Source organism: Coregonus clupeaformis, chromosome 31, assembly GCF_020615455.1.
Source record: "Coregonus clupeaformis isolate EN_2021a chromosome 31, ASM2061545v1, whole genome shotgun sequence".
Classification (NCBI taxonomy): domain Eukaryota; kingdom Metazoa; phylum Chordata; class Actinopteri; order Salmoniformes; family Salmonidae; genus Coregonus; species Coregonus clupeaformis.
Window position 1 is genome coordinate 12753668 of NC_059222.1, and position 72089 is coordinate 12825756.

General features: G+C 43.5%; 1 protein-coding gene across 1 annotated transcript; it reads right to left on the reverse strand.

The window, feature by feature from the left end:
- Window positions 1–23910: 23910 nt before the first annotated feature.
- Window positions 23911–50931, reverse strand: tekt3 (tektin 3). The gene is made up of 7 exons (XM_041858135.1): window positions 50324–50931; window positions 42265–42348; window positions 42083–42153; window positions 34300–34443; window positions 33161–33383; window positions 24301–24455; window positions 23911–24176 (listed from the first exon to the last, which is right to left on the reverse strand). Exons 1-7 carry the CDS (start codon window positions 50906–50908, stop codon window positions 23960–23962), a joined length of 1479 nt encoding a protein of 492 aa, XP_041714069.1. The 5' UTR covers window positions 50909–50931; the 3' UTR covers window positions 23911–23959.
- Between the last annotated feature and the right edge of the window lie 21158 nt (window positions 50932–72089).

The following is a 72089-nucleotide window of genomic DNA, read 5'->3' on the forward strand; positions in this document are numbered from 1 at the left end:
TTTGGGGGGATGAATAGTTATGCACGCTCAAGTTTTCTGTTTTTTTTGTCTTATTTCTTGTTTTGTTTCACACAAAAAAATATTTTGCATCTTCGAAGTGGTAGGCATGTTGTGTAAATCAAATTATACAAACCCCCAAATCCATTTTAATTCCAGGTTGTAAGGCAACAAAATAGGAAAAATGCCAAGGGGTGTGAATACTTTCGCAAGCCACTGTATGTGTGTCAAATGCGAAGTGTGCAAACACTAGATAACATACAGTGCAGTCATAAAACATGGCACCCCTGAATCAAAGTGCAAGTTTAACCTCTAACACAAAAACAAGCTTGCTGGGACTCACGCAAGCATGCACACACACACACACACACACACACACACACACACACACACACACACACACACACACACACACACACACACACACACACACACACACACACACACTCAAAACAACAGGTATTTCTTCAGCGATAAACCTTTGCTTTATCTTTATAGGACCCTCAACCCACTTCAAAATTATTTCCGTAGTGAAACACTCCTTTATGTGTGGTGGTGCCGCGCATGATGTTGTCATACTTTTTTCGGTGTGAAATTAGGATAACCCTAACCTATGAACAGATTTTCGCAATGGATTTGGGGTAGCCTCACAGCTTAGACCCGGGCCTTCTTCCCAGATCCTTCAGTTAGATTGGACAGCAGTATGGGTGTGTTAACCCTCCCTGTCTATTGGCTCTGACCTCAGCAATGGATATCTGTAAAATAAAATGCATCCTGGAAGACACCACAGACATTTGGATATAAAACAGAAAGAGAGATGGAGGGATGGATGGAAAAAGAAAAAGAGATGCAAGCTCACCCAACTAGCACTGACTTTAATTGGTCCAATCAGAGGACCGAGTGTGCGTTTCACAAGCCAATCATTTGTTTTTGCAAGTGCGATACTAACCACGTTTCCATCCACAGTTTTCATGCAAGTAAAGTCATACCATTAAAAAAAATTATGACAGCTGTGATGGAAACAGGAAGTTTCAGTAGAATTTTATAAATGCAGACAGATCATTTGTTCATTCGACATGGTGGGATCTTTTTGTGTCGGTAAAATGTATTATGCGAGAAATGGCGGTGGAAATGCCTTTATGTGCAAATACTGATATAATAACCATCACCATCAAAGCAAACTTGGAGTCACGAGATGATATGGTGTGTGGTCTTCCCACTATGACTCGGGAAACCATGCAGATTATTAGGCTACAGATTAAGTAAATTATGCTGAACTTCACAGGGTGTTGAAAGTGCACACTATGAGCTTGATGCTCCTTTCCAATAAATATCGAGGGTCTTATTCTGGTGACATGATGATCGATGCTTGACTGCTCTTATCAATAATAATCTCATCATGTAGACTAACCTACCGACACATGCGTTCTAGCCACTGAGCTGTTGGCTAGAACACATGACCAGAGTAGGCACATTTGTTATTTAATGCAATAGTTTTTTGTGACAAAACTATCGGTACAGTTGAAAATGCTATGGAAACACATTGAACTTTGGATTTTTATTCTGTCCATGAAAATTTAAGCAAAAAATAAAATTTTATGTGCACTATTTCATCCCACACACATTTTCCTCCGCAACAAGTCAGTTTGGAGGAAACACTCCACTGGAGGGAAAATGCGATTTTAGAATATTCGCATGAAAATCTGTCGCCATTTGAATGGAAACCTAGCTACAGTCTCTGGCTGCGTGGAGAGTAACCCACAGAGACTATGTGACACAAAATGAGTGAAAAAACTTTACAAAACCTGGCCAGATAATTTCCAGTCATCAGTTTCAAGTCAAGTACCAAGTCTTGAGGCTCCATGTCCAAGTCAAGTCTCAAGTTATTATTTTATTTTCTATTAAGTCGAGTCTCAAGTCATCAAATTTGTGACTCGAGTCATACTCGAGTCCAAGTCATGTGACTCGAGTCCACACCTCTGGTTGATAGTGTTCAAAGTGTCAATTTGTGATGGAAGTTTATAGAACAACATTATCTATAAAACATGCAAGATTAATTTACGTTTAGGTTTTACATTTGAATTATTTAGCAGACGCTCTTATCAAGAGCGACTTACTGTTAGTGCATTCATCTTAAGATAGCTAGGTGAGAGAACCACATATCGCAGTCGTAGTAAGTACATTGTTACTCAATAAAGAAATTATCAGCAAAGTCAGTGCTAGTAGGGAAAGACAAGTGCACTTTTTTTTTGGGGGGGGTAAGACTGAGATTTCTTATTTAAGATACTCTTTGAAGAGGTGGATGATGGGCAGGGACTCAAAGGGATTCAAAAAGTATCAAATCAAGTAACATTTTATTTGTCACATGTGCCAAATATAACTTTACCGTGAATGCTTGCTTACGAGCCCTTCCCAACGATGCAGAGTTAAAAAATAATAAGAAAAATAAAAATAGTAACACAAGAGGAATAAAATACACAAGAATGGAGCTATACACAGGGAGTACCAGTACCAGTAGAGGTCCTAAATGACAGGGAGCTCAGCCCCAGAGATGTACTGGGCTGTCTGCACCACCCTCTGTAGCTCTTTGTGGTCGAGGGAGGATAATTTGCCATACCAAGCAGTGATGCAGCCAGTCAAGAATGTCTCAATGGTGCAGCTGTATAACCTATTGAGGATCCAAGGGCCCTTGTCAAATCTTTTCATCCTCCTGAGGGAGAAGAGGCGCTGTCGTGTCCTATTCACGACTGTGTGGGTGTGTGTGGACCATGTTAAGTCCTTAGTGATGTGGACGCCAAGGAACTTGAAGCTCTCGACCCGCTCCACTACAGACCTGTCGGTGTGGATGAGGGCGTGCTCTCCCCTCCTGTAGACCACGATCAGCTCCTTGGTCTTACTGACATTTAGGGAGAGGTTGTTGTCCTGGGACCACACTGCTAAGTCTCTGACGTCCTCCCTGTAGGCTGTCTCATTGTCATCGGTGATCAGGCCTACCACCGTCTTGTACTCAGCAAAGTTGATGATGGTGTTGGAGTCGTGCGTGGCCACGCAGTCGTGGGTGAACAGGGAGTACAGGGGACTAAGCACACACCCCTGGCCCCCGTGTTGAGGGGCAGCGTGGCGGAGGTGTTGTTTGTTGCCTACCCACCCCGTGTGAGTGCTACAGGGTAATAGTTATTTTAACAGGTTACCATGAAGTTCTTGGGAACAGGAACAATGGTGGTCAGCTTGAAACATGTTGGGATTACAGACTGGGACAAGGAGAGATTGAAAATGTCATTGAAGACACTTGCCAGCTGGTCTGCGCATGCTTTAAGAATGCAACCTGGTATTCCGACTGGCCTGGCGGACTTGTGAGTGTTAACCTGTTTAAAAGTTTTACTCACATCTGCCACGGAGAGCGTGATCACACAGTCATCCGGAAAAACAGGGGCTTTCACGCAAGACTCAGTGTTGTATTCCTCAAAGCAAGCATAAAATGCCTCACTGGGCATCTCACGGATGGGTTTCCCTTTGTAATCCGTTATCGTCTGTAAGCCCTGCCACATACGACGAGTGTCGGAGCCGGTGTAATAGGAATCCACCTTCCTCCTACAGTGGCTTGCGAAAGTATTCACCCCACTTGGCATTTTTCCTATTTTGTTGCCTTACAACCTGGAATTAAAATAGATTTTTTGGGGGTTTGTATCATTTGATTTACACAACATGCCTACCACCTTGAAGATGGGGTGGCAGGTAGCTTAGTGGTTAAGAGCGTTGTGCCAGTAACTGAAAGGTTGCTGGTTCTAATCCCTGAGCCGACTAGGTGAAAAATCTGTCGATATGCCCTTGAGCAAGGCACTTAACCCTAATTGCTCCTGTAAGTTGCTCTGGATAAGAGCGTCTGCTAAATGACTATTTCTGTGTGAAACAAACAAGAAATATGAAGAACTGAAAACTTGAGCGTGCATAACTATTCATTCCCCCAAAGTCAATACTTTGTAGAGCCACCTATTACAGCTGCAAGTCTCTTAGGGTATGTCTCTCTAAGCTTGGCACATCTAGCCACTGGGATTTTTGCCCATTCTTCGAGGCAAAACTGCTCCAGCTCCTTCAAGTTGGATGGGTTCCGCTGGTGTACAGCAATCTTTAAGTCATACCACAGATTCTCAATTGGATTGAGGTCTGGGCTTTGACTAGGCCATTCTAAGACATTGAAATGTTTCCCATTAAACCACTCAAGTGTTGCTTTAGCAGTATGCTTAGGGTCATTGTCCTGCTGGAAGGTGAACCTCCGTCCCAGTCTCAAATCTATGGAAGACTGAAACAGGTTTCCCTCAAGAATTTCCCTGTATTTAGCGCCATCCATCATTCCTTCAATTCTGAACAGTTTCCCAGTCCCTGCTGATGAAAACCATCCCCACAGCATGATGCTGCCACCACCATGCTTCACTGTGGGGATGGTGTTCTCAGGTTGATGATAGGTGTTGGGTTTGCGCCAGACATAGCGTTTTCCTTGATGGCCAAAAAGCTCAATTTTAGTCTAATCAGACCAGAGTACCTTCTTCCATATGTTTGGGGAGTCTCCCACATGCCTTTTGGCGAACACCAAACGTGTTTGCTTATTTTTTTCTTTAAGCAATGGCTTTTTTCTGGCCACTCTTCAGTAAAGCCCAGCTCTGTGGAGTGTACGGCTTAAAGTGGTCCTAAGGACAGATACTCCAATCTCCGCTGTGGAGCTTTGCAGCTCCTTCAGGGTTATCTTTGTCTCTTTGTTGCCTCTCTGATTAATGCCCTCCTTGCCTGGTCCGTGAGTTTTGGTGGGCGGCCCTCTCTTGGCAGGTTTGTTGTGGTGCCATATTCTTTCCATTTTTTAAATAATTGATTTAATGATACTCCATGGGATGTTCAAAGTTCCTGATATTTTTTTATAACCCTGATCTGTACTTCTCCACAACTTTGTCCCTGACCTGTTTGGAGAGCTCCTTGGTCTTCATGGTGCCGCTTGCTTGGTGGTGCCCCTTACTTAGTGGTGTTGCAGACTCTGGGGCCTTTCAGAACAGGTGTATATATACTGAGATCATGTGACAGATCATATGACACTTAAATAAAGTCCACCTGTGTGCAATCTAACTAATTATGTAACTTCTGAAGGTAATTGGTTGCACCAGATCTTATTTAGGTGCTTCATTGCAAAGGCAGTGAATACATATGCACGCACCACCTTTCTGTTATTTAGATTTTAGAATTTTTTGAAACCAGTTATTTTTTTCATTTCACTTCATCAATTGGCATATTTTGTGTATGTCCATTACATGAAATCCAAATAAAAATCAATTTAAATTACAGGATGTAATGCAACAATATAGGAAAAACGCCAAGGGGGATAAATACTTTGCAAGGCACTGTATATTGTCCTTTTGCATTTTTGATTTCTCATCGGAGGTCACAGCGGGCTTTCTTGTATGCCTCCATGTCTGTATTCTGTTCTTTTTAAGCGGCAGCTCTAGCCTTTAGCCCAGCGTGGATTTAGCCTGTAATCCATGGTTTTTGGTTGGGATACGTTCGTATAGTCACTGTGGGGCGACGTTGTTTATGCACTTATTGATGAAGCCCGTGACAGGGGTGGACTGATGTGGTTAACTCTTCAATGCTATCGGATGAATCCTGGAACATATCCCCGTCTGTACTAGCAAAACAGTCTTGTAGCCTTGCGTCTGCTTCATCGGACCACTTATGTATTGAGCGCTTCACTGGTACTTCCTGTTTGAGCTCTTGTTTGTAAACAGAAAGCAGGAGAATAGAGTTGTGGTTAGATTTGCTGAAAGGAGGACGAGGGAGGGCCTTGTATGCGTTTCTGTGGGTAGAATAAAAGTGGTCTAGAGTTTTAGCACCCCTAGTGGTGCAGGAGGCATAATTGTAGAAGTGAGGTAGAACGGTTTTAAGTTTCCTCGCGTTAAAGTCTCCGCCCACCAGAAACGCTGCCTCTTGGTGAGCGGTTTCTTGTTTGTTTATGTCCCAATACAGTTTGTTGAGTGCAGAAGTGATGTTGTCTTGTGTAGGGATGTAGACAGTCGTGATAATTACATATGAGAACTCTCTTGGTAAATAAAAGGGTTTGCAGTTTACCATGAGGTATTCTATATCAGGTGAGCAAAAGCTAAAGATTTCATTAACAATGGAAGCAGCGCAACAGTTGTTGTTTATGAAGAGGCAGACCCCTCCCCCTTCGTTCGATCATGCCACTGCATGGAGAAACCACTGAGTTCTACGTACATAGAGTCATCCAGCCACGTCTCTGCAAGGCATATAATATTGCAGCTTTTCAAGTCTCTCAGACAGGAGACTCTGGAATGAAGCTCATCCATCTTATTCTCGAGTGACTTGACATTTGCCAATAGAACGGAGGGGAGGGCCGTCAGTCTCACCAGGATTCCGGCTCATCTACCGCATCTACGCCTGCTGTGTTTTCGTAGCCCATGAAACAAAGGAATGCAGTTCGGTATGAACAAGGGAACAGCTGAGTCGGAGTTGAAATCCAAATCGAGGTTAGTAACTGTCGATCTGATGTCCAGAAGTGATTGGCGGTCATTGTTATGTGGGCAGCTTGTCTCTCCCTAATTCTGTTTCCCTTCCTCCTTGTTTTGTCCCCTCTTTGTCTGTTGTATCTGTATGTGTGTTTGTCCCCATTATGTGGGTGTGTCTGGAGTGGATCGGGGGGCGTGCTCAGGATCTGCCTCTCCTGTGCAGCTGCGGGTTGTTTCCAGTGATTCCTGCCTACGCAGCTGCATCCTATTCTCTCATCAACCTGCACTACTAATTCCTGGGCATGGCTCTCCACCGGCGCCAGATCGTTGTTCTTACTAGAGCGGTAACTTGGCTCACCAGTAGAGTAAATTGTCTTTGTCTTCAGCCTGGCTCTTTACTCTCCTTAACCTGTCGTTTGTTTTGTCTTCAGTTCAGACATACCTCCCAACCTGCTTTCCAGCCTGCCTGCCTGCCTGCCTCAGCCTCTCCTTCCTCCGGAGCCGACTAGCCCACTCTGTTCCTTTTCTTCAGTTGTTTTTGGACTAAGACAAATTGAACTTTTATTAAAATAATTTTTGTTTCTTCCACTCCCTTAGTCGTGTTTTGTTTCTCTGAGTGCTGGGTTTAACCATAGCTTAACAGAACGATCTGGCGCCATGGACCCAACAGAGAAACAGCACGGGGCAAACGAAGACAGCTTCCAACAAGCTATCCAGGCTCAAGGAACGTTGCTAGGACAGCATGACCAATTGATTCGGACTCTTTTGGAAGATAATCATCAACTGCTGAACCAGGTGACTCAGTTAACTACACAAGTCTCTAAATTGTCTGTTATCAGTTCTCCATCTCTCTCTGACCCCCAGTTTGATGCACCCCAAGTTGTTTCCTCGGACATTATGCAGGCTTCGTTCCATCGGGAACCCCCTGTCACGTCGCCTGAACCGTTCAATGGAGAATTGGACAAGTGCCGGGGATTTTTGCTTCAGTGTGACTTGATTTTTCGGCAGAGACCACTGTCGTTTTCTACTGATTCCTCTAAGGTACATTATGTTCTGGGGCTGTTAAGAGGGAGAGCTCTGGTTTGGGCTGAGGCTGTATGCTCAAATCAAACTTTGACTGGATTGACTTTTGCTGATTTTTCTGCTAAATTGAAGACTGTTTTTGACCATCCTGACCATGTGGGTAATTCCTCCAAGATACTTTTTAATTTGAGGCAGGGTTCTAACAGTGTGGCTGAGTACTCTATTGAGTTCTGGACTTTGGCAGCGGACTCCAAGTGGAACAATGTGGCACTTCAAGGAGCATTTCTAAACGGTTTGAATGAAGCCATTAAGGATGAACTGGCTGCTCGTGATGAGCCACATGATTTACATTCTCTCGTTTCCCTGTCCATTAAGCTAGACAACCGGTTGCGGGAGAGGCGTCGGGAGAGTGGCGGTCGGCCACATCTAGGAGGACGAGTTCCCCAGCCTTCAACCACTCGAGTCTCGCCTCCCCGGAGCCGGCAGCTTCTTGTTCCTGATCCCATCCCGAGCACAGAGGAGGAACCAATGCAAGTGGGTCGAGCTCGACTACCTCCAGCAGAGCGGCAACGGCGCCTCCAGGCAGGTGAGCGCCTGTACTGTGGAGACGCCACACACATTCTGGCTACATGCCCTAAGCGACCAAAAGACAAGGCTCGCTCGTAACGGTGGGTCTACTTGCGAGCCCAGAGTTAGATCCTGAACCCATCATTCCCCGATTACAAGTACCTGTAACCTTACGTTTCCAGAGTCATTCCCTGCCACTCTCAGCTCTCATAGACTCAGGTGCAGAAGACAACTTTATTAGCCACCAGTTCGTTACACAAGCTCGTATCCCCATGGAGCCACTACCTACCCCCATTCGGGTCACAGCCCTTGATGGGCGCCTCCTCGCGGAGATAACTCATCAAACCACCCCCGTTTCCCTAGTGATTTCTGGCAATCATTGTGAAAGCATTCAGTTAAGAGTGATGTCTGGCTCAGCTACCTCCCTAATCCTTGGCTTCCCCTGGTTGGCTCTTCACAACCCACAAATTGATTGGACACGTGTTACGGATACAGGTATCCTGTGTCTTTTTGTGTTTTTCCTCTCCTTCTGCCCTAATCACAGGTGTCCTGTATGTTCCTGATTGGTGGTCGTTGAGGTGTCTGCTGATTGCTAAGGTGGACCAATCAGTGAACATTCCTCTGCATTGCACCACCTGTTGCTGGTTTTTCAATCACACATCCCATTGTATAAAAACCAGTCAGTTGTGTTTGGTAACTTTGTTAGAGAGACTATTTCCGTATGTGAGTTTGGATACTGTGGTGTCCTGTGTTTTGTGTACTCACTCATTTGCTGATTACTCTGTTTGGTAACTTTGTGTGTTTCTGGGAAAAGGGGAGTTTAAGCAAGTTGCCCTTGGGCGTACATTACCCTTGGGAAGAAAACTGTCTAAAAACACTAGTTAGACCTGAGCGGACCACCCCCTGTACTTTTGTATGATTAGCAGTAGCTTAGCGGTTCTTGAGGCAGGCAAGATCAGTTTAGGGGTGTTTTACACTATTGTTTCATTTCTTGGGTCCTGCTCAGCCCTTTTTCCCAAACCTTTACCGTGTGTTCAGCAATAAACCTTTTATGTTTGACGGTAGTCTATGGTTGTCGTGTAGTTTTTGTTCTCACTGTTCCATGTCACGAGTCTAATTTGCATGACTTATGTTACGGGTCTCTTCTCCATCCACCCTAGACGTTTAAAGCCACGGGGTTCGTAACACACATCACACCATTCTCAGTTGGAGCACTAACTGCCATTCAGAGTGCCTTAGGTCAGCGGTTCCCCCCACTAAGTGTAACCCAACTCATCCCTCAGCTCCTCTCGATCTGTCATCTGTCCCCAAAGAATACCATGACTTAGCGGAGGTTTTCAGTAAGGACAAGGCTCTGTCTCTACCACCACATAGGCCTTATGATTGCCCTATTGAACTGCTTCCTGGTGCTCCCTTGTCCTCTAGTCGCTTATACAATCTGTCCCGACCGGAAAGAGAGGCAATGGAGCAGTATATTGGAGCAGGACAACTTTCTCATGGCTTCTGGAGGGAAATACTGTTGGAATGATCAACCGGTGTCGCTCATTCAGCCGACAGAAACTTTCAACCGGTTTTCCCCATTATGTAGCGAGTCGGAGTCTGAGTCTGAGTCTTCTCTTGTCTCTACTCCTCCCGTTACGGGGTCTGAGAAGCCGAAGGCTCCCACCATTAGCTCTGACAAATTGAAAACCCTAGTCATTGGCGACTCCATTACCCGCAGTATTAGACTTAAAACGAATCACCCAGCGATCATACACTGTTTACCAGGGGGCAGGGCTACCGACGTTAAGGCTAATCTAAAGATGGTGCTGGCTAAAGCTAAAACTGGCGAGTGTAGAGAGTATAGAGATATTGTTATCCACGTCGGCACCAACGATGTTAGGATGAAACAGTCAGAGGTCACCAAGTGCAACATAGCTTCAGTGTGTAAATCAGCTAGAAAGATGTGTCGGCATCGAGTAATTGTCTCTGGCCCCCTCCCAGTTAGGGGGAGTGACGAGCTCTACAGCAGAGTCTCAGCACTCAATCGCTGGTTGAAAACTGTTTTCTGCCCCTCCCAAAAGATAGAATTTGTAGATAATTGGCCCTCTTTCTGGGACTCACCCACAAACAGGACCAAGCCTGACCTGCTGATGAGGGACGGACTCCATCCTAGCTGGAGGGGTGCTCTCATCTTATCTACCAACATAGATAGGGCTCTAACTCCTCTAGCCCCACAGTGAAATAGGGTGCAGGCCAGGCAGCATGCTGTTAGCCAACCTGCCAGCTTAGTGGAGTCTGCCAATAGCACAGTCAGTGTAGTCAGCTCAGCCATACCCATTGAGACTGTGTCTGTGCCTCGACCTAGGTTGGGCAAAACTAAACATGGCGGTGTTCACCTTAGCAATCTTATTAGGATAAAGACCTCCTCCATTCCTGCCATTATTGAAAGAGATCGTGATACCTCACATCTCAAAATAGGGTTACTTAATGTTAGATCCCTCACTTCAAAGGCAGTCATAGTCAATGAACTAATCACTGATCATAATCTTGATGTGATTGGCCTGACTGAAACATGGCTTAAGCCTGATGAATTTGCTGTGTTAAATGAGGCCTCACCTCCTGGTTACACTAGTGACCATATTCCCCGTGCATCCCGCAAAGGCGGAGGTGTTGCTAACATTTACGATAGCAAATTTCAATTTACAAAAAAAAAATGGCGTTTTCGTCTTTTGAGATTCTAGTCATGAAATCTATGCAGCCTACTCAATCACTTTTTATAGCTACTGTTTACAGGCCTCCTGGGCCATATACAGCGTTCCTCTCTGAGTTTCCTGAATTCCTATCAGACCTTGTAGTCATAGCAGATCATATTCTAATTTTTAGTGATTTTAATATTCACATGGAGAAGTCCACAGACCCACTCCAAAAGTCTTTCGGAGCCATCATCGACTCAGTGGGTTTTGTCCAACATGTCTCTGGACCTACTCACTGCCACAGTCATACTCTGGACCTAGTTTTGTCCCATGGAATAAATGTTGTAGATCTTAATGTTTTTCCACAAAATCCTGGACTATCGGACCACCATTTTATTACGTTTGCAATCGCAACAAATAATCTGCTCAGACCCCAACCAAGGAGCATCAAAAGTCGTGCTATAAATTCTCAGACAACACAAAAATTCCTTGATGCCCTTCCAGACTCCTTCTGCCTACCCAAGGACGTCAGAGGACAAAAATCAGTTAACCACTTAACTGAGGAACTCAATTTAACCTTGCGCAATACCCTAGATGCAGTTGCACCCCTAAAAACGAAAAACATTTGTCATAAGAAACTAGCTCCCTGGTATACAGAAAATACCCGAGCTTTGAAGCAAGCTTCCAGGAAATTGGAACGGAAATGGCGCCACACCAAACTGGAAGTCTTCCGACTAGCTTGGAAAGACAGTACCGTGCAGTACCGAAGAGCCCTCACTGCTGCTCGATCATCCTACTTTTCCAACTTAATCGAGGGAAAATAAGAACAATCCAAAATTTCTTTTTGATACTGTTGCAAAGCTAACTAAAAAGCAGCATTCCCCAAGAGAGGATGGCTTTCACTTCAGCAGTAATAAATTCATGAACTTCTTTGAGGAAAAGATCATGACCATTAGAAAGCAAATTACGGACTCCTCTTTGAATCTGCGTATTCCTCCAGGGCTTAGCTGTCCTGGATCTGCACAGCTCTGCGAGGGCCTGGGATCGGGAGAGACACTTAAGTGTTTTAGTACTATATCTCTTGACACAATGATGAAAATAATCATGGCCTCTAAACCTTCAAGCTGCATACTGGATCCTATTCCTACTAAACTGCTGAAGGAGCTGCTTCCTGTGCTTGGCCCTCCTATGTTGAACATAATAAACAGCTCTCTATCCACCGGATGTGTACCAAACTCACTAAAAGTGGCAGTGATAAAGCCTCTCTTGAAAAAGCCAAACCTTGACCCGGAAAATATAAAAAACTATCGGCCTATATCGAATCTTCCATTCCTCTCAAAAATTTTAGAAAAAGCTGTTGCGCAGCAACTCACTGCCTTTCTGAAGACAAACAATGTATACGAAATGCTTCAGTCTGGTTTTAGACCCCATCATAGCACTGAGACTGCACTTGTGAAGGTGGTAAATGACCTTTTAATGGCGTCAGACCGAGGCTCTGCATCTGTCCTCGTGCTACTAGACCTTAGTGCTGCCTTTGACACTATCGATCACCACATTCTTTTGGAGAGACTGGAAACCCAAATTGGTCTACACGGACAAGTTCTGGCCTGGTTTAGATCTTACCTGTCGGAAAGATATCAGTTTGTCTCTGTGAATGGTCTGTCCTCCGACAAATCAACTGTACATTTCGGTGTTCCTCAAGGTTCCGTTTTAGGACCACTATTGTTTTCACTATATATTTTACCTCTTGGGGATGTTATTCGAAAACATAATGTTAACTTTCACTGCTATGCGGATGACACACAGCTGTACATTTCAATGAAACATGGTGAAGCCCCCAAAATTGCCCTCGCTAGAAGCCTGTGTTTCAGACATAAGGAAGTGGATGGCTGAAAACTTTCTACTTTTAAACTCGGACAAAACAGAGATGCTTGTTCTAGGTCCCAAGAAACAAAGAGATCTTCTGTTAAATCTGACAATTCATCTTGATGGTTGTAAAGTCGTCTCAAATAAAACTGTGAAGGACCTCGGCGTTACTCTTGACCCTGATCTCTCTTTTGGCGAACATATCAAGACTGTTTCAAGGACAGCTTTTTTCCATCTACGTAACATTGCAAAAATCAGAAATTTTCTGTCCAAAAATGATGCAGAAAAATTAATCCATGCATTTGTTACTTCTAGGTTAGACTACTGCAATGCTCTACTTTCCGGCTACCGGATAAAGCACTAAATAAACTTCATTTAGTGCTAAATACGGCTGCTAGAATCCTGACTAGAACCAAGAAATTTGATCATATTACTCCAGTGCTAGCTTCCCTACACTGGCTTCCTGTTAAGGCAAGGGCTGATTTCAAGGTTTTACTGTTAACCTATAAAGCGTTACATGGGCTTGCTCCTACCTATCTTTCCGAGTTGGTCCTGCCGTACATACCAATACGTACGCTACGGTCACAAGACACAGGCCTCCTAATTGTCCCTAGAATTTCTAAGCAAACAGCGGGAGGCAGGGCTTTCTCCTATAGATCTCCATTTTTATGGAACAGTTTGCCTACCCATGTGAGAGACGCAGACTCGGTCTCAACCTTTAAGTCTTTACTGAAGACTTATCTCTTCAGTAGGTCATATGATTGAGTGTAGTCTGGCCCAGGAGTGTGAAGGTGAACGGAAAGGCTCTGGAGCAACGAACAGCCCTTGCTGTCTCTGCCAGGCCGGTTCCCCTCTCTCCACTGGGGTTCTCTGCCTCTAACCCTGTTACAGGGGCTGAGTCACTGGCTTGCTGGTGCTCTTTCATGCCGTCCCTAGGAGGGGTGCGTCACTTGAGTGGGTTGAGTTACTGACGTGATCTTCCTGTCTGGGTTGGCGCCCCCTTGGTTTGTGCTGTGGTGGAGACCTCTGTGGGCTATACTCGGCCTTGTCTCAGGATTGTAAGTTGGTGGTTGAGGATATCCCTCTGGTGGTGCGGGGGGCTGTGCTTTGGCAGAGTGGGTGGGGTTATATCCTTCCTGTTTGGCCCTGTCCGGGGTTTCTTCGGATGGGGCCACAGTGTCTCCGGACCGCTCCTGTCTCAGCCTCCAGTATTTATGCTGCAGTAGTTTATGTGTCGGGGGGCTGGGGTTAGTTGGTTATACCTGGAGTACTTCTCCTGTCTTATCCAGTGTCCTGTGTGAATTTAAGTATGCCTCTCTCTAATTCTCTCGTTCTCTCTTTCTCTCTGAGAACCTGAGCCCCTAGGACCATACGTCAGGACTACCGGGCATGCTGACACCTTGCTGTCCCCAGTCCGCCTGGCCTTGCTGCTATTCCAGTTTCAACTGTTCTGCCTGCGGTTACGAAACCCCTACCTGTCCCAGACCTGCTGTTTTCAACTCTTAATGATCGGCTATGAAAAGCCAACTGAGAGACCTGAGCCCTAGGACCATACGTCGGGACTACCGGCCGTGGTGACTCCTTGCTGTCCCCAGTCCGCCTGGCCTTGCTGCTATTCCAGTTTCAACTGTTCTGCCTGCGGTTATGGAACCCCTACCTGTCCCAGACCTGCTGTTTTCAACTCTTAATGATCGGCTATGAAAAGCCAACTGAGATTTATTCCTGATTATTATTTGACCATGCTTGTCACTTATGAACATTTTTGAACATCTTGGCATGGTTCTGTTATAATCTCCACCCGGCACAGCCAGAAGAGGACTGGCCACCCCTCATAGCCTGGTTCCTCTCTAGGTTTCTTCCTAGGTTTTGGCCTTTCTAGGGAGTTTTTCCTAGCCACCGTGCTTCTACACCTGCATTACTAGCTGTTTGGGGTTTTAGGCTGGGTTTCTGTACAGCACTTCGAGATATTAGCTGATGTAAGAAGGGCTATATAAAATAAAATTGATTGAAAATTGATATATTGGTGATTCTCTGGCCTCGGGCATAATCCGTCCCTTGTCGTCTCCTTTGGGTGCAGGTTTCTTTTTCGTTGAAAAGAAAGACAGGTCGTTACGCCCCTGTATCGATTTCAGGGGTTTAAACAACATAACTGTTAAAAACAAGTATCCCCTTCCACTCATCAACTCAGCTTTTGAACCTCTGCATGGCGCCACAGTTTTCTCCAAGCTCGACCTCAGGAACGCTTATCACCTTGTCAGAATCCGAAAGGGAGATGAGTGGAAAACCACTTTCAACACTCCACTGGGGCATTTTGAGTATTTGGTCATGCCCTTTGGGCTCTCAAACGCCCCTGCTGTATTCCAAGCCATGGTGAACGATGTTCTTAGGGATTTTTGGAACCGCTTTGTCTTTGTATACCTGGATGATATTCTTGTTTTTTCCAAGTCACCCGAGGAGCATGAGTCACACGTCCGTCAAGTCCTTCAACGGCTCTTGGAGAATAAGCTGTACGTCAAAGAAGAAAAGTGTGAGTTCCACAAACAGTCTACATCGTTCCTTGGTTTCATCATTGAGAGCGGGCAGGTGAAGGCGGACCCCGAGAAGATCCGGGCAGTGACGGAATGGCCCACACCCACCACCCGTAAGCAACTTCAACGATTTTTGGGCTTTGCTAACTTCTACCGTAGATTCATTAAGGGTTTTAGTAAAGTGGTGGCACCCCTTACTAGACTCATATCCCCAAAAGTCCCTTTTCTGTGGTCCCCTGAGGCGGAGCAGGCGGTAGGGGTTTTGAAGGAACTGTTTTCCACCTCCCCCGTGTTGATACACCCCAATACCTCTCTGCAGTTTATTGTGGAGGTGGACGCGTCTGACTCAGGTGTGGGAGCAGTCCTCTCCCAGCGCTCCCCCACTGACCAAAAGCTTCACCCCTGTGCTTTTTCTCCAAGAAATTGTCACCCACAGAACGGAATTATGACGTTGGAAACCGGGAACTGCTGGCGGTTAAGCTAGCACTGGAAGAATAGCGGCACTGGCTGGATGGAGCTGAACTGCCGTTTGTGGTCTGGACAGACCACAAAAACTTAGCTTACATCCAAGCCACTAAGAGACTCAACTCACGCCAAGCCAGATGGGCCCTGTTTTTAGTAGGTTTAACTTTATTCTTACATACAGACCGGGGTCAAGAAATGTTAAACCAGATGCTTTGTCCCGCCAGTTTGCTGACCCTTCGGAGACCAGCGAGCCTGAGGCAGTCCTACCTTCCTCATGTGTCGTGGCGGCAGTACAGTGGGAGATCGAGTCTCTTGTGAAGACTGCACTTGCCACGGACCCGGGACCGGGTGATGGACCTCCCAACCTACTCTTTGTTCCCGAGACGGTCCGGTCTCAGGTGTTGCAGTGGATTCACACCTCCCGTTTTGCTGGTCACCCTGGGATGAGACGCACGTTGACGCTGCTTAGGAGACATTTTTGGTGGCCTTCAATGGAAACTGACGTTCGGGATTTGTGGCAGCCTGTTCAACCTGTGCTCGGGGCAAAGCCTCCCATCAGTCCCCTTCGGGGCTGCTGCTACCCCTCCCAGTTCCCAGCCGTCCCTGGTCCCACATAGCCATGGATTTTGTCACCGGCCTACCCAAGTCTGAAGGTAATGATACTATACTTACCATTGTGGACAGATTCTCTAAATCTGTTCACTATATAGCATTACCAAAATTACCGTCTGCCAGTGAGACAGCGGACCTCCTAGTCCAACATGTATTCCGTCCCCATGGAATACCTGTGCACATCGTATCTGATAGAGGCCCACAGTTTACTTCCCGTGTTTGGAAGGTTTTCTGTTCTGCTTTGGGTGCTTCCGTTAGTCTGTCCTCAGGGTTTCATCCCCAGACCAACGGTCAAACAGAAAGAGCCAATCAAAACCTCGAAGCAACCCTTCGTTGTGTGGCTGCTCATCATCCATCATCCTGGGCCAAACATCTGCCTTGGATAGAGTACGCCCACAACTCCCTCACCACCTCTGCCACCGGCCTTTCACCCTTCGAAGTAACCATGGGTTATCAACCCCCTCTGTTTCCTGCTCAGGAGAAGGAATTGGCTGTTCCTTCGGTTCAGGAGAACCTCCGCCGCTGCCAGAGAGTGTGGAGCGGCTCGGGGAAGCGTTGCTCGGACCACCGACAGGAACAAGACGACAGCGGATAGGAGCAGGACTCCCGCACCTGTGTTTCATCCTGGTCAAGAAGTTTGGCTGTCATCTAAGAACGTACCTCTTCGTACCAAATCACGCACGCTGTCTCCTCGGTACCTGGGTCCGTTTGTGGTGGAGTCCATCGTTAACCCCGCTGCGGTTCGTTTGAAGTTGCCTTCAGCCATGAAGATTCACCCTACTTTCCACGTCTCCCAACTGAAACCTGTGTCCTCCAGCCTTTTGTGTCCACCTCCACCTGTTCGCCTCATTGACGACCATCCGGCCTACACCGTCAGTAGGCTCCTGGACTCTCGGAGGCGGGGTAGGGGTCTCCAATACCTAGTCGATTGGGAAGGTTATGGACCAGAGGAGAGGTCTTGGGTCCCTAAGCGTTTTGTGTTGGATCCTCAGCTGATCACGGACTTCCATCACGACAACCCTGACAGGCCTGGTGGGTCGCCAGGTGGCGACCATTGAGGGGGGGGTACTGTTATGTGGGCAGCTTGTCTCTCCCTTTTCTGTTTCCCTTCCTCCTTGTTTTGTCCCCTCTTTGTCTGTTGTATCTGTATGTGTGTTTGTCCCCATTATGTGGGTGTGTCTGGAGTGGATCGGGGGCGTGCTCAGGATCTGCCTCTCCTGTGCAGCTGCGGGTTATTTCCAGTGATTCCTGCCTACGCAGCTGCATCCTATTCTCTCATCAACCTGCACTACTAATTCCTGGGCATGGCTCTCCACCGGCGCCAGATCGTTGTTCTTACTAGAGCGGTAACTTGGCTCACCAGTAGAGTAAATTGTCTTTGTCTTCAGCCTGGCTCTTTACTCTCCTTAACCTGTCGTTTGTTTTGTCTTCAGTTCAGACATACCTCCCAACCTGCCTGCCTGCCTGCCTGCCTCAGCCTCTCCTTCCTCCGGAGCCGACTAGCCCACTCTGTTCCTTTTCTTCAGTTGTTTTTGGACTAAGACAAATTGAACTTTTATTAAAATAATTTTTGTTTCTTCCACTCCCTTAGTCGTGTTTTGTTTCTCTGAGTGCTGGGTTTAACCATAGCTTAACAGTCATATGTGATAATAGTATGAACTTTCTGTACAAAAAAAGATAAACATGAAAAAAAGTCACTAAATAGCAAAGTCGGGTTGGAACTCGTAAGATGTTGCTCTTTTCCGTCGGACTTGAGCAAGACTGACATTCCTTGGTTGAACATAAGGTTGTGTTGGAGGTTAGTGTGTTGAAGTAGCAGGGTTGGTTTGGGTCAGGGGTGGAGATGTGTTAATGGTTAGTACAGGCGCTCAAAGGAGTAAAATGGAAATCAATATAGTTCATGCCTTTCTCTGTGTGTTACCGTATGTGTCTGTGGACTTCCGGAAAACTATTACAACAATCCATCACCATCACCGCCCATTGCTGGACTATAAAGACATCAGGAAGAGGAGGAGAAGGAGAAGGAAAGGGGGAGAAGAGGGAGAGAGGGATCATCTATACAGGGAGAAGGAGAAGATGGGGGGGTGTACTATATACACAGCTCCACCATTGTGTCATATTATTTATATTCCACCAATAAAGACAATCAAATCCTAAATGAAGTTGACAATACAATAATACTCACTCACTGAATGGTTTATAATAATGGTTACCAAGCAGCCTGGAAGTAATTTAAAAAATGGCCACCTGTGCCAGTTTCACTTGAACTTTTACTGGCTTTCCAGGGCCTGAGCTTCCTTTCAAACAGTAGTAAAACCACCACCAGTAAGTGTCAATGGCTCACAAAGGTAACATCCAGGTCAGTTATTGACTCTGATATATCAGAGGTTGACTAAGTAACCCTCTAGAGGCCTATATATTTGTTCTAGCCTCTCTCCCCCGTGTAGGAGCTAATCCTGTATGTTTGTTTGGAGATTACTGCCACATCTGCTGCTCGCTCAGAACCACTGTTTGGTTTCCATGGACTGTCAGACCAATAGGGGCGTCCCCTAACCTGAGTCCCAGGCCTGTTTGAGCTGTCTTGCCAACTGAAAAATAAAGGGAACACTAAAATAACACATCCTAGATCTGAATGAATGAAATAATCTTATTAAATACTTTTTTCTTTACATAGTTGAATGTGCTGACAACAAAATCACACAAAAATGATCAATGGAAATCAAATTTATCAACCCATGGAGGTCTGGATTTGGAATCACACTCAAAATTAAAGTGGAAAACCACACTACAGGCTGATCCAACTTTGATGTAATGTCCTTAAAACAAGTCAAAATGAGGCTCAGTAGTGTGTGTGGCCTCCACGTGCCTGTATGACCTCCCTACAACGCCTGGGCATGCTCCTGATGAGGTGGCGGATGGTCTCCTGAGGGATCTCCTCCCAGACCTGGACTAAAGCATCCGCCAACTCCTGGACAGTCTGTGGTGCAACGTGGCGTTGGTGGATGGAGCGAGACATGATGTCCCAGATGTGCTCAATTGGATTCAGGTCTGGGGAACGGGCGGGGCCAGTCCATAGCATCAATGCCTTCCTCTTGCAGGAACTGCTGACACACTCCAGCCACATGAGGTCTAGCATTGTCTTGCATTAGGAGGAACCCAGGGCCAACCGCACCAGCATATGGTCTCACAAGGGGTCTGAGGATCTCATCTCGGTACCTAATGGCAGTCAGGCTACCTCTGGCGAGCACATGGAGGGCTGTGCGGCCCCCCAAAGAAATGCCACCCCACACCATGACTGACCCACCGCCAAACCGGTCATGCTGGAGGATGTTGCAGGCAGCAGAACGTTCTCCACGGCGTCTTCAGACTCTGTCACGTCTGTCACATGTGCTCAGTGTGAACCTGCTTTCATCTGTGAAGAGCACAGGGCGCCAGTGGCGAATTTGCCAATCTTGGTGTTCTCTGGCAAATGCCAAACGTCCTGCACGGTGTTGGGCTGTAAGCACAACCCCCACCTGTGGACGTCGGGCCCTCATACCACCCTCATAGAGTCTGTTTCTGACCGTTTGAGCAGACACATGCACATTTGTGGCATGTGAAATGTATTGTCAATCAGTGTTGCTTCCTAAGTGGACAGTTTGATTTCACCAGAAGTGTGATTGACTTGGAGTTACATTGTGTTGTTTAAGTGTCCCCTTTATTTTTTTGAGCAGTGTAAATTGTCGTGATAATGTTCCACCATAGACTTAGATAGAAATCACATCATTGTATCTGTCCCATTATGGCGTCTGTGAGAGCATTGGCAGCGCCATTGAGGCCATCTCCATTTTGAAGTTGTCTATTTTATTTTTCTACTACTTCTATGAGTAGGCAAACAAACTTAAAGGGTGCACACTAGGGTGTGTTGTTTTACATTTACATTTTAGTCATTTAGCAGACACTCTTATCTAGAGCGACTTACAGGAGCAATTAGGGTTAACTGCCTTGATCAAGGGAACATCGAAAGATTTTTCACTTAGTCGGCTCGGGGATTCGAACCAGCGACCTTTCGGTTACCGGCCCAACGCTCTTAACCGCCAGGTAGTTATGGAATGTCCTCACAAGTATAATTAATTGGCTAATCCTTCCTTGTGACCTGGATGGCATTATGTGATCCTTGCTCAACCGCATAGGAAGTCCCACCCAGTTGACCACTTAAAAATGGGGAAAGTCCTCAATTGCGCTGCCCATGCTAAAACGGGCTTTTCGGCACTAGAGTCCTCTATCTATCTCTATGTGTTCCAGAGACCGTCGGACCAATAGGTCTGTACCCTGGCCTAGCTTGAGTCCCAGATCTGTTTGTGATATCTTACCAACTCCAATGCCTTATATTGTAAGGAACCACGTTTTTGTTCACATTAAGTTAATAAAGTTAATATTACACATTTTGTTTTTGACCTTTGACCCTAATAGTGGTCCTTTCACCTCTCTAATCTCATTGGTTGATGACACGGAATGCATCTCAACTCTTCTGCCAACTCTTCCACTATTTGGCCTGAGATGTGTGTTTTATATTTTTAATCTCTTTTTTATTTTTTCTTTCTTAGGAATCAGTGATTAATTGTGTTTTTCTTAGTGAATACATGCATATCTGTAATGGCATTAATTTCACTGCTTTCAAGTGCAAATACCTGAATTCCAAACACTCAAACATCAGTAGTAACATACAGTGCCTTTGGAAAGTATTCAGACCCCTTGACTTTTTCTACATTTTGTTACGTTACAGCCTTCTTCTAAAATGGATTACATTTTTTCCCTCATCAATCTACACACAATACCCCATAATGACTAATCAAAAACAGGGTTTTAGAAATTGCTAAATTATTAAAAATAAAAAACAGAAATATCACATTAGATAAGTATTCAGACCCTTTACTCAGTACTTTGTTGAAGCACCTTTGGCAGTGATTACAGCATCAAGTCTTCTTGGGTATGACGCTACAAGCTTAGCACACCTGTATTTGGGGAGTTTCTCCCATTCTTCTCTGCATATTCTCTCAAGCTCTGTCAGGTTGGATGGGGAGCATTGCTTCACAGCTATTTTCAGGTCTCTCCAGAAATGTTAGATCGGGTTCAAGTCTGGGCTCTGGCTGGGCCACTCAAGGACATTCAGGGACTTGTCCCAAAGCCACTCCTGCATTGCCTTGGCTGTGTGCTCAGGGTCGTTGTCCTGTTGGAAGGTGAACCTTCACCCCGGTCTGAAGTCTTGAGCGCTCTGGAGCAGGTTTTCATCAAGGATCTCTCTGTACTTTGCTCCGTTCATCTTTCCCTCGATCCTGACTAGTCTCCCAGTTCCTGCTGCTGAAAAACATCCCCACAGCATGATGCTGCCACCACCATGCTTCACCGTAGAGATGGTGCCAGTTTTCCTCCAGACGTGACGCTTGGCATTCAGGTCAAAGAGTTCCATCTTGGTTTCATCAGACCAGACAATCTTGGTCTGAGAGTATGAGAGTATGAGAGTCTGAGAGTCTGAGAGTCTTTAGGTGCCTTTTGGCAAACTCCAAGCGGGCTGTCATGTGCCTTTTACTGAAGAGTGGCTTCCGTCTGGCCACTCTACCGTAAAGGCCTGGTTGGTGGAGTGCTGCAGAGATGGTTGTCCTTCTGGAAGGTTCTCTGGAGCTCTGTCAGAGTGACCATCGGGTTCTTGGTCACCTCCTTGACCAAGGCCCTTCTCCCCCGATTGCTCAGTTTGGCCGGGCGGCCAGCTCTAGGAAGAGTCTTGGTGGTTCCAGATTTATTCCATTTAAGAATGATGGAGGCCACTGTGTTCTTGGGGGCCTTCAATGCTGCAGAATGTTTTTGGTACCCTTCCCCAGATCTGTGCCTCAACACAATCCTGTCTCGGAGCGCTACGGACAATTCCTTCGATCTCATGGCTTGGTTTTTGCTCTGACATGCACTGTCAACTGTGGGTCTTATACAGACCGGTGTGTGCCTTTCCAAATCATGTCCAATCAATTGAATTTACCACATGTGGACTCTAATCAAGTTGTAGAAACATCTCAAGGATGATCAATGGAAACAGGATGCACTTGAGTTCAACTTCGAGTATCATAGCAAAGGGTCTGAATACTTATGTAAATAAGCTATTTCTGTTTTTTAATTTTAATACATTTGCTAATATTTCTAAAAACCTGTTTTTGCTTTGTCATTATGGGGTATTGTGTGTAGATTGCTGACGATTTGTATTTATTTAATCCATTTTAGAATAAGGCTGTAACGTAACAAAATGTGGAAAAAGTTAAGGGGTCTGAATACTTTCCGAAGGCATTGTATGTACTATGGACCAGTTTAAAAGCAAAATACCCATACTTGGTAAGCACATTCTTTGCTGCCATGTTTTGTACCCGTCTTCTCCTCCAGTTGAAGTGGTAAGTCTCACTGCTTTTGTGCTTGTGGGAATGTACTGTACAAATAGTGTACAAATAAACTTATGACACAAAATCAGACAGGGGAGTTAAAAGTCATATTTGTAACATACAACCATAATGCTTCTTTTCAGTCTCATACTGCATTGGCTGTAACAGTGTGACATCATATTACATGTTTTGCTTCGAGAGCGACAAGTCACTTCATTAAGAAATTAGGCCACACAGTGAATGTCTTCAGGACTTAAAATAGAATCTATGATAATTTATCATCTTCATATCTAGCAGGGTCAACATAATTTGTCTAGATAATTTACCCCATCCCCCACAACCCTGATATCCCTCTTCCAAATACAAACAACCAAACACACACACAGCATTCATAAGTATCGCATCATTGTATCTGTCCCATTATGGTGTCTGTGAGAGAATGGGAAGCGCCATTGAGGCCATCTACATTTTGAAGTAGTCCATTTTCTTCTTCTACTACTTATATGAGTTGGCAAACAAACTGAAATGGTATATACTTCCACCTGTAGTGTGTTGTTTGAACAGGTAGAAAGCCATGGTTAGCGATTTACTGCCACCTGCAGTTATGGAATGTTTACTCACAATTATAAATAATTTGCCGATCCCTCCTGATGTCCTGGACGGAATTATGTGATCATTCCTTAACCTAAAGGAAGTCCCACCCAGTTGACTACTCCAAAATGGTAAAAGTCCTCAATGGTGGTGCCCATGCTAAAACAAGCTTTTGGGCACTAGATTCCTCCATCATTCTTCATCTGAGCTATAGTGCTCTGGCCTGGTTTCTCAGTGTAGGAAGAACCAGACCAGAGCAGTATTGCTCAGATGGCTTGGCTGGAACCATGCTAGAAAGGACAATGTGAAAAGCGGAGCCAGAACAGTACTGTTCAGGTCGGTACAATAGTGTGGAAAGGATATGAGTTTCCCTATCCCTATGTGGTGCTCATTTATATAGGATCCAGGAGTTTTCCCTGGCCTTGTGCAATGCTCTTGACCAGGAAAAACTCTGGGCCTTAGTTAATGTATACAAAACTTTATCAAGGCCCAAGTGTAGCCCACTACTCTTATGGTATACATCAGTGGAGGCTGCTGAGGGGAGGACGGCTCATAATAATGGCTCGAACGGAGCAAATGGAATAGCATCAAACACATGGAAACCATGTGTTTGGTGTATTTGATACCATTCCACTGATTCCGCTCCAGCCATTACCACAAGCCAGTCCTCCCCAATTAAGATGCCACCAACCTCCTGTGGTATACATGTACAGTACTATGTGATGGCTTTAGGTGTATCCCACCAGGCGTGGGGTACTGGGGAAGCTCTTCCTTATGCCCATGCACTTCTCCTGATCCAGGAACAGGGAGTTAGCCTTGATGGACAGGTCATGCTCCAGGGCAGCCTTGGTCTTCACCAGCTTCTGCAGGGTGTTCTCTGCCTCCAGCAGCCTCTCACGCAGCTTGTGGATGGTGTCCTCTATCTCCCTCACTTCTCCCACCAGTCTGGAAATAGGGATAGGAAGGTAAACAGAGGAGAAGAGGCAAATGGAGGAGAAGGAAGGGAATGGAAGTGTAAAACGTCCTAATTTTACTGGCAATAAAATACCTACACTCATCTGAGCCCTACCTGTGGTGTGGGTTGTCCCTGCAGAGCTCCACGTTGGGCCTGCGTGTCCTCTCGTCCAGCCTGGTCTGGGCCACCTTCAGGGGGCACTCCTTGTCTCTCAGAGCCTTCTTCAGGCTCTCTATGAGCATCTCTGTCTGGAAGATTTCCTGGAGGGTCTGCAAGTAGAAACAGCCGAGAGGGATGGTGAGACGATCCAGGGAGTAAGGAAACAGAGGAATTTAAGTGGTCAGGAGTGGAACATACTAGCGGTTGAAATGACGTTGTTACAACCAGTTTACAACCGGAACTGGCTATAATGCTATGGACGTCATTGCAACCAGTTTTGCCCGCTGTGTAAAGGTTTGAGGTAAAGAGTTCTAGGAAACTCAAATAACTTGTTTATTTACACCACACAGTTAGGTGATGTGAAATGTATAGTCACCGTGGATACAGATGCAGGTGTCTGTAAAAGCAAAACAAACACCAAATGTAACTGTAGATCAAATCAGATTAACACTGTACAGTGCCCTCTTCCTTCTCATCCCCACCATCACATGTAATCTCATTCAACCTGAATCACTCCACCACTCCTCAGAACCATCCCTGGCTGACTGACTGGCTGGCTGACTGGCTTTATTAAAGACTGTGTGCCTCACATCATAGCTGCTGTCAATGGATAAACCCAGAGAACAGCTGAGGTGGATAGAGCCCTGCAACCTCCAATTAACCCTTCGACAACAATGGGCTCCATTGTCCACTACTCCACTACCCAGTGTATGTATCAGTGGAAAGTGTTGAACACAGGCAATGCAAGATATATCTATGTTTGGTGTCCTCCTTTTGACAATACTATTTAGCCTAGCAATAAACAGAGTTTGGTGAGTTACTTTGCATGCCTGGGTTCCATAACACGATTACAGTGAAAATAAGGCCTAGACCAGTGAAGAGGGTGATCACTACACAATACTCACATGGTCTTAGTTTGCATGTCTCTGGCCATTAAACACTGATCTTGTTAGCCACAAGTAAAAGGGGCTGAAAGGAGTTTTCTTTTTCTCCTCATTAAACAGTAAAAGCAATGTGATAGGAATAAACCTTTGTTTTCTATTATCATAAAAGATGTCACATGAAAATGCAATAGACCCTTGAATAGTTTGAGACAACCCTGGAGAAAAAAACAGCATAGAGCAGCATAGGCTGGTGACCAGCCTTCGTTGTGTTTTCGCTAGTGATGGAATATTGAAGCTGTCTGAAGAATTCAACGCTTTCACCAAATTGTGCTGAAAAACGGTTCATTACTCAGAGCTTCATTATCTGTTCACAATGCACATTAGTGACATCTGCCGGTCAACAATAAATAGCAGCGTGTGATTATCAGATATAAAAACATTTCTCCACTGTTTTCATCAAAAGTCTGTGGTGCAGCGGTAAGTCATTGGCTTTCGTAGCCTATAATCAGTTGGAATACCATGTTTGCATACATCATGCTTCACTTTTTTGCCTTGTACTGAATTTATGGCATTATTTAGGATGATTAACACAGAAGCTTATACTATACTAAATAAAACAAATTATTTTAACAACAGTGCAGAAAGTGTGGTTTTCAAAATAGTGTGCCTTCTACAGGATTCGACCTCATACCCTCATACCCCTGAGTATTCCATAGTCGACCTGCTAACTACCAGTCAGGTGAAACTTTTTGTACAAAATCATAACTATATTTGTAAGCGCGGTGTCCAGTAGAGGTCGGTGTTTGAAAGCAGCTTGGAATCTATGAAAGCACCGGAACCACGACGAAATCAGTGGGATCTCGCATTTTGCAACACATGGTTTGAAAAAGCACGTGATCAAACGAAGCTTCAGACGTTATACATACAGTGAGAAAAAAAAGTATTTTATCCCCTGCTGATTTTGTACGTTTGCCCACTGACAAAGACATGATCAGTCTATAATTTTAATGGTAGGTTTATTTTCAACAGTGAGAGACAGAATAACAACAAAAAAATCCAGAAAAACACATGTCAAAAATGTTATAAATTGATTTACATTTTAATGAGGGAAATAATTATTTGACCCCTCTGCAAAACATGACTTAGTACTTGGTGGCAAAGCCCTTGTTGGCAATCACAGAGATCAGACGTTTCTTGTAGTTGGCCACCAGGTTTGCACACATCTCAGGAGGGATTTTGTTCCACTACTCTTTGCAGATCTTCTCCAAGTCATTAAGTTTTCGAGGCTGACGTTTGGCAACTCGAACCTTCAGATCCCTCCACAGATTTTCTATGGGATTAAGGTCTGGAGACTGGCTAGGCCACTCCAGGACCTTAATGTGCTTCTTCTTGAGCCACTCCTTTGTAGCCTTGGCTGTGTGTTTTGGGTCATTGCTATGCTGGAATACCCATCCACGACCCATTTTCAATGCCCTGGCTGAGGGAAAGGTTCTCACCCAAGATTTGACGTTACATGGCCCCGTCCATCGTCCCTTTGATGCGGTGAAGTTGTCCTGTCCCCTTAGCAGAAAAACACCTCCAAAGCATAATGTTTCCACCTCCATGTTTGACGGTGGGGATGGTGTTCTTGGGGTCATAGGTAGCATTCCTCCTCTTCCTAAACACGGCGAGTTGAGTTGATGCCCAAGAGCTCGATTTTGGTCTCATCTGACCAAGACACGTTCACCCAGTTCTCTTCTGAATCATTCAGATGTTCATTGGCAAACTTCAGACGGCCCTGTATATGTGCTTTCTTGAGCAGGGTGACCTTGCGGGCACTGCAGGATTTCAGTCCTTCACGGCGTAGTGTGTTACCAATTGTTTTCTTGGTGACTATGGTCCCAGCTGCCTTGAGATCATTGACAAGATCCTCCCGTGTAGTTCTGGGCTGATTCCTCACTGTTCTCATGATCATTGCAACTCCACCAGGTGAGATCTTGCATGGAGCCCCAGGCCGAGGGAGATTGACAGTTATTTTGTGTTTCTTCCATTTGCGAATAATCACACCAACTGTTGTCACCTTCTCACCAAGCTGCTTGGCGATGGTCTTGTAGCCCATTCCAGCCTTGTGTAGGTCTACAATCTTGTCCCTGACATCCTTGGAGAGCTCTTTGGTCTTGACCATGGTGGAGAGTAAAACAAGTAAAATGAATCTGATTGATTGATTTCTTCTGTGGACAGGTGTCTTTTATACAGGTAACAAACTGAGATTAGGGGCACTCCCTTTAAGAGTGTGCTCCTAATCTCAGCTCGTTACCTGTATAAAAGACACCTGGGAGCCAGAAATCTTTCTGATTGAGAGGGGGTCAAATACTTTTTTCCCTCATTAAAATGCAAATCAATTTATAACATTTTTGACATGCGTTTTTCTGGATTTTGTTGTTGTTATTCTGTCTCTCACTGTTCAAATTATCCTACCATTAAAATTATAGACTGATCATTTCTTTGTCAGTGGGCAAACGTATAAAATCAGCAGGGGATCAAACACTTTTTTCCCCTCACTGTAATACATACATTGATTATACCAAACATTAAGAACACCTTCCTAATATTGAGTTGCACCTCCCCCCCACACTTTTGCCCTCAGAACAACCTCAATTCGTCTGGGTATGGACTCTACAAGGTGTCGAAGCGTTCCACAGGGATACTGGACCATGTTGACTCCAATGCTTCCCACAGTTGTGTCAATTTGCTGGATGCATCGTTGCAATTCTTGACTCAAACCGGTGCGCCTGGCATCTACTACCATACTTCGTTCAAAGGTACAGTACTTACATTTTCTGTCTTGCCCATTCACCCTCTGAATGGCACACATACACAATCCATGTCTCAATTGTCTCAAGGCTTAAAAATCCTTCTTTAACCTGTCTCCTCTCCTTCATCCACACTGATTGAAGTGGATTTAACAAGTGACATCAATTCACGGGCAGTGCAGCATATTTAGGTTTGGGAGAAAGTAAATGCAAAACATTATTGAATTCAAAGTATCTGTTTACAGGTCCGCAATAATTTGTAATTGTTTTTGTGTTTCAGAAATGGTCAGATACAGCAAATGCCCCTGCAAAAAAAAAACATTCTGCAAACATTTGATCAAGTTCACCATTTATATTTCCCTTAGATATACTGTCTTGGCCTGATACCAATACTTCCAAAGTATACAGCAAATAAGGGTGTTATTGTCACCATAAAAGGTGATGATGGCCGTTATTCAGGTGGAGTTATAATGCTTGGTCACACACGCACAGTTTTACGACAGTTTTTAAATTTTTTTTTGGGTAGATCAGCTTTAATATTGCAGATAGATTGTAACTTCCATCGATGTAATTGTCTGCATCACTTCCAATCCCCCATATGTATTTTTTTTCTCGCAAAAAAAACCTATATATACAGTGGGGAGAACAAGTATTTGATACACTGCCGATTTTGCAGGTTTTCCTACTTACAAAGCATGTAGAGGTCTGTAATTTTTATCATAGGTACACTTCAACTGCGAGAGACGGAATCTAAAAAATCCAGAAAATCACATTGTATGATTTTTAAGTAATTAATTTGCATTTTACTGCATGACATAAGTATTTGATCACCTACCAACCAGTAAGAATTCCGGCTCTCACAGACCTGTTAGTTTTTCTTTAAGAAGCCCTCCTGTTCTCCACTCATTACCTGTATTAACTGCACCTGTTTGAACTCGTTACCTGTATAAAAGACACCTGTCCACACACTCAATCAAACAGACTCCAACCTCTCCACAATGGCCAAGACCAGAGAGCTGTGTAACGACATCAGGGATAAAATTGTAGACCTGCACAAGACTGGGATGGGCTACAGGACAATAGGCAAGCAGCTTGGTGAGAAGGCAACAACTGTTGGCGTAATTATTAGAAAATTGAAGAAGTTCAAGATGACGGTCAATCACCCTCGGTCTGGGGCTCCATGCAAGATCTCACCTCGTGGGGCATCAATGATCATGAGGAAGGTGAGGGATCAGCCCAGAACTACACGGCAGGACCTGGTCAATGACCTGAAGAGAGCTGGGACCACAGTCTCAAAGAAAACCATTAGTAACACATTACGCCGTCATGGATTAAAATCCTGCAGCGCACGCAATGTCCCCCTGCTCAAGCCAGCGCATGTCCAGGCCAATCTGAAGTTTGCCAATGACCATCTGGATGATCCAGAGGAGGAATGGGAGAAGGTCATGTTGTCTGATGAGACAAAAATATAGCTTTTTGGTCTAAACTCCACTCGCCGTGTTTGGAGGAAGAAGAAGGATGAGTACAACCCCAAGAACACCATCCCAACCGTGAAGCATGGAGGTGGAAACGTCATCATTTGGGGATGCTTTTCTGCAAAGGGAACAGGACGACTGCACCGTATTGAGGGGAGGATGGATGGGGCCATGTATCGCGAGAACTTGGCCAACAACCTCCTTCCCTCAGTAAGAGCATTGAAGATGGGTTGTGGCTGGGTCTTCCAGCATGACAACGACCCGAAACACACAGCCAGGGCAACTAAGGAGTGGCTCCGTAAGAAGCATCTCAAGGTCCTGGAGTGGCCTAGCCAGTCTCCAGACCTGAACCCAATAGAAAATCTTTGGAGGGAGCTGAAAGTCCGTATTGCCCAGCGACAGCCCCGAAACCTGAAGGATCTGGAGAAGGTCTGTATGGAGGAGTGGGCCAAAATCCCTGCTGCAGTGTGTGAAAACCTGGTCAAGACCTACAGGAAACGTATGATCTCTGTAATTGCAAACAAAGGTTTCTGAACCAAATATTAAGTTCTGCTTTTCTGATGTATCAAATACTTATGTCATGCAATAAAATGCAAATGAATTACTTAAAAATCATACAATGTGATTTTCTGGACCTATAATAAAAATTACAGACTCTACATGCTTTGTAAGTAGGAAAACCTGCAAAATCGGCAGTGTATCAAATATTTGTTCTCCCCACTGTATATACATACATAGACATACATACATAGAAATACATATACAATATATATATATATATATATATATATATATATATATATATATATATATATATATATATACATACATATCCTTTAAAAAAAATATATTTCCCTTTATTACTTTCCAACCCCACCACCCCTTCCCTATTTGGAGTAATCTAGTGAACAACAACAACCCTCTACTTCCAGCTTATACATACTATTTACATTTTATGGACACAGTCAATTTTACTCCTGAACTTCCTCTGCCCACAACCTCTCCGATCATCTTCATGATGTCCATCCGGTCTGCCTCTTCATGCCATATCTTTCTAACTGTGCTCTTTCACAAAAGCTCTCAACCTATAAACGATATACTTATTATGGACACAGTATGCTTTGCATTAGTTATCTTGTTGTTATTAGTTGTTGTTAGTTGTTATTAGTCCCATCCTTCAGCTCCATTCAACACCTCCCATCTATCTCTTAACACCACCCATATTGGATTTCTATTTGCCATATATTTTTCAACTGTACTGTGATGTTTCACAAAAGTTCTGAACCCTTCTATTCTCATTGTTTCTACAGATTGTAAATTTAAAAAAAATGTTTTTGCTAAAAGTATTATTATATTATTGATCGATTGACTATGACTTTTCAGATCACCCATTCGTGCTATCTGCAGGGTTAGCTCCAGGTAAATATTGCAATCCTTCAGCCATTCCTGGACCTGTGACCAAAAACAAGCTAAAGATCAGGCCTAGAGTAGACGTTTATACTAACAAGCCATTTGCCACAAGGGCCTGCCATCATTCACTTTGAACTGGACTGTGTGTTTACAGGCGCTACTTTAGATCAATAGAACGCATTTGTCAAAAGCCACAAAATACACCTGAATGGATTTCTGCAAATATGTAAACACCACGGGAGTCCTCTTACATTTGGGAATTTTACAGTCCTATTGATTAAACAACCTTGAAAAGGTAGGCTCTCCCTCCCTCAGTTATGCACATCAATAACAACAAGATCAGCAACTAATGCTAGCCAGAGCAAGATGAGCCAAAATCTAACGAAGGAACATTAGATAAACCCTCTCAAACTTTTTCAGCTAGTTGCCCATCAAAATTGCACTGATAAATGATGGGGAATTGTAGCCTCCTCATCCTTCTGTAGCTTGCCTGCAAATGCATACTTGTCCCAACCAAGCACCCAAGCTAACTGGCTAAAGTTGTCTAGCTTGCTAGCTAGCTACTTCCAGACACAAATGAGAGAACACCTCACACTGATCATTTTACTCGTCGTAGCAGAGCTGGTTAGGCTGTTTACATGCTATCTAGAGCATTCTTGACTAACTATTACTTTTTTTGCCTACATTTACTGACACCGGTCATATTCAGCAGGTGTTGCGCGTTCCTAAATTCCTAAGTTGTTCTGCGCTCTGGCACACTCAAACAAGAGTGCTCTGTAATCGGAGTAGATAGCCAAAGTGAATTTGTGAACGCAAGAGATATGCTAACTGTATGACAGTCTTTCAAGTTCTTGCTAGCTAACCAAATGACACCTGTGTATAGCCACCGAAAAACGATATGAGGGGAAAAAGTCAGTAAATCACCCACTCCTCCAATGGCATAACATGACATCCTCCTAGCAGCTAGCTAGCTAGCTATCTAGCTAATGTCCACCCAGGCCCATCAATGTTTACGCCCCCTGATGCAAACAGCACATGATGAATAGCCTACTAACCAAAACTTTGGGCTGAACTTTTTCAATACCTGGTTTGCACACCCATTGTTGCCTTAGCATTTACTGGTAGATATCATAGGTTGAAATGTCTTTCCTACCCTACTGGCTACCGATGTCATTATTCTGCGAGCTGCTCCATTCCAAAACCAGTTGAGAGCTGCACACATATTCCGCTGAAACTAGGCTGTGTGCGGCGCGCATGTGAACATATTTCACATGCTTTGCGATTGTATAGACTATAATAATAAATAATATAATAATAATAATAAAAATAAAAATAAAAAAAAGACTACTTCGTGCATGATTTCTCTATTGTACATAATTGATAAGTCGTATACCTCCACTACACTACTTTGATACGCATCAGTAGGGATTAAGAAGTGAGTATAAGCAAGGCCCACTGAAAAAAAGTGGGTATACAGTTTATACCTGTGTATACATTTACATTTTAGTCATTTAGCAGACGCTCTTATCCTTATGAGTGCATACATTATTTTTTTATTTTATTTTTTCCCATACTGGCCCCTCGTGGGAATCGAACCCACAACCCTGGCATTGCAAAAGCCATGCTCTACCAACTGAGCTACATGTATACCCTCCTCTACACCACTGGCCCTTTGTGTTTTACTAAAGTGCACTCCTACACGAGTGCACCGGTATTACAGTTGCTGTCCTTTCAGAATCACAAACCTGTCACACACTGAAAGCCTATAGGTTCTCCACCTATCAAACATGTATAAAATGGATATAAAGGCTGTTAAGATATTAATGTTTCAAGAAAGGAGTGTATATATTTGGCCTGGCGAAACGGTTTAATGCGCTGACTGAATGGAAGCTGATAAGTATGAGTTTTTTACTCCGCTGGTCTCACTGTCAGAGACCGAGTCAAGACCAAGTACAAATATATCTGACACTGAGACAAGACTGAGACACTCAATATGTGGTCTCGATACCGTTTTTTTTTTCCAGCAGGGAAATTAATCAAAGACGGAAGTAAAATTTCAGCAATAATCAACTATGGTACGCAGGCAGTTTACGATGCCTTCCTTACTGCCCCCTGGACCTGATGTTGAAGTACAATGACGTATAACAAGATACAACCAAACTGCATCTCACTGAGTTGAATGGAACTAAACAACAAAGGAACTAAAACATGAAAGATCAGCTTGATGGTCATTGGTCAGGTGACGGTCAGTCACCTTAGCCAGGTGTGTCTGCAGGCTGTTCTTGGCGTCGGCGGTCTCTGACATGCGGTTGGTGAAGGCCACGTTGACCGTGTTGAAATGTTTCCACATCTCGTTGGACGTGGCGTTCAGCAGGATCTCGATCTCGTCACGCAGCTTGTGGGACGCCGCCCGCTCGCTCTGGGAGTGAAGGATGTTGTCATCCGTGAACTTAGACCACGAGTTGGGCAGGGAGAGCCTGGTCAAGTGGGTGAGAAATGACAATGGACACAATGGTCAACGGACTGGGACAACTTTGGAAGGCACGCAGGAGATACACAGGGGTAGTTGTACCTAGATTTGAATTTGGGATTGATGATTTATATTCAGGGAAAATGTGAAACACCTGTGTCAATACAATCTGAAAGTGATGACCCCTTCTGCTTTACTTCCATATCCAGTCCCGTACTGGTTTGAATGGGCTTCAATATAATATCATCAAATTTTAGAAAATACAGTCATTTAAAGGTAGACTCAGCGAAATGAGGTTGCCACAAGCAGCACCGCAGATATTGAGATTAGCGAGATGCAAGACTTCGCTCTCACACAGTCACACACAGTGTCTGCGCATGTGCAGAGAAGGGTGTGATTGCCGCCCACAACTCGGGGCGTTCCTGCCTGTGGGTATTCCTGCATCTGTAGGAACCCCCCTTCTATACTTCTAACGGCCCATTTTTAAGCTAGGACTCCGGTAACGTTACACAGGCGGGAGGTGGAGGCAGACACTGGCAGCTAGAAATCTAGGACACCAGTAGACAGTGTCCTTCGCCCCCGTCTGCCGAGCACTGCTTTCCGGTAGGTCTGTTAATGTTACGGCAAGGGCAGGTGCTCGGCAGGCATAGGCAAAGGACACTGCGTACTTGCTAGTTAGCTGGGCCTCCGGTAGTGATGTTATGTTTGATACCGGAGCTCCGAGGCATGCGTCGAAATCGCTAAGCAGTGTAGTTCGAATTGTGTTTTCATTTTTGAAAGTTTTCACGCTTGAAGATCATTCCAAACATTTACAAACTACATGGGTGAGGGGGCAGTCACCTTCACAGCACATACAGTATCTCCCATTTCAATCACAAAGCTGTAAACATCCACATCTAAACTAGTGGGTAGGTATGACTCACGATGGGTCCAGTCTCTCGATCCCTCTGTAGTAGCTGATCCCGTCTGACGCGTTCCTGAGATGGTGACACCTATTATCTATCCTCTGGGCTGTCACCTTATCACTGAGGTCTCTCTCCAGCTCGTGCTGAGCTGCTCGGTTTGACCTGATGGAAGTAACACACACAGAGTAATAGTAACACTGTAACACTTGACGTAGCACTGACAGGTGTAATGCTTTATTATGTTATGAGCATGTATGAGCCGTTGTAATGTTTTATAAGTCTCATCATTTAAAATATATTTCTATACCTGGAGAGAGAACTTTTTTTACCTGACTTTTTCCTGAGTAGGACTATTGGTTAAACTGTCCCCTACACAGCAAATTCTCCATTGTTAAAAAACAAACAAAACTAACACTGAGAGTGTTAAATCAACACTGAAAGTGTTGAGTCTGTGGACCCATATAGACACTGGAACAGTGTTAAATTAACACACTGCTTAGTGTAAAGCCTTATTCAAATATATCCCAGAGTGCCTTGCCTTTCAAGTAAATTGTACAGTTACGACCCATGACTATAGTTTGTTAGTGACAGAGACATGGTTGTTGCATTCATACATTTTCAGTCCAATGTCCTTCACCAAGTGAGATCCTAAGCGAATATGTTATCATAAAATAAATATGATTTAACACAATACAGCCTGTTTTAGACAGGCAGCCCAATTCTGATATTTTTTTCACTAATTGGTCTTTTGACCAATCAGATCAGCTCTGAAAAATAGCTGATGTGAAAAGATCTGATGTGATTGGTAAAAAAAACAATTAGTGGAAAAAATATAAGAATTGAGCTGCCTGTACAAAACGCAGCCTAGCATACATATTTTATAAGGCCTTATTTTAAGGGGCTAGTTTTACCCTAATACAGGGGCCTGAAACTCATACACATCACTTTGAACCAAACACATGCCCATCATTATCATATTTACAAACATGCTCTATTGCATGTTGCTTTTTAGAATTGTTTGTTTCAATATCTACAGCGCATCCGGAAAGTATTCAGACCCCTTGACTTTTTCCACATTTTGTTACGTTACAGCCTTGTTCTAAAATAGATTAAATGATTTTTTCCCCTTCATCAATCTACACACAATACCCCATAATGACAAAGCAAATTTATTCCAAATCCCCCCCTGAAATATCACATTTACATAAGTATTCAGACCCTTTAGTCAGTACTTTGATGTTGCACCTTTGGCAGCGACTACAGCCTTGAGTCTTCTTGGGTATGACGCTAAAAGCTTGGCTCTCTGGAACTCTGGAGCTCTGTCAGAGTGACAATTGGGTTCTTCGTCACCTCCCCGACCAAGACCCTTCTCCCCCGATTGCTCAGTTTGGCCGAGCGGCCAGCTCTAGGAAGAGTTTGGTGGTTCCAAACTTCTTCCATTTGTGTTCTTGGGGACCTTCAATGCAGACATTTTATGGTACCCTTCCGCAGATCTGTGCCTCGACACAATCCTGTCTCAGAGCTCTACGGACAATTCCTTCAACCTCATGGCTTGGTTTAATTTAATCCATTTTAGAATAAGGCTGTAAAGTAACAAAATGTGGAAAAAGTCAAGGGGTCTGAACGCTTTTCGAATGTACTGTATGTTTGTGCATATACAGTTGAAGTCGGAAGTTTACATACACCTTAGCCAAATACATTTAAACTCAGTTTTTCCACAATTCCTGACATTTAATCCTAGTAAAAATGCCCTGTCTTAGGTCAGTTAGGATCACCACTTTATTTTAAGAATGTGAAATGTCAGTGGAGATAATTATTTATTTCAGCTTTTATTTCTTTCATCACATTCTCAGTGGGTCAGACAATTACATACACTCAATTAGTATTTGGTAGCATTATCTTTAAATTGTTTAACTTGGGTCAAACGTGTCGGGTAGCCTTCCACAAGCTTCCCACAATAAGTTGGGTGAATTTTGGCCTTTTCCTCCTGACAGAGCTGGTGTAACTGAGTCAGGTTTGTAGGCCTCCTTGCTCGTACACACTTTTTCAGTTCTGCCCACACATTTTCTATAGGATTGAGGTCAGGGCTTTGTGATGGCCACTCCAATACCTTGACTTTGTTGTTCTTAAGCCATTTTGCCACAACTTTGGAAGTATGCTTGGGGTCATTGTCCATTTGGAAGACCCATTTGTGACCAAACTTCCTGATTGATGTCTTGAGCTGTTGCTTCAATATATCCAGATACTTTTCCTTCCTCATGATGCCATCTATTTTGTGAAGTGAACCAGTCCCTCCTGCAACAAAGCACCTCCACAGCATGATGCTGCCACCTCCGTGCATCACGGTTGGGATGGTGTTCTTCGGCTTGCAAGCTACCCCCTTTTTCCTCCAAACATAACGATGGTCATTATGGCCAAACAGTTCTATTTTTGTTTCATCAGACCAGAGGACATTTCTCCAAAAAGTACGATCTTTGTCCCCGTGTGCAGTTGCAAAGTGTAATCTGGCTTTTTTATGGCGGTTTTGGAGCAGTGGCTTCTTCCTTGCTGAGCGGCCTTTCAGGTTATGTTGATATAGGACTCGTTTTACTTTTTTACCTGTTTCCTCCAGCATCTTCACAGGTCCTTTGCTGTTGTTCTGGGATTGATTTGCACTTTTCGCACCAAAGTACGTTCATCTCTAGGAGACAGAACGCGTCTCATTCCTGAGCGGTATGACGGCTGCGTGGTCCCATGGTGTTTATAGTTGCGTACTATTGTTTGTACAGATGAACGTGGTACCTTCAGGCATTTGGAAATTGCTCCCAAGGCTGAACCAGACTTGTGGAGGTCTACCATTTTTTTTTTCGGAGTTCTTGGCTGATTTCTTTTGATTTTCCCATGATGTCAAGCAACGAGGCACTGAGTTTGAAGGTAGGCCTTGAAATACATCCACAGGTACACCTCCGATTGACTCAAATTATGTCAATTAGCCTATCAGAAGCTTCTAAAGCCATGACATCATTTTCTGGAATTTTCCAAGCTGTTTAAAGGCACAGTCAACTTAGTGTATGTAAACTTCTGACCCACTGGAATTGTGATACAGTGAATTATAAGTGAAATAACGTCTTTAAACAATTATTGGAAAAATTACTTGTGTCATGCACAAAGTAGATGTCCTAACCGACTTGCCAAAACTATAGTTTGTTAACAAGAAATGTGTGGAGTGGTTGAAAAACGAGTTTTAATGACTCCAACCTAAGTGTATGTAAACTTTCGACTTCAACTGTACATTGATTGATTCATTAATTAGTCTTATGCTACTCAAATATAAATTACAAACATTTTCTAAACTAATCTAATATGTTACTTGTACTTATTGCACCCATTACTGAAATTGTTGTTTCTATTTACATGCCTTAGGTAGTCTCATATCTTAGTCTTCCCAACCCTGGCAGTCATTCTGAATACAGGTTGCGGGTGATAAAAAAAATCCAAAAGTTGGATATCCCCTCACTGGCTGAATTCCAATAGGAATTACACATCACCTTGCAAGCCAGCATGATGTGATTTGCAGGTCTGATGTGGCCTGTAAACCATGAGTTTCAGGCCATTGTATTACACACACACACAAAAGTTTAGATTTGTTCCTAAAGGGGTGCAAACACTTGTCACTGTACCTTTAGTTGTAAGTGAATAATTGTACCACAGTTCAAGCCACATCAAGCCTGGAAGTAGGGTTGCAAAATTCCAGTGATTTTACAAAAATCCTAGTTGATGGATTTCAGATTTCCTGCTTCCATTTGCAGGAAACTTCCAACTAGGATTTCTGAAAAACCTGGGAAAGTTGCCCACATATTGCAAACCTACCCGCAAGTCACATTACGCTGTCTTGCAAAGTTTTGTGTAATTCCTATTGGAACCTAGCCAGAATTTAGATTCCAATCGTTTTTAATAATCTGCAACCTACATTCAGGAACATTATGAGGAGACTACCTAAGTAATTTAAACTGGAACAAACATTTCAGTAACGGGTGCAAATTTTTTAAAAACTGATTGGGTTAGTTTAGAAAAATATGTTATTTATCTTTGTGTAGAATAAGATTAACTAATCAATTATGCACAAACATAGATATTGAAATAAACAATTCTGAAAATCAACCTGCAATAGAACATGCTGGGAAATATGATAATGATGGGCGTGGTTTTGGTTCAAAGTGATGCATATGAGTTTCAGACCCCTGTATTAGGGTAAAACTAGGCCCTCAAAATAAGGGCTTATGAAATACGTATGGTATTGTGTTAAATAATGACATTCACTTAGGATCTCACTTGGTGAAGTCCATAGGACTGAAAATGGATGAATGCAACAACCATGTCTCTGTCACTAACAAATACAGTCATGAGTGGTAACGCTACAATTTACTCGAAAGGAACTCTGGGAAATATTTGAATAAGGCTTTCACTAAACAGTGTGTTAATTTAACACTGTTCTGGTGTACAGTGAGGGAAAAAAGTATTTGATCCCCTGCTGATTTTGTACGTTTGCACACTGACAAAGAAATGATCAGTCTATAATTTTAATGGTAGGTTTATTTGAACAGTGAGAGACAGAATAACAACAAAAAAATCCAGAAAAACGCATGTCAAAAATATTATAAATTGATTTGATTTTAATGAGTGAAATAAGTATTTGACCCCCTCTCAATCAGAAAGCACACTCTTAAAGGGAGTGCTCCTAATCTCAGCTTGTTACCTGTAGAAAAGACACCTGTCCACAGAAGCAATCAATCAATCAGATTCCAAACTCTCCGCCATGGCCAAGACCAAAGAGCTCTCCAAGGATGTCAGGGACAAGATTGTAGACCTACACAAGGCTGGAATGGGCTCCAAGACCATCGCCAAGCAGCTTGGTGAGAAGGTGACAACAGTTGGTGCGATTATTCGCAAATGGAAGAAACACAAAATAACTGTCAATCTCCCTCGGCCTGGGGCTCCATGCAAGATCTCACCTTGTGGAGTTGCAATGATCATGAGAACGGTGAGGAATCAGCCCAGAACTACACGGGAGGATCTTGTCAATGATCTCAAGGCAGCTGGGACCATAGTCACCAAGAAAACAATTGGTAACACATTACGCCGTGAAGGACTGAAATCCTGCAGCGCCCGCAAGGTCCCCCTGCTCAAGAAAGCACATACAGTGAGGGAAAAAAGTATTTGATCCCCTGCTGATTTTGTATGTTTGCCCACTGACAAAGAAATTATCAGTCTATAATTTTAATGGTAGATTTATTTGAACAGTGAGAGACAGAATAACAACAACAAAATCCAGAAAAACGCATGTCATAAAAATTATGAATTTATTTGCATTTTTATGAGGGAAATAAGTATTTGACCCCTCTGCAAAACATGACTTAGTACTTGGTGGCAAAACCCTTGTTAGCAATCACAGAGGTCAGACGTTTCTTGTAGTTGGCCACCAGGTTTGCACACATCTCAGGAGGGATTTTGTCCCACTCCTCTTTGCAGATCTTCTCCAAGTCATTAAGGTTTCGAGGCTGACATTTGGCAACTCGAACCTTCAGCTCCCTCCACAGATTCTCTATGGGATTAAGGTCTGGAGACTGGCTAGGCCACTCCAGGACCTTAATGTGCTTCTTCTTGAGCCACTCCTTTGTTGCCTTGGCCGTGTGTTTTGGGTCATTGTCATGCTGGAATACCCATCCACGACCCATTTTCAATGCCCTGGCTGAGGGAAGGAGGTTCTCACCCAAGATTTGACGGTACATGGCCCCGTCCATCGTCCCTTTGATGCGGTTAAGTTGTCCTGTCCCCTTAGCAGAAAAACACCCACAAAGCATAATGTTTCCACCTCCATGTTTGACGTTGGGGATGGTGTTCTTGGGGTCATAGGCAGCATTCCTCCTCCTCCAAACACGGCGAGTTGAGTTGAGGCCAAAGAGCTCGATTTTGGTCTCATCTGACCACAACACTTTCACCCAGTTCTCCTCTGAATCATTCAGATGTTCATTGGCAAACTTCAGACGGGCATGCATATGTGCTTTCTTGAGCAGGGGGATCTTGCGGGCGCTGCAGGATTTCAGTCCTTCATGGCGTAGTGTGTTACCAATTGTTTTCTTGGTGACTATGGTCCCAGCTGCCTTGAAATCATTGACAAGATCCTCCCGTGTAGTTATGGGCTGATTCCTCACCGTTCTCATGATCATTGCAACTCCACGAGGTGAGATCTTGCATGGAGCCCCAGGCCGAGGGAGATTGACAGGTCTTTTGTGTTTTTTCCATTTGCGAATAATCACACCAACTGTTGTCACCTTCTCACCAAACTGCTTGACGATGGTCTTGTAGCCCATTCCAGCCTTGTGTAGGTCTACAATCTTGTCCCTGACATCCTTGGAGAGCTCTTTGGTCTTGGCCATGGTGGAGAGTTTGGAATCTGATTGATTGATTGCTTCTGTGGACAGGTGTCTTTTATACAGGTAACAAACTGAGATTAGGAGCACTCCCTTTAAGAGTGTGCTCCTAATCTCAGCTCGTTACCTGTATAAAAGACACCTGGAAGCCAGAAATCTTTCTGATTGAGAGGGGGTCAAATACTTATTTCCCTCATTAAAATGCAAATCAATTTATAACATTTTTGACATGCGTTTTTCTGATTTTTGTTGTTGTTATTCTGTCTCTCACTGTTCAAATATACATACCATTAAAATTATAGACTGATAATTTATTTGTCAGTGGGCAAACGTACAATATCAGCAGGGGATCAAATACTTTTTTCCCTCACTGTATACAGGGCCGTCTGAAGTTTGCCAATGAACATCTGAATGATTCAGAGGAGAACTGGGTGAAAGTGTTGTGGTCAGGTGAGACCAAAATCAAGCTCTTTGGCATCAACTCAACTCGCCGTGTTTTGGAGGAGGAGGAATGCTGCCTATGACCCCAAGAACACCATCCCCACCGTCAAACATGGAGGTGGAAATATTATGCTTTGGGGGTGTTTTTCTGCTAAGGGGACAGGACAACTTCACCGCATCAAAGGGACGATGGATGGGGCCATGTACCGTCAAATCTTGGGTGAGAACCGCCTTCCCTCAGCCAGGGCATTGAAAATGGGTCGTGGATGGGTATTCCAGCATGACAATGACCCAAAACACACGGCCAAGGCAACAAAGGAGTGGCTCAAGAAGAAGTACATTAAGGTCCTGGAGTGGCCTAGCCAGTCTCCAGACCTTACTCCCATAGAAAAATCTGTGGAGGGAGCTGAAGGTTCGAGTTACCAAACGTCAGCCTCGAAACCTTAATGACTTGGAGAAGATCTGCAAACAGGAGAGGGACAAAATCCCTCCTGAGATGTGTGCAAACCTGGTGGCCAACTACAAGAAACGTCTGACCTCTGTGATTGCCAACAAGGGTTTTGCCCCCAAGTATTAAGTCATGTTTTGCAGAGGGGTCAAATACTTATTTCCCTCATTAAAATGCAAATCAATTCATAACATTTCTGACATGTGTTTTTCTGGATTTTTTTGTTGTTATTCTGTCTCTTACTGTTCAAATAAACCTACCATTAAAATTATAGACTGATCATGTCTTTGTCAGTGGGCAAACATACAAAATCAGCAGGGGATCAAATACTTTTTTCCCTCACTGTATATATGGGTCCACAGACTCAACACATTCAGTGTTGATTTAACACTCTCAGTGTTCATTTCTCTTTTTTTTACACTGGAGAATTTGCTATGTAGTTTTCAAACAGTGAACCTATTTTACAGTAGTTCTGTGTCATACTCTAGGAGCGCAGACTCACGCTAGTTGAGCGATGGCTTTGTCTAGATGTCTCCTCATCCTCTCCTGGCATGACTTAATGGTTTCCACTTCCTGGTTACATAATGATCAAAACAGGTATCATTTCAGTTGATAAGGTTCTGATCATTAGGATCATTAGTCATAAGTCATGCCATGATTGTATGGACATGTCATTGTTTGTACCCTTATGAGATCTTTCTCCACGTTGTCGTGAACCAGATCGATGGACATTCGCTTCTCTCTGTGATACAGGCATTCCTGGGACACCTGTTGATGGTCACACAATGTTAATGCTGTGTCCCAAATTGCACCCTATTCCCCTACATGGTGAACTACTTTTGACCAGGGCCCATCGTGCACTACTTTTGATTAGAGCCCTATGGGCTCTGGCCCAAAGTAGTGCACTATATAGGAAATATATTAGTGCAGTAGTGTCGCTCACTCATATAGATATAATGAGCTAGCCTGTCTGCATTCCTGATTTACAGTGCATTCAGAAAGTATTCAGCCCCTTGACTTTTTCCACATTTTGTTACGTTATAGCCTTATTCTAAAATGGATTAAATAAATATTTTTCCTCATTAATGTACAGACAATACCCTATAATGACAAAGCGAAAACAGGTTTTTCGATTTTTTTGTGAATTTAGTATAAGTATAAGTATTCAAACCCTTTGCTATGAGACTCGGAATTGAGCTCAGGTGCATGCTGTTTCCATTGATCATCCTTGAGATGTTTCTACAACTTCATTGGAGTCCACCTGTGGTAAATTCAATTGAGTGGACATGATTTGGAAAGGCACACACCTGTCTATATAAGGTCCCACAGTTGACAGTGCATGTCAGAGCAAGCCATGAGGTCGAAGGAATTGTCCGTAGAGCACCGAGACAGGATTCAATCAATTTCAATCAATTTTATTTTATATAGCCCTTCTTACATCAGCTAATATCTCGAAGTGCTGTACAGAAACCCAGCCTAAAACCCCAAACAGCTAGTAATGCAGGTGTAGAAGCACGGTGGCTAGGAAAAACTCCCTAGAAAGGCGAAAACCTAGGAAGAAACCTAGAGAGGAACCAGGCTATGAGGGGTGGCCAGTCCTCTTCTGGCTGTGCCGGGTGAAGATTATAACAGAACCATGCCAAGATGTTCAAAAATGTTCATAAGTGACAAGCATGGTCAAATAATAATCAGGAATAAATCTCAGTTGGCTTTTCATAGCCGATCATTAAGAGTTGAAAACAGCAGGTCTGGGACAGGTAGGGGTTCCATAACCGCAGGCAGAACAGTTGAAACTGGAATAGCAGCAAGGCCAGGCGGACTGGGGACAGCAAGGAGTCACCACGGCCGGTAGTCCCGACGTATGGTCCTAGGTGCTCAGGTCTCTCAGTTGGCTTTTCATAGCCGATCATTAAGAGTTGAAAACAGCAGGTCTGGGACAGGTAGGGGTTTCGTAACCGCAGGCAGAACAGTTGAAACTGGAATAGCAGCAAGGCCAGGCGGACTGGGGACAGCAAGGTGTCATCATGCCCGGTAGTCCTGACGTATGGTCCTAGGGGCTCAGGTTCTCAGAGAGAAAGAGAGAACGAGAGAATTAGAGAGAGCATACTTAAATTCACACAGGACACTGGATAAGACAGGAGAAGTACTCCAGGTATAACCAACTAACCCCAGCCCCCCGACACATAAACTACTGCAGCATAAATACTGGAGGCTGAGACAGGAGCGGTCCGGAGACACTGTGGCCCCATCCGAAGAAACCCCGGACAGGGCCAAACAGGAAGGATATAACCCCACCCACTCTGCCAAAGCACAGCCCCCGCACCACTAGAGGGATATCCTCAACCACCAACTTACAATCCTGAGACAAGGCCGAGTATAGCCCACAGAGGTCTCCACCACAGCACAAACCAAGGGGGGGCGCCAACCCAGACAGGAAGATCACGTCAGTAACTCAACCCACTCAAGTGACGCACCCCTCCCAGGGACGGCATGAAAGAGCACCAGCAAGCCAGTGACTCAGCCCCTGCAACAGGGTTAGAGGCAGAGAACCCCAGTGGAGAGGGGAACCGGCCCGGCAGAGACAGCAAGGGCTGTTCGTTGCTCCAGAGCCTTTCCGTTCACCTTCACACTCCTGGGCCAGACTACACTCAATCATATGACCTACTGAAGAGATAAGTCTTCAGTAAAGACTTAAAGGTTGAGACCGAGTCTGCGTCTCTCACATGGGTTTTGTGTTGATGCACAGATCTGGGGAAGGGTACCAAAACATTTCTGCAGCATTGAAGGTCCCCAAGATCACAGTGACCTCCATCATTCTTAAACGGAAGAAGTTTGGAACCACTTCCTAGAGCTGGCCGCCCGGCCAAATTGAGCAATCGGTGAAAGGGCCTTAGTCAGGGAGGTGACCAAGAACCCGATGGTCTCTCTGACAGAGCTCCAGAGTTCCTCTGTTGTGATGGGAGAACCTTCCAGAAGGACAACCAGCTCTGCAGCACTCCACCAATCAGGCCTTTTTGGTAGAGTGGCCAGACGGAAGCCACTCCTCAGTAAAAGGCACATGACAGCCCGCTGGAAGTTTGCCAAAAAAGGCACCTAAAGGACTCTCACACTATGAAAAACAAGATTGTCTGGTCTGATGAAAACAAGATTGAACTCTTTGGCCTGAATGCCAAGCGTCACGTCTGGAGGAAATCTGGCACCATCCCTACAGTGAAGCATGGTGGTGGCAGCATCATGCTGTGAGGATGTTTTTCAGCGGCAGGGACTGGGAGACTAGTCAGGATTGAGGGAAAGATGAACGGAGCAAAGTACAGAGAGATCCTTGATGAAAACCTGCTCCAGAGCGCTCAGGACCTCAGACTGGGGTGAAGACTCTAAGCATACACCCAAGACAACGCAGGAATGGCTTCGGGACAAGTCTCTGAATGTCCTTGAGTGGTCCCAGCCAAAGCCCAGACTTGAACCCTATCGTAGAGACCTGAAAATAGCTGTGCAGCGACGCTCCCCATCCAACCTGACAGAGTTTGAGAGGATCTGCAGAGAAGAATGGGAGAAACTCCCCAAATACCGGTGTGCCAAGCTTGTAGTGTCATACCCAAGAAGACTCGAGGCTGTAATTGCTGCCAAAGGTGCTTCAACAGAGTACTGAGGAAAGGGTCTGAACACTTATGTAAATGTAATATTTCAGTTTTTTTATTTTTAATACATTAACAAACATTTCTAAAAACCAGTTTATGCTATGTCATTATGGGGTATTGTGTGTAGATTGATGAGAAAAAAAAAACTAATAATTTAATCCATTTTAGAATAAGGCTGTAACGTAACAAAATGTGGAAAAAGTAAAGGTGTCTGAATACTTTCCGAATGCACTGTATACTGTATATATATATATATATATATATATATATACATTATTTTAATAGCAGGACACTGTAAAGTCCAGTATCCCTCTGAAGAGTATGAATTAGGCTGTTTGAGAAGGTTTGAATCCTACGCAACTTGCCTACACATTGTTTGAAGTACAATACACCGAGTGGCGCAGTGGTCTAAGGCACTGCATCTCAGTGCTTGAGGCGTCACTACAGACCCCCTTGTTCGATTCCAGGCTTTATCACAACCGGCCGTGATTGGGAGTCCCATAGGGCGGCGCACAATTAGCCCAGGTTTGGCCGGTGTAGGCCGTCATTGTAAGTAAGAATTTGGTCTTAACTGACTTGCCTAGTTAAATAAATAGCTACTGTAGTAGGTCAAATCTGTGTGATTGAAAACTTTGGTAGTGCATGGATGGAGTAGGCATTCTGGTGCTCATGGGAATTTCCTTTATTTTTCGGCTTCAGACCAATGCCTACTTCTCACTTAAAACGTTGTTTTTTTGTTTTTAATTTCCATGTTTTTTACACCGGAAGGTGATTATGCAACATTATTATTCAACATTAGAATATAGCATAACACAGCAATACAAGTAAAGTAAAAATACACAATAATGACAAATGTAAACAGAAATAATGTTGTTATTAGTATTTATGTAAAATTACAGCAAAAAAACAGAAACCCAATTAAGCCAATAAACCCAATTAGTCCCGTGTAGCTAAGTTGGTAGAGCATGGCGTTTGCAACGCCAGGGTTGTGGGTTCGTTTCCCACGGGGGACCAGTATGATTTCTTTTTTTTAATGTATGCACTCACTAACTGTAAGTCGCTCTGGATAAGAGCGTCTGCTAAATGACTAAAATTAATTAAATTAAAATTAAGACAATTATGTTTAAAATGGCAATCAAGCAAGCTCCTGGAAAATACACAAATAATCAGCATGTAGCCTACCCATTAACTATTTACATACATTATTGACTGTCACATTAGGTGACACCAAGGCGAAGGCACTGGTGCGGCAGATGCTCGGATTTAGAGGTGGTCATCCGAATGTTTCCCGGGACAACGGTGGTCTTCTCTGATATTGTGCAGCAGAGGAGCTGGATGTTCCAGTGGGAGTGTGACCAGAAGATAAACAAGTGCATAGAGAGGGCACGGCACTGTGTCGATCAGCTAGTGTACGCATTTCAGGGAACACAATCCGCCACCCTGCCATTAAGCAGTGTGTCCCTGGGACGTACCTTAGGGGTGGAGTGCATCTGACGGATGAGGTCAACGATGTATTACTTGAGAGTTGAGACTTGGTCTTTCCAGTCTCCAACGTTCTCTCCTCCGTAGTAGCAAGACGCACGCAGTAGTACACACACCACACTCCCTGTCCATTGTCACTCAACAATGCTTTTTGAAGAGCCACCAAATAATTGAAAATAAGCACAAACCGTGCATGCTCGCCGGTGTGTGTGTGTGTCGGGACTTGGAGGGGGTTTCAAAACTATACACGAATGAGAATGGTCGAAATGTGTCCTCCGAGAGGCGAACCCAGAACCTTTAGATCCCATGGCGGTGACATTAACTGTTACTCTACAAACCCTGTCATAAACACTTTATCACTATTTAAATGGACAGACTGGTGATGACAGGAAGCTTTAGTTGCAAATTGTTTTTGTTGTTCATTCACACGGTACTGATTGAATGTTTATTTATATTGCTTGGTTTAAAATCTAAAATAGTTGATGTCACATAGCTCACTAAGTTAGCAAGCATGGTGTTGTCTTTTCACTGTGCAAAGGTCAGACAAGCAAGCAATGAGGTTGTTGCACCCCTGGCTACTTTTTACTTGGATGGCGACTTCAGGTTTTTGGGAATACATTGAAAAGTAACTTGACACCGTGTTAATCAGTCAGCACAAATTTAGATTATAATGACAATTTTTTTTTGCATTGACAGAGGGCTCATACTGAATCAATGCATAAGGTAACGTTAGCTAGCTAGCTACATTGCTAAGCAAGCATGATTTATTAGTGTATGGAGTAACGTTAGCCAACGTTAACGTTAGATGAGCAATGCCCATTGCATGTATTATTCATTAGCAGTGTGGTAGTTTCCCAATGTTTGGTGTTGACTATGAACTTTACTTCGCTAGCAAGCTAGCAGTGCTTTGTGGAAGAATGTGGGAGATATTGTCAACATTGAGTTTTGCCGATGCACGATCTGTCCATACAGCTAACATTACAGCCTTGTTGGCTTGTAGCTAGCTAGCTAATGTTTACTGGCTAACATTAGTTGGCTAGCTAACTGGCAATAACAGCCAAGAACATTCGCTATCTTATTTGTGCTTATTTGTTTGTGCTCTGATTACACGCAAGTGTCAAGGCCAACAGCTTGCACAGATGACTTCAGCCATGTGAAAAACCTTCCATAGCAAAATATAGCTAGCTTCCTTTGCTTGTAGCTTGCCTCTCATCAGACTGGTGTTAGCTAGCTACTAGCGCTGCACAACCCAAGTGCTTTGGTTTGATTTAAGAACTATGAGATTTGGCTGACAAGATGTTAACATTGTCGGAAATGCTACAAAAAGGTAGCACATCGTTGGTTCTTAATCCTTAAGAGTCTAAGCCGGGGTCATACCAAGGATCATTTAGCTATTTAATTTTGAATTTTAGGACCCCTTTAGGTATACAAAATATATACACTAGCAGTCAAAAGTTTTAGAACACCTACTCTTTCAAGGGTTTTTCTTTATTTTTACTATTTTCTACATTGTAGAATAATAGTGAATACATAAAAACTATGAAATAACACATATGGAATCATGTAGTAACCAAAAAAGTGTTAAACAAATCAAAATATATTTTATATTTTATATTCTTCAAATAGCCACCCTTTGCCTTGATGACAGCTTTGCACACTCTTGGCATTCTCTCAATCAGCTTCACCTGGAATGCTTTTCCAACAGTCTTGAAGGAATTCCCACATATGCTGAGCGCTTGTTGGCTACTTTTCCTTCACTCTGCGGTCCGAGTCATCCCAAACCATCTCAATTTGGTTGAGGTCGGGGGATTGTGGAGGCCAGGTCATCTGATGCAGCACTCCATCACTCTCCTTTTTGGTAAAATAGCCCTTACACAGCCTGGAGGTGTGTTGGGTCATTGTCCTGTTGAAAAACAAATGATAGTCCCACTAAGCCCAAACCAGATGGGATGGCATATCGCTGCAGAATGCTGTGGTAGCCATGCTGGTTAAGTGTGCCTTGAATTCTAAATAAATCACAGACAGTATCACCAGCAAAGCACCCCTACAACATAACACCTCCTCCTCCATGCTTTACGATGGGAAATACACATGCGGCGATCATCCATTCACCCACACCACGTCTCACAAAGACACGGCGGTTGGAACCAAAAATCTCCAATTTGGACTCCAGACCAAAGGAAAATTTCCACCGGCCTAATGTCTATTGCTCGTGTTACTTGGCCCAAGCAAGTCTTTTATTATTATTGGTGTCCTTTAGTAGTGGTTTCTTTGCAGTAATTAGACCATGAAGGCCTGATTCACAGAGTCTCCTCTGAACAGTTGATGTTGAGATGTGTCTGTTACTTGAACTCTGTGAAGTATTTATTTGGGCTGGAATGTCTGAGGCTGGTAATTCTAATGAACTTATCCTCTGCAGCAGAGGTAACTCTAGGTCTTCCATTCCTGTGGCGGTCCTCAAGAGAGCCAGTTTCCTCATAGCGCTTGATGGTTTTATCAACTGCACTTAAAGAAACTTTCAAAGTTCTTGAAATTTTCAGTTTTGACTGACCTTCATGTCTTAAAGTAATGATGGACTGTCGTTTCTCTTTGCTTATTTGAGCTGTTCTTGCCATAATATGGACTTGGTCTTTTACCAAATAGGGATATCTTCTGTATACCCCCCCCTACCTTGTCACAACACAACTGATTGGCTCAAACGCATTAAGAAGGAAAGAAATGCCACAAATGAATTTTTAAGAAGGCACACCTGTTAATTGAAATGCATTCCAGGTGACTACCTCGTGAAGCTGGTTGAGAGAATGCCAAGAGTTTGCAAAGCTGTCATCAAAGCAAAGGGTTGCTATTTGAAGAATCTCAAATATAAAATATATTTTGATTTGTTTAACACTTTTTTGGTTACTACATGATTCCATATGTGTTATTTCATAGTTTTGATGTTTTCACTATTATTCTACAATGTAGAAAATAGTAAAAATAAAGAAAAACCCTTGAATGAGTAGGCATTCTAAAACTTTTGACCGGTAGTGTATATACACAAATTATGATTTGATTTGTATTTCTCTCTATACAGTGAGTGTACCTTCAGTTCATAGGTTCCAATTACTTATTAGAGGTCCCCTCTGAGAACTATTTGTTGCTACCTGGTCTCAACTACCTTCATGTCACCAGATCTCCATCCAGATCAAGTTGACGCTACTATACACCCCAAAGCACTCTGGGTTAAGACAAATGACCACCGGTGCTGTTCTGTGGAAGGTTGCCTGGTTGCCTAGCAACCTTAATGGGATACGTGCGACCTAATTTAGAGTGTTGTGAATGCTGAACCCCTCTGCTCTGAAGTGGTGTGAAGAACCAATAACTCTACTGTCACTTTATCCACCACCATCAGACCCCTTTGACAAAACTGTGTCACCACAGTCTGACAGGAAGACGCTGTGCTGAGTAAGTGATATGCATGGATGATTAAATAGGTGCACTGGAGATGGGGTTTGTTGTGCTTTATACTGTACAATTTGCATTTCTGTGTGAATGCATTGTGTACTGTTGGAGTTACAGGACACTCTTACGTAGAACTTAGCACGCACTTGCACACGTGCACACACACACACACACTCCATTACCTGCAGGGGCCCCTCGGTCTCCTGCAAGGCTCTCTCCAGCCTTCTTTTCACCTCAGTGAGGGCCATGATCTCGCTCACCATGTTGTCTATCTCATGGTTCAACTCTGACCTCCAGAAGCTGATGTCGTTGAGGCGTTCCCCGATGTTCTTACTGGTGGTCTCCTGGGTCCTCCTGGTCAGCTGCTCTTTATCCTGCATCAGCCTGATGGTGTCTCTCCTCAGCCGCTCAGCACTGTTCCTGGACGACTCTGACTCACGGTAGTTGCTCTGGTTGGACTTGTACCAGTCGTCTGGGGTGTAACGGGTGGTCATGGCTGACCGGTTTGATGGGTAGAACATGGTCTTGGCCCGGACCAGGTCGAAGCCTAGGTTCTCCCTCTGGATGGAGGAGAGGGCGGGGATGGTGGCAGCGCTGCCTGTGCGGTAGTAGGCGTTAGTCCTCCAGGGCTGGTTGGCACTTGGGTTCATGGCCAGGGCGGGCTGGTTGTTCCGGTAGGAGGACACCATGGTGGAGATGGCTGGGAAGAAGTGGCTGGCTTTGGGCCGGGCGTACTCCGCCGTCAGGGTGGATCCCATCAGCTCCATCTGTCACTCTTCTTCTCAGGGCTCCTCTTGTCTCCTGAAAACATGCAATATTGGATCTGTGTATTAGTGTACTTACATATCACATGTCATATGTTATCAATAAGCCTTTATGAGATTGTGAAAGACTGGTATCTGTCTCTCATATTTTATGAACAGTTTCACAAGACCCACACATTCTAGTATCTTTTAGGATTTTTTTGCGTGACTGATTGGGCTGCATGAGGAGTTGATAAGCCGGCGACCAGTGCAGCGGTGTTGTATTGACGTGCCTGCCGACCTGCTTCCTACTGGTTATCACCACAGATAGAACAAGGAGCCAGATGTTTCACTGGAAGTATAAATCTGAAGCATCCGGTTGGAATTTCCACTCCCCACCAATATGGTGAGGAGAGGAAGCCCAGTGGCCATCAGTGGGAGAGTATGCAGCAAGATGGAACTGGGCCAACATTCTGTTGATTTTCTCATCAAAGAAAAGCCTGATCTCAATACAGTTTTCCGTTCCCAAAACTACAATCTGTTACGAAAAGAGTGCATTAAGTTTTGTAGACGTGACCCCAAAGTTCTAAAATTTACAAGGAGTGCAAGGGTGAATTGACTCACTTCACAGGGAAGATGTTCCCTAATGGAAATATGCAAAAACATGCTATAACGCACCAATAGGATCTCTCTAGCTTGTCCTTGGCTCTGCCCACCTCCTTGCTTGTTCTGCCCACTATGCTTAATTTGCTCCCATTGATAACAACACAGATTAACAATCTTCGGTTAGTTATAAATATCTTTGGTATCACCATTGTGTCGACGTCTGTAGCTAATGTGGCCAAATGTTTTCCCCTCCCATGATTTTATTTCAAGTAGGATAGCAGCCTACACAATAAGTAACTATTATTGATAACCATCTAGATGTCATCTTGATACATACAGTCTACTACTCAATGGGGAGGGCAAGAACGGCAACAACACTGGGACACAGTGCCCTTCGCTCCCGCTTAACAAGCACTACTGACCGGCTACACTGGGAAGTAGCTACCTAGTAGTCAGGGTGACAGTCACAGTAAGCACACACATACTGTACAACACATAAGGAAACAGTACACCCATCATCAGTACTTTTAATCAAAAATAAATAATTGCCAGTTTTATAACTGACAATGTACAATTATTTGTGTAAAACTAACAGTGAAATACGACTCAGACTAATCCTCTGGCTTCAAAACACAAGTCCAAACTCTCGCAGTATGGTACCTCAATGTACGGTAGTTGAGTGGTAAGAAACGGAAGAAAGAAAACACTGCTCAATCAAAACCATCTAACCTAATGCAGAGCGCTTTTGACACACCCACTCCTTTCCACACGCCCACTACTTTCCTTCCGATACACCCACTCCCTTCCACATGCCCACTACTTTCCTTTCCACACACCCACTCCCTTCCACACAGCCACTACTTTCCTTCCGATACACCCACTCCCTTCCACATGCCCACTACTTTCCTTTCCACACACCCACTCCCTTCCACACAGCCACTACTTTCCTTCCGATACACCCACTCCCTTCCACACAGCCACTACTTTCCTTTCCACACACCCACTCCCTTCCACACAGCCACTACTTTCCTTCCGATACACCCACTCCCTTCCACATGCCCACTACTTTCCTTTCCACACACCCACTCCCTTCCACACAGCCACTACTTTCCTTCCGATACACCCACTCCCTTCCACACAGCCACTACTTTCCTTTCCACACACCCACTCCCTTCCACACAGCCACTACTTTCCTTCCGATACACCCACTCCCTTCCACACAGCCACTACTTTCCTTTCCACACACCCACTCCCTTCCACACAGCCACTACTTTCCTTTCCACACACCCACTCCCTTCCACACAGCCACTACTTTCCTTTCCACACACCCACTCCCTTCCACACAGCCACTACTTTCCTTTTGATACACCCACTCCCTTCCACACGCCCACTTCTTTTCTGTCCACACACACACTCCAGTCGCCATGTTGGGCTGCAGCTACCCCCTTCTCAGTTTCTGGGATGCAATTTAAAAAATACTAAAGTTAGGCTACTTCCTACTGCCAGACGTTGACTTGTGCTCCTATAATATATTTGAGAATATTTAAAATATTTGAGAATATTTAAAATATTTGAGAATATTAAAAATATTCTACATTTGCATGAATGTCACACCTTTTTGGCATCATTGACATATCATTGATATTTCGAGTAATAAATGTCCACTGGAAAAAACTTAAATTGAAGGAAATATCACGTGGCCAACTGCCTGCGAAAATAGCCAATTAGTCACAGTCACAGGTATATGAGCATCTTTTGTAAATAACAGTAGGCTGTATTGAAATAAAATACACTTACACGTGAATAAACAAAGGTTTTCCCCGACATCCAGCGCTAACAGCACAGAGGCTCACCTCGACCAGTCCTCACCTAAGCATGAGCTGAAGAATTTAGAAAGGTAATCCAAGATACATTATTGATGGACAAGTTCGCTGGCCACTCCTGCTGTGGGCTCGAGCAAGCCAATGGCATCTTGGACCGTCCGAAAGGCTGGTTGCTTCAGTTGGGAGGTGAGTTGTCCCACATTTCAGTTGCTACAGACGTGGTTGCTATGGGTTGCTATGAGAGGCAATGAGAAGCATTTCGGGGGGTTAATATTTCAAGGTAGGCCACTCTAAACTCCAACTGTCCTCTAAGTCACAGCAAATCCCATAATCAAAACTAGTAATTATTTTGGATTCAATCTATAAGGAATAGCCCGTTACACAGAACATTTTCCTATGCATACTGTTCAGGGCTATTCCTTATAGATTGAATCCATCAAAAAATTTGCTTGATGGACATACTGCAGATTTTATACTTTCAGCATCGATGGGTACAGAGAGAGTCCCCACACAACTGCATGCATTGTATCTCTTGACAGCAAAATCATTACTCGTTTTGATTATGGGATTTGCTGTGACTTAGAGGACAGTTGGAGTTTAGAGTTACCTCCCAAACTCACTACTCTCCTTGGACATAGTCACAGTGTAGCCTATTCCATTTGAACAGCAGCCATCCACAGCCATTGCAGTAGCTGTAACAGTCTGCTGGAGACATTCTGAAATAATTTGCCATGAAAACAAAGCAATACTTTTCAGAAGGTTCTACATGCTCGTTGTCACCTGTTTCTCTCAGCATTGTGAGCCTCAAGAATTAGGCTACACTTTGCTGATGAAAATATTAAAGGAATGCTAAATGCCTTGAAGCTTGCATTTCAAGGCCTCTAAATGTGAATATCAACTTTATGGTTTTTAGAATCAGGTTTCCTGTCTGGTTATGACCCAATGAAATGTGAATGTTGAACATCTGGACGGTAAACGTGTCTGTAATATGTACAGTCTGTCTGGGCGATAAGCCCCTCAGCTAAATCATCTATGGCTCTGTTGGATCTAGGCCTAGATCCATGTGCAGACTAAATGGACTGTGTGTGTGTGTGTGTGTGTGTGTGTGTGTGTGAGAGAGAGATAATATCTCAATGGTGTGATTTTGGACTTTGGCTCCTGTTGGTTAGGCCTATGTATGGCAGACACATCTGTTGGGTGCAGTTGGACAGTGGTTGTAAATCTTGGCAGGAGAGGTAGTATGGGCCTCCCTCGCCCTACAGCTGTGTAGACCCATGGGCGGCGCAAAAATTGGTCCAGCGTCGTCCAAGGTAGGGGAGGGTTTGGCCGGCAGGGATGTGGGTTCGTTTCCCACGGGGGGCCAGTATGAAAAAATAAAATAAAAAATAAAATAAAAAAACATGTATGCATTCACTAACTGTAAGTCGCTCTGGATAAGAGCGTCTGCTAAATGACTAAAATGTAAATGTAAATGTATAATAACTAACACTATAACACACAACTGGACTTCTCCACCACCACCCTCCCAGGATACCTTTCAGTCAAATCAAAATAGGAGGAAATCAAACACCAGCAGAGCTGAAAACCTTCTGCATACGCCATGAAGGAATGTTTAAGGGGAAACATTACTTTATAGTGGACATCTGTGAGTCATATGGATAAGTGTCTGCATTATAACAGCCTGAAAATGTGAAAAAAAAAGATCTGTAAAATGGTTGACGAATGGAAAATAACAGCATAAATTTGCTTCTTTTCATTGCTGTCACTTTGGCATTTCTGAGCAGATGCTCTTATCCAGAGCGACTTACAGGAGCAATTAGGGCACATTGACAGATTTTTCACCTAGTCGGCTCGGGGATTAGAACCAGCAACCTTTCAGTTACTGGCACAACACTATTAACCACTAAGCTACCTGCTGCCCAATTATCCTTATGAGTATTTACTGCTTCTTTGCAGTTACATGGCAACCATGCTGCTCCCCCCTGGCTTATAGATGCGATAAAAATGTAAATGGTATTCCACCAAGATGATGGAAATGCAATGGAAACGCCATGCACGCATCCCCACTGTGGGGGAAAGATTCAGAATCTCCACATTGCCACCCATCAAAATTAGCCTATTTTAAGGCTATTGTTTATACAGTATATGTATTTCACACATTGGGGTAAAAAACTGAATATAACGCTTGTATGGATGTCAACCGCAATACATGTTCATGTCATTGTCACTAATCAACTGCATCACACTTAAAAACAGCTTTAACTACCACTACCGATTTCTATATGGCTAGCTATGCTACAAGTTTATAGAAACGGGAATTGAACGTTTAGCAGATATTTTTTTCTAAACCCGAAAAGGATAACTTCTAAATATTATGCAGCAAAAACAGCCAAATATATCCAAATTTGATTTTATTAACCATATTGTGGGCCTGTTGGAACATAATGACGGATTTGACGAATATCCACTTTGCTAGATTCCAATATTTTTAATGGCCGCCAATGACCGTGTCCTTGCTTTTTCCCCCACGGTCTGCGTTCCATTGACCACAGTACATTTCAATATATTTAACGTCACGTAAAATGTATTTCAAATACATGTAATAAAATGCATGTAATGCCTTAAAATATATTCCAGAGATGCATGTACATACAGTGCCTTCAGAAAGTATTCACTCCCCTTGACTTTTTGCACATTTTGTTGTGTTACAGCCTGAATTTAAAATTGATTAAATTGAGATTTTGTGTCACTGGCCTACACATAATACCCCATAATGTCAAAGTGGAATTATGTTTCACAAATCTTTACAAATTAATAAAAAATGAAAATCTGAAATGTCTTGAGTCAATAAGTATTGAGCCCCATTGTTATGGCAAGCCTAAATAAGTTCAGTGTAGAAATGTGCTTAACATGTCACAAAATAAAATACATGGACTCAATCTGTGTGCAATAATAGTGTTTAACATTATTTTTGTATGACTACCTCATATCTTACCCCACACATACAATTATCTGTAAGGTCCCTCAGTCGAGGAGTGAATTTCAAACACATTCAACCACAAAGACCAGGGAGGTTTTCAGATTACTCGCAAAGAAGAGCAGACTTTGAATATCCCTCTGAGCATGGTGAAGTTATTAATTACACTTTGGATGGTGTATCAATACACCCAGTCACTACGTAGATACAGGCGTCCTTCCTAAGTCAGTTGCCGGAGAGGAAAGAAACCGCTGAGGCCAATGGTGACTTTAAAACAGTTGCAGAGTTGAATGGCTGTGACAGGAGATCAACAACATTGTAGTTACTCCACAATACTAACATAAATGACAGACTGAAAAGAAGGAAGCCTGTACAGAATACAAATATTCCAAATCATGCATCCTGTTTGCAATAAGGCCCTAAGTAAAACTGACAGAAATGTGGCAAAGAAATTAACGTTATGTCCTGAGTACTAGGAAAACCTGATTCAGTCTTCTTTACAACAGACACTGGGAGACAAATTCACCTTTCAGCAGGACAATAACCTGAAACACAAAGCCAAATATACACTGGAGTTACTTACCAAGACGACATTGAATGTTCTTGAGTGACCTAGTTACAGTTTTGACTTAAATCGCCTTAAAATCTATGGTAAGACTTGAAACTGGCTTGACAGAGCTTAAATAATTTTAAAAGAATAATGTGCAAATATTGTACAATCCAGGTGTGCAAAGATCTTAGGGACACAGAAAGACTCACAGCTGTAATCGCTGCCAAAGGTGATGCTAACATGTATTTACTCAGGGGTACTTATGTATTTCATATTCAATAAATGTGTAAACATTTCTAAAAACATGTTTTCACTTTGTCATTATGGGTATTGTATGTAGATAGGTAATAAAAAACTCAATGTAATAAATTTTGAATTCAGGCTGGAACACAACAAAATGTGGAAAAAGTCAAGGGGTATGCATACTTTCTGAAGGCACTGTATATTTAGTTCAACTAGCAGTTGCTCTTATCACACCATAGTGCTATCAGACTTCCAATACCAATGCAGGGTGAAAGGGGGCCATAAAACTGCGAACTACAACAACAACAACAAAAAGTATAGAAAATGATTTTGTATTTTGAAAATACTAATTAAAGCTCTCAAAAGTATATTTTTACAAAATCATTGGCGTGTAGTTCATCCCTGTGTAATACAAATGACAAAATACTAAGACGTTTTGAAATACTGGCCATCTCTGATTGTGATATACATTTTAAATACATTCCTTAATACATTTTGGAATCTATTTAAAATGTATTATATATATATATATATATATATATATATATATATATATATATATATATTTTTTTTGGATACATTATTTGTCCAACTTTAAGTTTTTCACATGTATCCTAAAAAATGTATCTAAAAGTATATTTTAAATGTATTTTTTTCTGTATGGTAGTGTTTGAAGCAGATGAGTTCAGTCAGTCTTCACTTACAGCAGCATCAGAATGTGTGTCCCAAATGGCACCTTATTCACTTCATAGTGCACTACTTTTGACCAGATCCCAATAGACCCTGGTCAAAAGTAACGCACTGCATAGGGAATAGGGTGCCATTTCGGACACAGCAATAAACAACCTAACCCCACTCTGAGGTAACTATCCTGGGGTGTATAGGTTACAGTCTCCTGGTTAATAATTCATAGCACAGGAAGAGTCCACACAGTAAGCTAATGTAGCACACAATAACAATATGTGTGTCATGTTACCAGGATCTTTTACACTAATCTGGGTAATCAGGGGTTTGGGTTTGGACTGACAATGACAGTAGCCCTCCACTCAAGTCCAAACCCCGGGGCTTGTCTCCAGTTACCGTCAGTGTCAGACAGGTGATGAGAGTACTGTATTACAGGAAAATTGGGCACAGATACAAAAGCAAATCAGAGTGGTGGTGGGCGGCGTCTAATGGCATTGGTTGTCATCAGAGATGGGCAGTATTTCTGTTACATGTATTTGAAATACGTATTTTAATTACTTCTGTGCTGAACTGCACTCTAATGTATTTTGTAACAAGATATTTTCGAAAGCTGTAATTTGTATTTTCAAAATACAAAACACTTTTCTATACAATTCCTTTATAGCTGTTCAACATTTTATGGCCCTCTTTCACCCTACATTGGTATCAAAAGTATGATGGCACTATGGTGTGATAAGAGCGTCTGCTAAATGAACTAAATGTATTCAGTGCCTTCGGAAAGTATTCAGACCACTTGACTTTTTACACATTTTGTTACGTTACTGCCTTATTCTAAAATTGCTTAAATAGTTTTTTTCCCTAATCAATCTACACACAATATCTCATAATGACAAAGCAAAAACGGGTTAATACTTTGTAGAAGCACCTTTGGCAGTGATTACAGCAGTCTTTCAGGGTAAGTCTCTAAGAGCTTTCCACACCTGGATTGTGCAACATTTGCCCATTATTCTTTTAAAACTTCTTCAAGCTCTGTCAAATTGTTTGTTGATAATTGCTAGACAATCATTTTCAGGTCTTGACATAGATCTTTAAGTAGTAAATCGGCCACTGAGGAACATTTACTGTCTTCTTGGTAAACATCTCCAGTGTAGATTTGGCCTTGTGTTTTAGGTTATTGTCCTGCTGAAAGGTGAATTCATCTCCCAGTGTCTGGTGGAAAGCAGACTGAACCAAGTTTTCCTCTAGGATTTTGCCTGTGCTTAGCTCCACTCCGTTTATTTTTTATCCTGAAAAACTCCCCAGTACTTAACCATAACAAGCATACCCATAACATGATGCGCCACCACTATGCTTGAAATTATGAAGAGTGGTACTCAGTAATGTGTTGAATTGGATTTGCCCCAAACATAACACTTTGTATCCAGGCCAAAAAGTTAATTGTTTTGCCAAATTTTTTGTAGTATTAAGTTAGCCTTGTTGCAAACAGGATGCAGGTTTTGGAATATTTATGTTCTGTACATGCTTTCTTCTTTTCACTCTGTCAATTAGGTTAGTATTGTGGAGTATCTACAATGTTGTTGATCCATCCTCAGTTTTCTCCTATCACAGCCATTAAACTCTGTAACTGTTTTAAAGTCACCATTGGCCTCATGGTGAAATCCCTGAGAGGTTTCCTTCCTCTCAAATCAAATCAAATCAATTTGTATTTGTCACATGCACCGAATACAACAGGTGTAGACCTTACATTGAAATGCTTACTTACGAGCCCTTAACCAACAATGCAGAGTTTTTTAAAAAGTAAGTAAGAAAGATTTGCTAAATAAACTAAAGGAAAAATACTAACACAATAAAATAACAATAACGAGGCTATATACAAAGGGTACTGGTGCAGAGTCAATGTACGGGGTCATTAAGGTAATTGAGGTAATATGTACATGTAAGCAGGGGTAAAGTTAATATGCATAGATAATAAACAGAGAGTAGCAGCAGTGTATGTGAAGAGTGTTCAGGAATGTGAATGTATGTGTGTGGCATCAATTTGCATGCATGTGTTTGTGTGTGTGTGTTGGAGTGTCAGTGTAGTATGTGTGAGTGTGTGGTTAGAGTCCAGTGAGTGTACATCAAGCCTGTGCAAGAGAGTCAGTGCAAAAAATAAGAATAAAATTAGGGGTGAATGCAAATATTTGATGAACTGTTCAGCAGTCTTATGTCTTGGCGGTAGAAGCTGTTAAAGAGCGTTTCGGTCCAGGACTTGGCACTCCGGTACCGCTTGCCATGCGGTAGCAGAGAGAAAAGTCTATAACTTTGGGTGGCTGGAGTCTTTGACAATTTTTAGGGCCTTCCTCTGACACCACCTGGTATAGAGGTCCTGGAAGGCAGGAAGCTTGGCTCCAGTGTTGTACTGGGCCATACGCACTACCCTCTGTAGCGCCTTTTTGAGGATCTGAGGTCCCATGCCAAATCTTTTCAGCGTCCTGAGGGGGAATAGGCGTTGCCATGCCCTCTTCATGACTGTGTTGGTGTGTTTGTACTATGATAGGTCCTTAGTGATGTGGACACCAAGGAACTTGAAGCTCTCGACCTGCTCAACTACAGCCCCGTCGATGCTCGGCCCTCCTTTTCCTTAAGTCCATGATCAGCTCCTTTGTCTTCCTCACGTTGAGGGAAAGGTTGTTGTCCTGGCATCACACTGCCTCTGACCTCCTCCCTATAGGTTCTCTCATCGTCATCGGTGATCAGGCCTATCACCGACGTGTCGTCGGCTAACTTAATGATGGTATTGGAGTCATGTGTGGCCCCGCAGTCATGGCCCTGATGGGTCCCGTGTTGAGGGTCAGCGTGGTGGATGTGTTGTTGCCTACCCGCACCACCTGGCGGTGGCCTGTCAGGAAGTCCAGGATCCAGTTGCAGAGGGAGGTGTTCAGTCCCAGGTCCTTAGCTTAGTGGTGAGCTTGGAGGGCACTATGGTGTTGAACGCTGAGCTTTAGTCAATGAACAGCATTCTCACGTAGGTGTTCCTTTTGTCCAGGTAGGAAAGGGTAGTGTGGAGTGCAAAAGAGATTGCGTCATCTGTGGATCTGTTGGGGAGGTATGCAAATTGGAGTGTGTCCAAGGTTTCTGAGATGATGGTGTTGATGTGAGCCATGAGCAGCCTTTTAAAGCATTTCATGGCTACAGATGTGAGTGCTACGGGGCGGTAGTCAGTTAGGCAGGTTACCTTGGCATTCTTGGGCACAGGGACTATGGTGGTCTGCAAGGTATTACAGACTGGGTCAGGGAAAGATTGAAAATGTCAGTGAATACACTTGCCAGCTAATCAGTGCATGCTCTGAGTATGCGTCCTGGTAATCTGTCTGGCCCTGCGACCTTGTGAATGTTAACATGTTTAAAGGTCTTAATCACATCGGCTATGGGGAGCGTGATCACACAGTCTTCCAGAACAGCTGGTGCTCTCATGCATGGTTCAGTATTGCTTGCCTCGAAGCGAGCGTAGAATGCATTTAGCTCGTCTGGTAGGCTCGCATCACTGGGCAGTTTGCGGCTTGGTTTCCCTTTGTTATTCGTGATAGTTTGCAAGCCCTCCCACATCTGATGAGCGTCAGAGCTGGTGTAGTTGGATTCGATCTTCGTCCTGCCTTGACGCTTTGCCTGATTGATGAGGGCGTGACAGGATTTCTTACAAGTGTCCTGATTAGTGTCCTGCTCCTTGAAAGCGGCAGCTCTGGCCTTTAGCTCAGTGCGGATGTTGCCTGTAATCCATTGCTTCTGGATGGGATATGTATGTACGGTCACTGTGGGGACGACGTCGTTGATGTACTTATTAATGAAACCGGTGACTGATGTGGTATACTCCTCAATGCCATCGGATGAATTCCGGAACATATTCCAGTCTGTGCTAGCGAAACAGTCCTGTAGCTTAGCGTCCGCTTCATCGGACCACTTCCGTATTTAGCGCGTCACTGGTACTTCCTGTTTGAGTTTTTGCTAGTAAGCAGGAATCAGGAGGATAGAGTTATGGTCAGATTTTCCAAATGGAAGGCGAGGGAGAGCTTTGTATGTGTCTCTGTGTGTGGAGTAAAGGTGATCTATTTAAATTTTTCCTTTAGTTGCACAGGTGACATGCTGGTAGAAATTAGGTAAAATGGATTTCAGTTTTCCTGCATTAAAGTCCCCAGCCACTAGGAGCACCGCCTCTGGAGGAGCTTTTTCTTGTTTGACTATGGCCTTATACAGCTTGTTGAGTGCGGTCTTAGTGCCAGCATTGGTTTGTGGTGGTAAATAGAAAGCTATGAAGAAAATAGATGAAAATGATCTTGGTAAATAGTGTGGGTCTTCCTCTGACACCACCTGGTATAGAGGTCCCAGTATAGAGGTCCTGGAAGGTACTCTAACTCAGGCGAGCAAAACCTCGAGACGTCCTTAATATTAGAGATGGCGCACCAGCTGTTGTTGACAAAGAGACACACCCCAGCCCCACTGATCTTACCGAAGGCTGCTGTCCTGTCTTGCCGATGCACGGAAAACTCAGTTAACTGTCTATTATCCATGTCCTTGTTCAGATACGACTTGGTGCAACATAGGATATTACAGTTTTTAATGTCCTGTTGATAGGATAGTCTTGAACGGAGCTCATCCAGTTTATTCTCCAGTGATTGCATGTTTGCCAGTAGAATGGAGGGTAAAGGCCACTCACTGACGCAGTCTCGCCAGGCATCCGGCTTGTCGACCTCTGTAGCGGCCTCTCCTATTCTTACGAATTACAGGGATTTGGGCCTGGTCCGGGAAGCGCAGTATATCCTCCACGTCCGACTCATTAAAGAAAAAAACATTATGTACAAAAAAAAGTTTAAAACAGCGCAAATAAATGCACTATTGGTCAGGAGCCCATAAAACGGCGGCCATCCCATCTGGCGCCATTCTTTCTCCAGCAACTGAGTTAAGAAGGATGCCTGGATCTTTCTCGTGGTAAGCCCTCCTGTAGCTCAGTTGGTAGAGCATGGTGCTTGCAATGCCAGGGTTGTGGGTTTGATTCCCACGGGGGGCCAGTATGAAACATTTATGCACTCACTAACTGTAAGTCGCTCTGGATAAGCATGTCTGCTAAATGACTAAAAATGTTTTTTAAATGTAGTGACTGGGTGTATTGATACATTGAATGGTTCCTAACAGAGAGCCTCTGTACATACTTAAATACATTGTTGGCCCTTTTCACAGTCATTTATTTTGTACTATACTGTATCTTCAGTGCCTTCATTGATACACTTGGTTTTCCCCTATTCTTCTATGTATTATGTATCACACACTGCATTATGTCCCTGTCCCCAACCCATCCCTTTTGATGAGTGTATTTTTACATTTTTTTTACTCAATGTTATACAGACTGTTATTGATTTATAAATAATTATTGATTTAAATATGTTTGTCTGTAATGGTTTTCCTTTGGAACACACAAAGTGTAATTAATAACTTCACCATGCTGAAAGGGATATTGAATGTCTGCTTCTTTTTTTTTAACCCACCTACCAATAGGTGCCCTTCTTTGCGAAGCACTGGAATACCTCCCTGGTCTTTGTGTTTGAATCTGAGTTTGAAATTCACTGCTCGACTGAGGGACCTTACATATAATTGTATGTGTGGGGTACAGAGATGAGGTAGTCATTAAAAAATAATGTTAAACACTATTATTGTACACAGAGTGAGTCCATGCAACTTATTCTGTGACATGTTAAGCACATTTTTACTCCTGAACTTATTTAGGCTTGCCATAACAAAGGGGTTGAATACTTATTGACTCAAGACATTTCAGATTTTCATTTTTTATTAATTTGTAAGAATTTCTAAAAACACAATTCCACTTTGACATTATGGGGTATTGCGTGTAAGCCAGTGACCCAAACAATCTCAATTAAAAAAAAAAAAAATTCAGGGTGTAACACAACAAAATGTGGAAATGAATACTTTCTGAAGGCATCCATAGTTTTTGTCAAAATTGCTTAAGCTCATTAAATTTGGTTGGGAATCATTGATGGACAGCTATATTCAAACATTGTCTCTGATATTTTTTAAAGATTTAAGTCAGGACTGAGACTAGACCACTCAGGAACACTCAACACCTCTTGGAAAGCCAATTTAGTGTGTTTTGCATAAAAATTTGTGTAATTGTCCTGCAGAAAAATTGAACCATATCGCAGGGTTAGGTTTTCAGAAGACGCTTTACCTGGTCTTTGCTCCTTTCATATTTATTTTGATCCTAACAAACTCCCCAGTCCCTGCCGGTGACAATCATACCCATAACATGATGCTGTTTTGTCACATAAACTGAAATTAGGCAAACTATTAGACTTTAGCAACCAGGAAATGGCGGATAACTTTCTTTCACTTTGAAAATGTGGAGTAGGTTGTTTAGATCTGTAGCTCTGTTTAGATCTGTAATTTAAAATGTAATTGTAAGGCAGCAAAATGTGAAAAAAAAGTTTTAGTGGGTGTAGACTCTAAGGAGCACCGCCCTGAAACAAGACCAATGACAATACCCAGTGTGCTTTTCAGTTGTTCATTTTCACATAAACATTTATATTTAGGTAATTTAGCAGACACTCTAATCCAGAATGACAGTGCATTCAACTAATGTAGATAAACCACAACATATCACAGTCATAGCAACAAAGAAGTTTCAGTAACCCTTACTGAGAATGTTGTTGCTGTTTGGCCACCTACTTGCACATTTATTTTTGTGTTTTAAAATACAAAATACATGTATTTAAATTAAATACAATACTTTGCAGAAGTATCTTATATTCTGTTGCGATACATTTATCTTTAGGGTATTTTGTAGTTGTATTTTGTATTTGTAACTTGTAATGTATCCCCATCCCTGGTTGTCATCAGTGTCATCTCATAGCTGCAGTTACTCAGGAGAGTTTTTAGGCTTGTTTGTGAAATGGGTGTCACAAGGAGGAATATGTACACCACAGCAGGAACTATATCAGTGCTACCATCTCTGATTGAGGATCACTTCCTATTTCCTTTCCTTGTGACTGTAGTTACACGCTGAAAGGCAGTGGTTGTGAATGATTTAGGTCCTTCCACAGTAGAGACACTCAGGTATTTAAGTTATTGTAGCCTAACAGTGATGTAACTATTCTCACCCAACAGTCAGCCCAATACGGCTCCCCTCCTCTGCCTAATATAGACAGTGCCTCATGCTGGACTGTTGTCTTAGCGATAGGACTCCTCATTGTTTTGTTTTCCATGGCATGAGCCTGTCACTATTACTCTACTGTGATTGTCTCCCCTGGGGTTCTGTGCTTTCACTACAAAAACACTGCATTACCGCTTTGCTTTTCCACCAGCCTGACTTAACAGGATGACTGGACTGACTGCTGCTCTCCAGACCTGGATTCAAACACTATTCTAAATCATTCAAATGCTTTGAGCGTTTGCTTTAGCCCACTTGGAGTGTCAGGTGGGTAGGGTTTGCACTTTTGGCACTGTCTATTGGTTATATTGCAACAGGCAAACTAAATCAAGCTCAGATAAATAAATAAAATTATGATTTCAAATGGTATTTGAACCCAGGTCTGCTGCTCTCAAACAGAAAGTTAAAAGCTATTCCCACTGAGTCATACTCCCCCAGTAATGCTGAACTAATGGGGCTCTTAAAGCCAGAGATTATGACAGTGTATTACCACTAAGGTATGTTCCCATACCATTGTTTGGCATGGCATTCATTGCCATCCATTACAGTGGGAGACTTTAACTGTCTAGCAAGTAAGAAAATGTGGGTGTTCGTTATAAAAGAGGCAGTGTTTCACAGGTCTGTTGTGACTGGAATTACAAGCTAAATCATGCTGCTGTTCCTTTGAATCAAAAAATTTGCATCAGACAAACTAGGCATTTGCATTAGACATTTGCAATAGACAAACTAACCTCATAGACATACTGGGTCTAGAGTGTGCAACATAGAGGTTATACCATACGTTTCTAGGATCAAGGTAGTCTGCTACTGTGCGTCTCATATACTCTTTCCTGACCTGCTCTTGGCTACATTTACTACACTTTCAGCCCTCTATTAATGAAGGATGTCCAACAGGATGCAGGCTCATGTTTCTCACTATCTCATGTTGTTTAAATCAGTGGTTCTAGCGAGGCGGGGACTTATGGTCCACACAGTGGGCGTGTTTGTTTTGCATGGCCCTGTGTCCCAGGTGGGCAGAGTTTGTACATTTTAGAACATTCCTTTGGTCCTTAAGTGAAATCTTTACCCACCCAGGGCACCGGGCCATGCAAAATGAACTTGCCCATTAGGTTTACACAGTGTGAAGTGCAGGGCAGGGCTACTATAGCCTGAGGTGCGTTCAGTTCGCTTGAACGCTTGCTTATTGGAATGGTTTGTACGTTTGTACGTTCTTGAACAGATTCTAATTCCGCTCTAGCCATTACCACGAGCCCTTCCTCCCCAATTAAGGTGCCACCAACCTCCTGTAGTTTGCTCCCGTTTCGTTGGTGTGGCGAGGTGTGGCTTGAAGCAATAAGTGACATATTTAAAGGGCAGTAGCCATGCTGATAGCATTCTCCAACCCACAACCCAACCCAACCCCTCCCCCTCCCAGTTTTTTCAACTGGTTGTTTGGTACAGCACTGTTTCTGTTCAATTGAACATTCCAGAACGTAAAAACATACTGAACACAGCCCTGGTTATACCGGGACTGAACGCTGCCCGGCCTCATCATAATAGTGAGCGATGTGTTTAATTTGGTGCAACCAGGCTAGGATTACTATTGTAAAACATAAAGGAAAATGCAGTACACTGCTGCTCATGCTCCCAGGTGATATTTATTTATAACAACATTTCGACCCTTAGGTCTTCATCAGGCGACCTAAGGGTGAGCAGCAGTGTGCAGCGTTTTCCTTTCTGTTTTTCATGATTCACCTACAACTCCAGCACCTGAGGAAAGTACTTGGATGTGCCTATGTTCTTCAGCTTTTGTACAAGGTTACTATTGTCCCAGGCAGGTTTACATTTAGAATGGAATGAATGCCATGTCATTGCTCCACCCCCACCGCTGACCAATTGGTGGCCTCCTTTCCAGGCAGATTGCTCAAGAGGGACTTCAAAATTGGATGTCTATCCATGTCCTGAGGATATCAAGAAATTGCTTCAAAACCGGCCACTAAGGGCAACAATAAGTGCTATTTCCATCAAGTGAGCGTGGGTTTTGCTAGCGCTTTCTGGACTTGGGTGGCAGATGAGCATAATCCCATGACTCTGGATCTGAAGGTTGCATGTTTGAGCCCAGTGTTGGACACTTGTTTTAGATTTTTGTTTAACCCCTATCCCAAACCTTAACCCTTACCTTAACCATTCGGAATGAGTGTCTAAACGTAATGTTTTAACCCTATCCAAAACCTTAACCCTTAACCTTATACATTTGACATTTGGAGCAACTTCGAAATTTGACGTTTGGAGAAACAGAACGATACTGAGCAGGAGGAGTCAACCCAGAGTGTCAAAAACACTTTAAATTTGATGTTTGGAGCAACTTTGATATTTGACGTTGGGAGAAACGTGGATAATCGTCTAATTCTGCAGTGAGACTGTGAGAGCTTGTTGCTCCCCTCAGCAGCATCGCTTAACATGCAGCTAGGTTTAAAAAGGCCACCCCGCATGGTTCAGCCTCCCGCCCTGACGCCCTGACTTCACACTCTATAAATATAAACCCAGAAACACACGAAAAGGTTTCAGCCAATCAGGCCCCCTATGAAAGTCCTCCCGAGGATAGTTCTGTTTTGAACGTCCTTTAGAAAAGTGCACCCTTGCCGCCGCTCTGAGCACTCCCAGTAGGCCTCAGCCTAGAACGTGAGTGGAATGTTATAGGGGCCTATATTTATACTCCAGCCCTGTGCACCACACCACGAGGGTCTGTTGTGAATTACTACATACTATATGTTTGAGGGAGCAAACAGACTCACTATCCCAATCACTTAGAGGATTCATTTTTTTTATTTTTTTGTTACTGGTTTTAGAGTGGGAACAGATTAGGTCATATAGGACAAGTCCATTAGTCCAAATGAAAAATGAATCCACATTCTTGTGCTCAAAATCAACACAATCACAACACTGTATTCCCATGGGGACCATATCAGAAAAAGTCTCTGTCTCTTTGATTCGTAGCCAGTTTTTTAGCAGTACTGGGATTATGAGAATGAAACTAGACACGTAACCGATTTGGTATCTAGATGAAACCCCAAAATATAATCATAACACAACGCAGCCAGAACTACAGTATGTTATCAGCGAAATTCCATCCAAATGCATTTCAATCTGAGGGTATTTTGAAACAGTGACATCACTCAGTTTAGAGAGACACTGCCCAACCCAGTTGACGTCCCTGATGAAAATTGACCCGTGCAGGGCAGGGCAGGTATCATAGCATCATCTGACCGGTAAGCTGTGTCATGTGGTCTGATAGTAAGTAATTGTTGCCAGCCCTGAGCAGGGCACTGTGGAGAGAGCCAGGGAGGCATTTGAGGCCTTACTGGATTTGTTTGATTGGGGCCTGCCAGTACCTGGGTGGGTCTGAGACCTGAGACCTGATACCGCGTGACATTTGGAGAGAGAGAGGAGAGATGGACGCTGGCACAGAACCTAAAACCAGTGCTCTCGGGTGACGGCAGTCACGGCACGCAGGGGCTTGGATTTCAGCGTTCCATCCGTCAGTCAGTGTGTGTGACAGTGTGACAGCAACCTGGGGTGACTGGGACTACACACACACATTGGTTGAAAGAGTTGGACAGTTTCACACGCATGCACGCATGCACACGCATGCACACGCATGCACACACACACACACACACACATGCATACACACACAAACAAACACACACCACACACTGCCTTAGACTAAGCCTTGCCAAACCCTTCATCCCTCCACCCTCCACCCCAAAACCCTTCATCCCCCCCCCCCCCCCCCCCACCCCTGCTGCCTGCTTGCCTACTACACAAACACACACACACACACACACACACACACACACACACATTGTAAGGAAATCAATCTACTCTCATGAATTGTGCATGGGCCTGCCATTGAGGAGGGCTGTCACACCTGGAGGGAGAACAGGAGAGGAAGTGAGCTGGTAAATCTGATGACACTATCAGATCTCCCCTGCCGAGCAGATGGCGTGGCCCTGCAGGGGAAATCAGAGGACCAATCCGGGCTCTTCTGATGTCATAGTGTACATCCCAAATGGCACCCTATTCCCTATGTAGTGCACTACTTTTGACCCGGTGGGTGGTCTTTTAGGATTATGTTTAGTAGTCTATACTAAGAGACAGTTTACACATTTCTATATACAGTATTTGTCTTGATTAGAGAATTGTTTCACATTAAACTTGACAGGTTGAGCATTGCAAAAAAAATTAAATAAATAAATAAATAAATAAATAATAATAATAATAAATAAACAATAAAAAAAAAAAAAAAAAATATTGTAAAGTGGTTATCCCACTGGCTATAGGGTGAATGCACCAATTTGTAAGTCGCTCTGGATAAGAGCGTCTGCACAATGACGTAAATGTAATGTAAATGCATCAGTAACAGCACTTAATGGCATAAGAAACAACTCACTCATATGAAGTAAGATAATAAGAGCCTGACTTTGTATAAGAGCCTGACTTTGTTCTGTAAACAGAAAGACCAACATTTCCCTGGGTTTGTTTTCTCATTAAGCTGTAACTATCAGCGGTTGGTCTACCCGCTAGCAACAGCTCGGCTACATTGTGAAATGACCTTGATTGGATAAGTGGGTGATGGTATTTGGTGACCACAATCCTCTGGCACGGTTGTGTTGTGTTTTTATCTGCTGTTCTACTGCAAGGTTTTGTGAGAACCCTTATTGAGAGACATACGAGGAATGTTCTTCTCCGGGTTTCTGTGGTCACCATTGTTTATCTAAGTCAGGTCGGTTACATACAAGTCCAGTATCCAGAGGTCCTATGTTTCTTCATGATGCTAAACAGACCAGCTATGACCTCTGTAAGGTGATCAAAGAGGCGAAACGACAGTACAGAGACAAAGTGGAGTCACAATTCAACACGAGACGCATGTGGCAGGGACTTCAGTCAATCATAGATTATGAAGGGAAACCCAGCCATGTCATACCCAGCTAAGCTGAACACCTTCTTCACCCGCTTTGAGGAGAATAACACAGAGCCACTGACGGGTCCCCCACTGCTCACAAGGACTGTGGGTTCTCGATCACCATGGCCGACGTGAGTAAGACTTTCAAGCGAGTTAACCCTCGCAAGGCTGGTGGCCCAGACGACATTCCAAGCCGCGTCCTCAGAGCATGCACAGACCAGCTGGCTGGAGTGTTTACAGACATATTTAATCTATCCCTATCCCAGTCTGTCATCCCCACTTGCTTCAAGATGTCCACCATTGTTCCAGAATCCAAGCAAGCGAAGGTAACTGAGCTAAATGACTATCGCCCGGTAGCTCTCACTTCTGTTACCATAAAGTGCTTTGAGAGGCTAATCAAGGACCATATCAGCTCCATCTTACCCGACACCTTCGACCAACTACAATTTGCATACCACCCCAACAGATCCACGGATGACGCAATAACCACTACACTGCACACCTCCCTATCCCACCTGGACAAGAGGAAAACTTATGTAAGAATGCTGTTCATCGACTACAGCTCAGCCTTCAACACCATAGTGCCCTCCAAATTCCTCACTAAGCTCAGGGCCCTGGGACAGGACCCCTCCCTGTGCAACTGGGTCCTAGACTTCCTGAAGGATCTCCCCCAGGTGGTATTTTTTGTATTTTATTAGGATCCCCATTAGCTGTTGCGAAAGCAGCAGCTACGCTTCCTGGGGTCCACACAAAACATGAAAAATGACATAATACAGAACATGAATTGACAAGAACAGCTCAAGGACAGAACTACATCAATTTTAAAATGGCACACGTAGCCTACATATCAATTGTAGTTTTTATTTATTTTTATTTTCTATGATGGCGCCGGAGAGGATGGCTGCTATTTTACAGCCCTCTAACCAATTGTATTATTATGTGTGTTTTTTCACGTTATTTGTCATTTATTCTGTACATAATGTTTCTGCCATCGTCTCTTATAACCAAAAAGAGCTTCTGGATATCAGGACAGCGATTACTCACCTCGTATTGGACGAAGATTTTTTCTTCAACGAGTCGGACGCGAAGGATATCTTACAGACACCCGACAAGGCCCAAATCCCCGTCATTCGCAGGAGAAAGAGACGGAGATATCGTGGACATAGGTCGGGGTGCCTTGTAAGGATCCGATGGCGAGCGAGTAAACTGCCTCTTCCATCAATCCTATTAGCCAATGTTAAATCATTTGAAAATAAATTAGATGACCTAAGATTATGATTATCCTACCAACGGGACATTCAAAACTGTAATATCTTATGTTTCACCGAGTCGTGGCTGAACGAAGACATGGACAACATACAGCTGACGGGATATATGCTACATCGGTAGGATAGAACGGCTGACTCCGGTAAGACAAGGGGTGGCGGTCTGTGTATATTTGTAAACAACAGCTGGTGCACAAAATCAAATACTAAGGAAGTCTCAAGGTTTTGCTCGCCTGACGTAGAGTATCTTATGATAAGCTGTAGACCACACTATTTACCAAGAGAGTTTTCATCTATATTTTTCATAGCTGTCTATTTACCACCACAAACCAATGCTGGCATTAAGATTGCACTCAATGAGCTGTATAAGTAAACAGGAAAACGTTCATCCAGAGGCAGCGCTCCTAGTGGCCGGGGACTTTAATGCAGAGAAACTTAAATCCGTTCTACCTAATTTCTACCAGCATATTAAATGTGCAACCAGAGGAAAAAAAACTCTAGACCATCTTTACTCCACACACAGAGACGCATTCAAAGCTCTCCCTCGCCCTCCATTTGGAAAATCTGACCATAACTCTATCCTCCTGATTCCTGTTTATAAGCAAAAACTAAAGCAGGAAGCACCAGTGACTCGGTTAATAAAAAAATGGTCAGATGACGCAGATGCTAAGTTACAGGACTCTTTTGCTAGCACAGACTGGAACATGTTCCGGGATTCTTCAGATAGCATTGAGGAGTACACCACATCAGTCACTGGCTTCATCAATAAGTGCATCGATGACGTCGTCCCCACAGTGACCGTACGTACATACCCCAACCAGAAGCCATGGATTACAGGCAACATCCGCATTGAGCTAAAGGGTAGAGCTGCCGCTTTCAAGGAGCGGGACTCTTAACCCGGACGCTTATAAGAAATC

What these genes read in the sequence shown, in the direction of transcription:
- tekt3 (XM_041858135.1), bottom strand. Translation starts at nt 50,908, where the DNA reads ATGGAGCTGATGGGATCCACCCTGACGGCGGAGTACGCCCGGCCCAAA. An exon ending in TGGAGAAAGATCTCATAAGG is followed by an intron (nt 42,154 to 42,264) that starts GTACAAACAATG and finishes TTATGTAACCAG; the next exon opens with GAAGTGGAAACCATTAAGTC. An exon ending in AAAGCCATCGCTCAACTAGC is followed by an intron (nt 34,444 to 42,082) that starts GTGAGTCTGCGC and finishes TACTTCCATCAG; the next exon opens with GTCAAACCGAGCAGCTCAGC.